At 41.3% G+C, this 72,089-nt stretch overlaps 3 protein-coding genes and 1 long non-coding RNA gene across 4 annotated transcripts; 3 read left to right on the top strand and 1 right to left on the bottom strand.

The window, feature by feature from the left end:
• The first annotated feature begins 16,744 nt into the window (after positions 1-16,744).
• On the top strand, positions 16,745-23,624 carry LOC143629153 (alanine--tRNA ligase-like). The gene is made up of 22 exons (XM_077098505.1): positions 16,745-17,051; positions 18,326-18,564; positions 18,649-18,789; positions 19,590-19,736; positions 19,820-19,972; positions 20,067-20,196; positions 20,282-20,378; positions 20,451-20,571; positions 20,653-20,712; positions 20,802-20,852; positions 20,931-21,026; positions 21,097-21,198; positions 21,283-21,405; positions 21,483-21,626; positions 21,705-21,776; positions 21,862-22,080; positions 22,155-22,263; positions 22,341-22,528; positions 22,608-22,697; positions 22,777-22,959; positions 23,043-23,222; positions 23,306-23,624. Exons 1-22 carry the CDS (start codon positions 16,799-16,801, stop codon positions 23,375-23,377), a joined length of 2,970 nt encoding a protein of 989 aa, XP_076954620.1. The 5' UTR covers positions 16,745-16,798; the 3' UTR covers positions 23,378-23,624.
• A 1,823-nt stretch (positions 23,625-25,447) lies between these two features.
• LOC143629132 (uncharacterized) lies at positions 25,448-31,201 on the top strand. Its single transcript, XM_077098486.1, has 5 exons — positions 25,448-25,744; positions 26,614-26,857; positions 26,927-27,161; positions 30,535-30,597; positions 30,704-31,201. The coding sequence occupies exons 1-5, from the start codon at positions 25,456-25,458 to the stop codon at positions 30,761-30,763; spliced, it is 891 nt and encodes a 296-aa protein (XP_076954601.1). The 5' UTR covers positions 25,448-25,455; the 3' UTR covers positions 30,764-31,201.
• Positions 31,202-33,556: 2,355 nt separating this feature from the next.
• Positions 33,557-35,520, bottom strand: LOC143629131 (NEP1-interacting protein-like 1). Its single transcript, XM_077098485.1, has 4 exons — positions 35,246-35,520; positions 34,630-34,781; positions 34,461-34,544; positions 33,557-34,006 (listed from the first exon to the last, which is right to left on the bottom strand). Exons 1-4 carry the CDS (start codon positions 35,439-35,441, stop codon positions 33,728-33,730), a joined length of 711 nt encoding a protein of 236 aa, XP_076954600.1. The 5' UTR covers positions 35,442-35,520; the 3' UTR covers positions 33,557-33,727.
• A 23,070-nt stretch (positions 35,521-58,590) lies between these two features.
• LOC143629130 (uncharacterized) lies at positions 58,591-68,439 on the top strand. The gene is made up of 2 exons (XR_013152877.1): positions 58,591-58,734; positions 68,199-68,439. It is a non-coding gene; the product is annotated as an uncharacterized LOC143629130 (long non-coding RNA).
• Positions 68,440-72,089: the final 3,650 nt, after the last annotated feature.

Below are 72,089 nucleotides of genomic sequence, written 5' to 3'. Positions count from 1 at the left end.
CAGGAATCTCTAGCGGTTGCATCTTTCCATAAGGCTTCTGATGTTCGGCTTTGACTTGTAAACAAGTTAAGCACTTACTAACATAATCTACTACATCATTCTTCGTTCCAGACCACCAGTAATCTCTTTTCAAATATTGATACATCTTAGTAGCTCCGGGATGAATCGAGTATCTTGATTTATGAGCTTCATCTAAGATTCGACCTTTGAGATCTCCATGGCGTGGAATCCACATACGGTCAAATCTAGTCTTAACACCATGAGTGTTTTCCATCAACTCATCTTGCTGCCATAAATCATTTCCTTCTTAACCAACCCTTCATCTACTAGCACCTCTGACTGTACCTTGACAATCTCTTCTTGGACTTGAGTTCATAATCAGTTGGTATGACTTTATTGTTGCCAGGACTTCCTCATTCTTACGGCTTAGCGCGTCGGCGACCACATTAGCTTTACCAGGGTAGTACTTAATCTCACAGTCGTAATCCTTTATCAATTCTAACCATCTTCTCTGCCTCATGTTCAATTCCTTGTGCTCGAAGAAATACTTTAAACTCTTATGATCTGTGTAAATAGTACACTTAGTACCATACATATAATGTCTCCATATCTTGAGAGCGTGCACCACTGCCGCAAGCTCTAGATCATGCATTGGATAAGTGCTCTCATGGACTTTCAACTGTCTAGACGCGTAAGATATCACCTTCCCTCGTTGCATCAACACGCAACCTAGCCCTTGATGCGAGGCATCAGCACAACCAACTAAATCCTCGTCACCGTCGGGTAGAGCAAGGATTGGAGCTTGCGTGAGTGTCTTCTTTAATTCCTCAAATGCTTCTTCTTTAAACTTTCCCCAACTGAATACTACCGACTTTCGGGTCATTCCGGTCAACGGTGCGGCTATCTTAGAGAAACCTTCGATGAATCTCCTATAGTAGCCAACTAACCCTAGGAAGCTTCGTATGTCGGTCAGATTCTGCAGAGTCTTCCAATTCGTTATTGCTTCAATCTTAACTGGGTCGACGGTAATCCCTTCAGGATTAATCACGTGACCTAGAAACTGCACTTCTCGCAACCAGAATGCGCATTTCGAAAACTTAGCATACAACTTCTCTTTCTTCAGAGTCTCCAATACCTCTTTCAGATGCTCTGCATGATCAGACTCGCTCTTTTAATAAATCAATATGTCATGATGAAGACGATAACTGACTTATCCAACATTGGCTGACACACCCTATTCATCATGTCCATAAATGTTGCGGGAGCATTCGTTAGACCGAATGACATTACGAGGAACTCGTAGTGTCCATATCGCGTCTGAAACGCTGTCTTAGGGATGTCTGCCTCTTTCACCTTCAACTGATGATAGCCTGATCTGAGATCTATTCGTGAGAACCAACTTGAACCTTGCAGTTGGTCAAACATATCATCAATCATGGGCAAAGGATATCTATTCTTTACCGTAAGCTTGTTCAGCTCGCGATACTCTATGCACATTCTCATGCTTCCGTCCTTCTTCTTCACGAATAACACTGGTGCGCCCCACGGGGAAACACTTGGTCTAATAAAACCTTTGTCGAGGAGTTCTTGCAGTTGGGACATTAATTCTTTCATCTCGGATGGTGCTAGACGGTAAGGCACTTTCGCGACGGGCTGGACTCCTGGTACTAAATCTATTTGGAATTCTATCTCTCGCTCCGGTGGCAACCCCGGAAGATCCTCAGGGAATACTTTTGGGTAGTCGCGCACTATGGGAACATCTTTCATTTCTTTCTTCTCGGCCGTAGCGTTGACAACATACGCCAGGTAGGCACCACACCCTCGCCTTAACAAACCCTCGGCTTTTATCATCGAAATGACATTAAGCCCAAAACTTTCCTTATCACCATAAACCGTCATCTCACTACCATCCAAGGACTTTAACCTTATTATCCTACTCTTACACACTATCTGAGCTTCATACTCAGACAACCAATCCATCCCTAAAACCACATCGAACCCTCCTAAGGTCATAACATAACTCATATCCCTCTAACTCTATCTTACAGTCCTTAACCATTCTCATTATTTTAACCGAGGTATCACTAGCAGTTTCTACTATAAAATTTTCGGACACTCGGCAACATTTTATTTTAGCTAGTTTACTAAATGGCGTGGCTACGAAACTTTTGTCCGCACCCGAATCGAATAATACAGAAGCGGAAACACCGTTCACTAAAAACGTACCAGTGACGACATCGGGAATCTGCTTGGCTTGTTCTTGAGTCAGCATGTAGGCTCTGGTCCTTGGCCTTGTTGCTTCAGCATCCTTCTTCTCACTTCCACCAGCTTCACCACTCGTACAAGTCCTCGCCAAATGACCTGTCTGTCCGCACTTATAACATGCGGGCTTTGCATGGCAATCCTGAGCAAAATGCCCCACCTTGCCACATTTGTAACAAGCATTTGACCCTGATCTGCATTCCCCACCATGGGACTTTCCACACTTATGGCACACATCAGACCCAGTGCCCCACTTGCATTCTCCAGCGTGCATCTTCCCGCACGTCCTACATGACCTCTTCTCCCACACTTTCTGTCTCTTATATTTCGAGTTCCATAACTGAGTACCGGGTCGCCTAACATGAGCAACCCACTTCTTATCTTTCTTTTCTTCTTCAACCACAGCGTCATCTGCAGCCAGGTCTGCATAAACCATCTCTGCGAGTTCAACAGCAGAGTCAAAGGTAGCAGGTTTACTTGTCCTGACTAGCATGCGGACTTTCTGTGGCAATCCCCTCACATAACACTTAATTCTCTTAGCTTCAGTACGTGTTAACCATATCAGGCACCAACCTAGACATTATGTTGAACTCGGTGGTGTACTCACGATGTGTCATCGTTCCGGCCTTCAGGTTCAGAAACTTCATCTCCGCCCTCTCAACCTCGGCGTCAGCACAGAACTTCTTCATCACTAACTCCTTCAGATCCTCCCACTTCATCACTTTGATCTCTTCATGGGTCTTCCTCTGCTCCACACTCTCCCACCAGTACATAGCTTCATCTTCAAACGATTGGGTGGCATAACCGACAGCTTGATCAGGACGACACTCGCTAATGCGGATAATTTTATCCATGGCGGTTATCCACTGAAGAGTAGCGATTACGTCTCTCAACCCGGTCAGCTTTGGCGGGTCACATACTTTGAAGGACTTATTGTTGCACCCACCTCGGCCTCTCTTCCTGTCATCAACTTTCACAGACTTAACCACACTCGAGGCCTCTCTTTCCCCTTCATCATCCTTCCTACCATCACCTCCTGCCCCTCCAGCGGTTCTTTCATGGCTTCCAGCAGACCTCTCCGGGTTCATGTTCTTTACAGCAGTGGCTGCTGCTTGAACAATAGCCGCTTGGATTAAGGGATCTAGCTGAACCCCTTCATTGTTGTTAAGGTTTCCTCCAGCGCCGCTTCCTTCCTCTTCGGTGTTGGAAGATGTTTCTACCGAAGGTTGTTGGGCACGAGGAGGCCTGCCACGACGTCTAGTGGGGCCCTCAGTTCTCGCAATCACTCCAGCTCCTGCATCGCCTCCCGTTCCAGCCATCGTATTCTAAAAAGGGAAAACACAAACGTCATCACTCAAGGAACTATTTAGTACAAGGATAGTAAGGCTAACAGGTAATAACAGTGGCCAGCTGTGATTAGCTGATCACGTTACTTTCCGTGTCCTATACACTTCCCTTTATGAGTCTATTTTTGCCGGTTCTACTTTAAACAGTTAGTCAATCAAAGCAATCAATTAATCATATCCCTATCGTTCATATACCCTTTCTCTATCATTTAACATACATCATTTAATTATGCATCTTACCTTTACTAAGTTTTCTTGAGCGACACATGGCTATCTTAACCTGGCATCTTCTTTCTTTTCTTACTTAAATCCCATTCTCTGTTCGAGTCTAAGCATGTAGGATGCTTAAATCTCTCAAACTTTGCTCTGATACCAACTTGTAAGGCCCCGTCACCGGTAGCCCTACTTTGGTGTTGGATTTACTCATAAACGCAGTTCTAAAATCAGAGTTAATTAAAAACTTTCGCGGAATAATATAAACTGTCAACCATCCATTACAAACATCCATAACTTGTCTTTTAAAAGCATAACATAAAACATAGTATCAAAACAAGACGACAAATCTTCTGATGCCAGCCTCTTCAGTATTGCCATGTGTCTACCTCAAGCCAGCTGTCTCAGTCGATTAGCATGCGTGCATACTAAAAGTCAGCTACGCTGAGTGAGTTCTAGTTAATCAGGCAACATACAATACATTCACATATTTACCTATGCACCCGAAGGTACATGCCTTCCTACTACATTACATACTTACATACTTGCGTACTTTCATTCATTCTTTCATAATAACATACGTACTTTCATTTCATACACATACGTTTCAAAGAACCTTACGTCCTATACCCTTCGCCGATATTATTAGGGTCGGTCCCCTACATTCGCCGATATTATTAGGGTCGGTTCCCTACATTCGCCAACATTATTAGGGTCGGTTCCCTACATTCGCCGACATTATTAGGTTCCCTACATTCGCCGACATTATTAGGGTCGGTTCCCTCGTTCTATCTATACCTTTCGTACCTTTCTATACATTCATAATTATAACTTTCATACGTCCATACATTATCTATACATCATATCTTTATACTATCCCTTAACGGCACATGCAATATCCGAAGATCGTTCATGCATCGTCAAGCATTCATTCATACATAAATCATATAGGGTACATATAAACGGAGTTAAACGTAACAAGGAAATGGGGCTAGAAACTCACCTGAAGTCGGTTACGTTCACCGTTAATCGCAATCCCATTCTTGAGTTGTGCACGGCTAACTGTGTAACATTTACATGTATCAATATTCGTTTAATCTAGTCTTATTGTAACACCACATCCCGAACCCTCTCAATTTTAGGCCTAAAATACAAACATAGAAAGTATAGGGACTGAAAATGTAAATTCTGAAAATCTCCTCCCATCGCGCTACGCGATAGGCTGACCAGCTAACCCATCGCGTACCGCGATGGGGTCGCTGAGTCAGTGGACACGCGTCATCACAGGGTGACACGTGGCGCAAAATGACAGGCCACGTGTCACGACGAGGATTGGCTGAGTCATCTGAACCCATCGCGCTACGCGATGGGGTGCCAAAGGAACCCATCGCGATACGAGATGGGGTCCAATGTCGACTATAAAAGGGGCAGCTGCGAGTTCAGACCATTTCATCCCATTCTCACATTTCTTTACACACACATAACCTCGGTAAGCGTGCCCCGTTGCCGTAGCAAGCCGACGTGTTGTTTTCTCGATTCTCATGCAAGGAACGAAGTTATAATCAACCGAGCAATCACATAAGCAAGTAGATCAAGTCCTGCCTTTTTCTTATTAGCTATCTAAGCATCGGAATTAAGGTAGGGGTTACGTTTAAGTTATTTGAATCATAGCTTAGACTATCAATCGAGGCTATGGCCTTTAACCTTGATCGTATTTTACAAACATTCAATCACAGTCATTTTTTCATAATCAAAGTATCTAATCGCAATCATGTTTTCATATATGTTACTTCGTGATGAAGTAACGTCAAACGAAAGATATATTTTGACGGGCATGACGGGAGAATACCTTTAGTAGTCTGTTTCTTGCCTAAGGAAAGTATTCGCATAAATCCCAATCAACCGAGGGACCCGTTACTTTCCTGGAGAAACTTATCCAACGTGGTAATCTCTAATATGATATGCTACATTAAACGTCACCTAAAACATAATGTTTTCAATCACAATCAATGATAAACGATATCAAGGTTAAGCTTACAATCATAGCCTATCATCAATCAAACATTCATACGAACCTATTTGTGTATAGGTTAAGTATCATTCAATCAAATCAATCAAGGTTTTCCAACACCAACAGTACAGGTGAATACGTCAACCTTTTTATCAGTCAAAATATGTTTATACTCAATAAGACGAACGAGTGTTTGTCTTAGCGAGTCAATCAATGTTTATATGAGATAACGAAATCTCTAAAATGTTATAAGTACAAAGTAGAGAATAATATCAACTCAGACCGAATACGCATGTGTATGGATCCAAACATAACTCTTAATAAGCTCAAATCAATCAACCCATGGCAATGAGCCACGAGCTTTAAACGGTCACGACCAGTTCTCAGATCAGGGCCGTTTGGCTCGGGGAATACCGTTGTGTGTGTAGGGCAGTGGTACATATACCGGAAGTAGAAATGCTTCCGCTGAGATTGTCAAGAAAACTACGTTTGTATTATAATATCATTCAAATTGTTTTATTGAGTCATACGTGTTCACCAGCATATAGCTGACGTAGTTTTCCACCCAATGCAGGTAATTAGCACTAGTAGCTTTAGCAAGGATTGGAGTCGATATGAAGTTAGAAGCGCGTACAAGATGGCTCCATTTTTGATAAACGAAAATCCTTGTAATATGAAAACATATCTTTTGTAACAAATACTCGGGTGTTAAATTCCCGAGTAGATTTTCAATGTAAATTAATATTATATTCAAACCTAAAGTCTTCCGCTAAAATCAATCCAATACTCTGATATATTTACAAAACAGGTACCAACTTGTGGTCACACGCCTAGGCCCTGAGTGCGGGTGTGACAGGTTGGTATCAGAGCCATCGGTTTCAGCGAATTACGTATTAAATATTAGTACCTAGGCTTTAACCATTATTATGAAAATTATTACTATTGATAGGGATAAGATAGGATTGGTAAACCTCCTATCCCTAATCTCACTAAAAGTGCAGATGTCTTACGTTAACTACTTTGGTCGTAGACACCGAGTAGCACATCGATCAAAACCGACAATCAACTACGAACCATCCGATATGGAGAGTAGCAATAGCTATTATACTAGCTTCTTCAATCACAATCATCCAATCGATCCAAACTTACCCTATGGGAACCAACCCGTATATATCTCTGGAAGCTAACAAACACCAATAAAAGTTTCTGATGACACTATAGTCAATCCATCCGAAGTTTCAATCTACCATCCTTCCGAAGAAGGAGAGGTGCAAAGCCATATAAGACATGGAACGGAATCAGAATCGTCAAGCTGGATGAATTGTCACTCGGATCAAAGGAGGTGGCAATTTGGATCACCACCAATAAACTACCAATATGAAATCCCACCAGGATCAGTAGCACTTGGTCACCTGCCATACAAAAAGAGGTTTAGTTCACCAGTCAAGAGCCTTAGTGAATCAAATCCTGAAGAAAAGGAAGATCTCGAGGAAGATGAGGAAAACAAGTATCCTTACTTCCCTTCATATTTAGGATCAATACCTTCGATCTCCCATCAAGCAAAAGAGATTCAGGATGAAGCAAATCTCGTCGAGGAATTTTACACCAGCAATATTCCCGATGAAGAAATGCAAGCATACGTTGCTAACCCACATCTCTATCCCAAGGAGAACGCTTATCTCTTCCCAGCCGTATCTGCGCCAACAGGATACCCAAATCCACCAAATTCAGTGATGGATGAGCTGAGGAACAAGAAAGTGGACAAGAAAAGAATAGGAAAGAAAATAGTTAAGAAATGTGACAAGATGAAAAATCTTGTTGCAAAGTGGGTTAAGGACTAGAAACCTTTCATGTATTCTATACAAATTATATAATAGCGTGATCTTTTCTTGTAAAATAAATAATGTGATATAAAGTGTGCTTTCCCTAAATTTCACTTTTATTCACATAACAGCATGTCTAAAGCAAACAGTAATCAAGAAGCACCAATAATCAACAGTAAAGAAAAGACCCTAGAAGAAATTTTACAAGAAAAAGCAACCGTGGATCATATACAAGCCATACCGCCAAATATGGTACTTGGAATCCGCGATCTAATGAAAGAGGCTGTAGGTCCAATTTAGGAAATACTGAAAAATGACCCAAGCCGTACTGCCTCTCAATCAAACAAAAGAAGTAAAAGCCAAACTGCTACATCAAAAAGAGACCCTACAAAAGAACCGAAAAAGAAAGAACCAACAATAAACGAATTAAGTGATGAAGGCTCAACTGTTGATAACCACATACCCAAGAAAACAAAGCCACTTAAGACAAAAGAAGGAAACAATCCTCGTGTAAAGACAAAGAACCCTAAGGCACACAAAGGTTGTGATTTTAAAGTGTTCAAGGTCTATAACCCCAAAGAATTTCATGGGGATAAATGAGTAATTCATACCCTCCGATGGTTGGAGGAAATGGAATCAATTGTACTAATAAGCAAGTGCACCGAGAGTGAAAAGGTGCAGTATACCTCCCAGATGCTCAATGGAGAGGCGTTGGAGTGGTGGAACACCCTGATTGGAATCAAGGGTAGGGAAAATTTGTACAATATTGACCGGGAAACATTCAAAGCTATGGTACTAAAGAAATTATGTCCAATCAACGAAATGGACCAGATACAAACTAAGCTTTGGAATCTGAAAGTTGTGGGAACCAATCTCAAGGAATACAACACCAAGTTCCTTGAGTACTGTAGAATTGAACCACATCTTGTCACCCCTGAAATCAACAAAGTGACACGATACATATACGGACTATCCCTCGAGATCCGTGATTATGTTCGCTTGCACATGCCGTCTTCGACGGAATCTGCCATGGAATTGGCAGGGTATTTAATGGATGGGATGATAAGAAATCGGGATGAGAGAAAGAGGGATGATGGCAAGATGCCAGTTGGAGGAAAAATCAAGAGGACCGAGAAGAAGAAAGAAGGGGCGTTTGTGTATTGTCGCCCCGTTTGCAAAACTTGTGGTAGGAGACACTTCGGTAGATGCCTTCGACCAACCAACACCGTTGCATGTGGATTTTGTAAGAAACCGGGACACTCAGAATCAGAATGTAGGAAGAAGTCTGGGGTGTGTTTCGAGTGTGGAGAGAAAGGACACTATAGTACTGAATGTCCAAAGAAGAAGCCAGTGGTGGTGACAGTTGGAGCAAGTGGCAGTGGTGTAAAGACCGATGCCAAGAAAGGAAATAACCCTGTCTTTATGTTAGACACACAGAAAGCAGCTGACATACCGGATGTGATCACCGGTACGTTTCCTATAAACAATGTTTATGCTAGAGTGTTATTTGACTCAGGTGCAAATCAAAGTTTTATAGATTATAAATTTTGTAGTCTATTAAATGAGCCCTTAGTTAAATTAGATAAACATTATGAAGTTGAGACTGCTGACGGCAATGTAAGTAGAGTAACTGAGGCTTTAGAAAATGCGACAATATCTTTAGCCAATCACGTCATTCCTGTACGACTGTTACCCATGACACTAGCCGGCTTCGATGTTGTTCTAGGTATGGACTGGTTATCGTATAATCAAGCCCGTATCCTATGTAACGACAAAGCCATCTACATTCGAACCTCTAATAACAAAACCATTCGTATAATCGGCGACAAAGAAGGGGGAAAAGTAGGAATCATATCAAAGATCAAGGCAAGTCATTGCATAGGTAAGGGATGCCTCGCATTCATGGCCTATGTAACCAAGGAACCCGAACCAAAGAAAATGGAGGAAGTGCCGATCGTATCTGAATTCCAAGATGTATTTCCTGATGAACTACCAGGAGCCCCGCCTGATAGAGAAGTAGAATTCAAGATCGACCTCATGCCAGGAACGTCACCGATCGCTAAATCACCATATCGTCTAGCGCCTACAGAAATGAAAGAGCTGAAGAAACAGTTGGACGAGCTACTAGAGAAGGGATTCATACATCCGAGTTCGTCACCATGGGGAGCCCCAATATTGTTCGTAAAGAAGAAGGACGGATCAATGAGAATGTGCATAGACTACCGAGAGCTGAACAAGGTCACGATCAAGAACAAGTACCCACTACCAAGAATCGACGACCTGTTCGACCAATTACAAGGAGCAAGTTATTTTTCTAAGATTGACTTAAGATCGGGTTATCACCAATTGAAGGTGCAAGAAGAAGACGTACCCAAGACAGCATTCAGAACCCGATACGGACATTATGAGTTCACTGTTATGCCTTTTGGACTCACTAATGCTCCAGCAGCTTTCATGGACATGATGAATCGGATTTGTAAGCCATACATAGACAAGTTTGTTATTGTTTTCATTGACGACATTCTTGTTTACTCAAAATCCAAAGACGATCATCAAGTTCATCTTAAAAATCATACTTGAAACCCTAAGAAGCGAGAAATTATACGCCAAGTTCTCCAAGTGTGAATTTTGGTTATCCGAAGTACAATTTCTCGGACATGTTATAAATGAAAAGGGTATTCAAGTAGATCCAGCAAAGATCGAGGCCATAACCAAATGGGAGAAACCCAAGACACCGACTCAAGTCCGAAGTTTCCTAGGCTTAGCCGGATATTATAGAAGATTCATTCAAGATTTCTCCCACATAGCAGTCCCTTTGACCTCACTCACAAGAAAGACGACTAAGTTTGAATGGGGACCGAAGCAAGATGAAGCATTTGAAACACTCAAACAAAAGTTAAATAACGCACCTATTCTGGCCTTGCCAGATGGATTAGCAAACTTTACCATTTACTGCGATGCTTCGCACACGGGAATGGGAAGTGTTTTGATGCCAGATAAGAAAGTAATAGCTTATGCTTCAAGACAATTGAAAACTCATGAAAAGAACTACGCCACGCATGACCTCGAATTAGGAGCTATAATCTTCGCATTGAAATTATGGCGACATTACTTGTATGGTGTAAGGTTCATAGTATATACAGATCACAAAAGCTTGAAGCACATACTCGATCAAAAGGAATTAAATATGAGACAAAGGCGTTGGATGGAAACGCTTAATGATTACGACTGTGAGATCGTGTATCATGAAGGAAAAACCAATGTAGTGGCTGACGCCTTAAGTAGGAAAGAACATGAGAAGCCAAAGAGAGTTAGAGCTCTTAGATTGGAGCTTAAAGTCGATCTAGCCAGCCAAATCAAAGAAGCTCAAAAGTTGGCACTGGAGGAAGGAAACATCAAAGCCGAAAAAGAAAATGGTACAATCGACCAACTAGTCAAAGGAAGTGACGAAATCCTCAGACTCGGTACAAGAATTTGGGTACCGATGGTTGGGGGTTTAAGAGACAAGATTCTCGAGGAAGCGCACAAGTCATAATACATGATGCATCCAGGTAGTGACAAGATGTATCACAATCTGAAAGACGATTACTGGTGGATCGGAATGAAGAAAGACATTGCCTTGTATGTAGCCAAGTGCCTGACGTGTTCAAAAGTAAAAGCTGAACATCAAAATCCGTTAGGACTGCTACAACAACCAGAAATCCCGATATGGAAATGGGATATGATAACTATGGATTTCATCATGAAGTTACCAAAGACTTCACGCCAAAATGATGCAATCTGGGTTATTGTAGATAGGCTTACTAAGTCTGCCCACTTTATTCCAATACAAGAGACGTTTAGCATGGATAAGTTAGCACACTTATACGTCGGCAACATTGTATCCTTACATGGTGTGCCACTATCCATCATATCCGACAGAGATAGTCGTTTCACTTCAAATTTCTGGTCAAGTTTTCAAAAGGCTATGGGGACTCGACTAAATCTAAGTACCGCATATCATCCCCAGACTGATGGCCAAAGTGAACGTACCATTCAAACTTTAGAAGACATGCTTCGTGCTTGTGTTATCGACTTAGGAGGAAGTTGGGACACTCATCTTGCGCTAATGGAATTCTCATACAACAATAGCTATCATACGAGTATCCAAGCAGCACCATTCGAAGCATTGTATGGACGGAAATGTAGAACACCTGTATGTTGGTCAGAAACAGGTGATAGTAAGTTGTCAGGACCTGAAATTGTTCAAAGGACTACTGACCAAATTATACAAATCCGTGAACGACTGAAAACGGCAAGAGATAGACAAAAGAGCTATGCGGATGTTCGCCGCAAGCTTTCGGAATTCAAAGAAGGCGACAAAGTGTTATTAAAAGTATCGCCTTGGAAAGGTGTCGTCCGATTTGGAAAGAAGGGAAAGTTAAGTCCAAGGTTCGTTGGACCATTCAAGATACTCGAAAGAATCGGACCAGTTGCTTATCGGCTAGAGCTACCCGATGAAATGAAGGGTATTCACGACGTATTCCATCTATCCAATCTACGCAAATGTTTAGCCGATGAAACCCTTGCTATGCCATTGGAAGATGTCAAGATTAACGAGAAGCTTAAGTTTGTGGAACAACCGATTCAAATAGAAGATAGCATGATTAAGTTCCTCAAGCACAAACGACTTAAGCTCGTAAAGGTCAAATGGGATTCAAGACGAGGGACCCGAGTATACATGGGAGCTCGAGTCAGAAATGAAGAAAAAATATCCCAATCTATTCCAATAAATCTCGAGGACGAGATTATTCTAAAGGTGGGGAGGATGTAACACCACGTCCCGAACCCTCTCAATTTTAGGCCTAAAATACAAACATAGAAAGTACAGGGACTGAAAATGTAAATTCTGAAAATCTCCTCCCATCGCGCTACGCGATAGGCTGACAAGCTAACCCATCGCGTACCGCGATGGGGTCGCTGAGTCAGTGGACACGCGTCATCACAGGGTGACACGTGGCGCAAAATGACAGGCCACGTGTCACGACGAGGATTGGCTGAGGCATCTGAACCCATCGCGCTACGCGATGGGGTGCCAAAGGAACCCATCGCGATACGAGATGGGGTCCAATGTCGACTATAAAAGGGGTAGCTGCGAGTTCAGACCATTTCATCCCATTCTCACATTTCTTTACACACACATAACCTCGGTAAGCGTGCCCCGTTGCCGTAGCAAGCCGACGTGTTGTTTTCTCGATTCTCATGCAAGGAACGAAGTTATAATCAACCGAGCAATCACATAAGCAAGTAGATCAAGTCCTGCCTTTTTCTTATTAGCTATCTAAGCATCGGAATTAAGGTAGGGGTTACGTTTAAGTTATTTGAATCATAGCTTAGACTATCAATCGAGGCTATGGCCTTTAACCTTGATCGTATTTTACAAATATTCAATCATAGTCATGTTTTCATAATCAAAGTATCTAATCGCAATCATGTTTTCATATACATTACTTCGTGATGAAGTAACGTCAAACGAAAGATATATTTTGACGGGCATGACGGGAGAATACCTTTAGTAGTCTGTTTCTTGCCTAAGGAAAGTATTCGCATAAATCCCAATCAACCGAGGGACCCGTTACTTTCCTGGAGAAACTTATCCAACGTGGTAATCTCTAATATGATATGCTACATCAAACGTCACCTAAAACATAATGTTTTCAATCACAATCAATGATAAACGATATCAAGGTTAAGCTTACAATCATAGCCTAACATCAATCAAACATTCATACGAACCTATTTGTGTATAGGTTAAGTATCATTCAATCAAATCAATCAAGGTTTTCCAACACCAACAGTACAGGTGAATACGTTAACCTTTTTATCAGTCAAAATATGTTTATACTCAATAAGACGAAAGGGTGTTTGTCTTAGCGAGTCAATCAATGTTTATATGAGATAACGAAATCTCTAAAATGTTATAAGTACAAAGTAGAGAATAATATCAACTCAGACCGAATACGCATGTGTATGAATCCAAACATAACTGTTAATAAGCTCAAATCAATCAACCCATGGCAATGAAGCCACGAGCTTTAAACGGTCACGACCAGTTCTCAGATCAGGGTCGTTTGGCTCGGGGAATACCGTTGTGTGTGTAGGGCAGTGGTACATATACCGGAAGTAGAAATGCTTCCGCTGAGATTGTCAAGAAAACTACGTTTGTATTATAATATCATTCAAATTGTTTTATTGAGTCATACGTGTTCACCAGCATATAGCTGACGTAGTTTTCCACCCAATGCAGGTAATTAGCACTAGTAGCTTTAGCAAGGATTGGAGTCGATATGAAGTTAGAAGCGCGTACAAGATGGCTCCATTTTTGATAAACGAAAATCCTTGTAATATGAAAACATATCTTTTGTAACAAATACTCGGGTGTTAAATTCCCGAGTAGATTTTCAATGTAAATTAATATTATATTCAAACCTAAAGTCTTCCGCTAAAATCAATCCAATACTCTGATATATTTACAAAACAGGTACCAACTTGTGGTCACACGCCTAGGACCTGAGTGCGGGTGTGACACTTATAGACTCGTGTTAGCTTACATTTACTTAGATTTTAAACGGACTTAAACGTTTAGCATGCTTAAACATTAGCGAACTTAAGCATCAGCATGTTCAGCGAACTTGGCGTCCAGCGAACTTAGCTTGGCGAACTTGTTGATAGGTGAACTTAACAACAAGCGAAGTTGGCCAGCGAACTTAGTCTCTGGCGAACTTGACTATCGGCGAACTTGACCTTTAGACGAACTTATCTTCAAGCGAACTTAACTTGGTGAAGTTGGCTTGTAAGCGAAGTTTAGCTACAACGAACTTATGCAGCGAAGTTATACAATAAGCGAAGTTCGTGGTCTGCTGCTCACTGGTTCGCTTCGTCGCACATTTCACAACTTCAATACTCATTTTATGATTTGGCCTTAGTCCTAATCGTTCCCTTGACCATTTGCGGTCCAATCTTGACCCGTTTATAACATAAAGCACGAACCTTTATAGTGAACGTTTAGAGACTGGATCTAGGGTTTCATTTTAAACGAGCCGTTTAGGTTCGCGTGTTCGTTAGGTTCATTTTATCATCAAGTTTACAACTTTACGTTTCGTCTATACTCGATCTACTCCCGTTCTAAGTTTCAAGTCTAAACGTTTATAAAAACGTAAACTTTAAGGCAAAACGGCTTACCTTTATGCGTTCTTCGGTCTCGGTTAGCTTGCTTATGGGCTCTAGATCTTGCGTCTATCTTGCATCACGAGAATCTAACAATAATCGAGGCTTGCTTGGCTTGGATCTCACCTTCACCCTCTCGACCGAATGTGGTGTAGGATGTGTGTGTATTTTGAGTGTGTTAAGGAATAAGATGGATAGAAACAGTGGCGGAACTTGGACATTTATATTGAGGGGGTCGAAAAACATATTGACAAAAAATTTTCGTGATAAAATTATAACTAAATAAATAATGTATAGTGTGAGTGTATATATATATATATTAAGATTTTTAAAATAAAAAATACTAAATATTGAAAATACATTTGTCCCCAGGTGTCATGAGTGCAGGGTAATAACTTTTGTACACATCTTATACATGGCTCTATTTAAAAAAAAATAGGTTATAGACTAACTTTTGACTTTTGAATGTGTGTATAATATTAATATTATATATTACATTTATCTTCTTCCTCTAAGAGACCACAGTTACCATTGGAGTTTGCATGAGTTCTTCAAATAATAGAAAAAAATTAGTTATAATGCAATTTATCTTCATTTTTTTGCTACTTCTAAGCCCGAAAACCGGAGGGGCCACAACCCCTCCCCGCCCACAAGAAGGTCCGCCCTTGGATAGAAATGAGGATTTAGGGTTTTAGGGTGGTTTAAGGGGTATTTATATCCCTTAAAGCCCATGGACCTAAGGCCCATTACCCTTTAATCCACCATAATTAATTCACGTCCATGATTTTTATTAATACTATTTAATTATTTAGGCCCAATAACTAAACGCGACTTTCTTTTATTAATTATGAAAATTTTGTCCTTGTTATGGAATTATGAAATTACATTGGTGCCCATCACTCTTTTTTTATATATAATACAGATATTGATATAGATTATTTACTTTCATTTAGTGTACACTTTTTCATCGATTATTTTTTTTCACTCATTTTTAAACTTGGTCATTCGTTATTTTATGAAAGGATTGTTGAATTCCTTCTTTATCCAATCAAACACAAGTTTTATTGAAAAATTAATTTAATTTCTTATTCAATTGAATTCCACGAATCAAACGAGGCATAAAATTCTCAAAATAGAATTTAGTAGTTTCTAGTGAAACACGAGTAAAGAAGTTGCAATGTTAAAATCACAACCAAAAACTCCAATGTTAAAATTACAAGTGGGCTTGATTCAGTTTGATGCATATACATACATCAAAACTAAATGCCCACAAAGTCGCATGATGGTTTATCATGATTTTATTAATAAATTATTTCGAATGATTATTAATTAACAAAAAATAATATAAACATAGTTGAATGTGAAATAATAAACATCATTTACAAGCCTTTTTTATCCTCTAAGTAAGCTACTGGCCTAATTTATTATATCGGGATACATTCGCATTTTAATTCGGGGAAAAGCCTAACCTAAGACTAACGCTCGTGAATATTTGTTCAAAAACACGACAGTGAGATATGATAAAATAAAAATGTGCAAACCGTTTAATTTAAAGATCCAAATAGTAAATATCATCTACTCGTCTAGCCTCTTGTCATTCATTACATGAAACACCTTTTAGTCATTTGTAAACTTAATAACAATTAAAACTGGATTCTTTTAGGTATTACTATTATTAAAAGAGGGTGTTTGAAATTCCTTATTTCCATCTCCTTATAACTTATTCTCATAAGTTACAAAAGTGTATTCCTTTCACACCTTTTAATTTTGCCAACTTTTTTATTCCAATTCCAATTCCAATTCCAATTCCATCACCAAAACTACGTCGTTTAAAAGCGTAGGCTCCAAGTTAATAACGTCCAGTTATCCTAAAACCCTCATTTCAATTTCACCAAACGCCGCCGTATCACATACACCGTGCTGGGGTCAAGAGATGTATGAGACTTCAATTCACTCGTAACTTATTAACCCGTACATCCTCCATTCATCATCAGCATCTTATAGTGCGTCAGGTTAATCAATCGGCCGTTGCTTCATTGACTATGGGCTCTCAATCGGCTGACGTGGAGTGGCCTGCGAACCGAGTTAGGGATTCGTTTATTAAGTTCTTCGAAGAACGGAATCACGTCTATTGGAAGTCCAGTCCCGTTGTTCCAGTCAATGATCCCACGCTCCTCTTTGCTAATGCTGGTTTGTTAATTAATTAATTGTGTTTGTTTATTTTGGTCTAATCTGATGATGATATTTGTATTAATAGGATTATTATTGTAGTTTAGCAATTAGTATTTGTATTAATAGAGCTCGGCTCCTTTCGAGTTACGAGAGCCGAGGTCGGATTGTGAGTCGTTTTTTCAAGCTCGGGCTCGGTTTTTTGTTATTAATTTATTTATTTACGTTGTTTGATTATTTTCTTATATTTTGTATCGGCTTCTTTTGGTCTAACATGATGATATTTGTGTTAATAGGATTGTTGTAGTTTCAGAATTAGTATTTGGAAATCAGAAACTGATTGCATGATTTGATGATATGCAGATTATAGCTGTGTAAACGAACTCGGCTTGTCAGTTGTTTTTTCAAGCTCGGGCTCGGTTTTTTGTAATTAATTAATTTATATATGGTTTTAATTATCTCTTTATATTTTGAGGAAAACCTTAAACGAGCCAAAGCTTGGCTCAAGCTCGGTTGTGCAGTTTGGTTCGTTTTGACTTACGAGGTTCGAGCTTGAGTTCAGCTCGTTTTGGCTTACAAGAGCTCGAGCTCGGCTCATGAGTCGTTTTTGCAACCTCAGGCTCGGCTTGTTTATTATTTATTAATTAATTTATATACGTTTTTAAGTTATAGTGTTATATTTTGAGAAAAATCTTAAACAAGCATAGGCTTGGCTCGAGCTTGTGTAGTAGGTTAAACGAGCCAAAGCTTGACAAACTCGGTTGTGCAGTTTGGAATGAATATACAGCAGTCCAAAAGAGCTCAATAACTAAACAAGTTTTGTTTGAGGCTCGGGCTCGACTCGTTATTTTGAGCAGCTCACGAGTGGTTTGGCTTGTTTGTGCCTCTAGATATACGTATATGTTAGCAGTTTCAGATACTGAAAGTTTGATTTTTGTAATTTTAAACTGGAATTCTTCAGCATACATGTTAAGAACTTAAGATCAGGAAGCAATAGGGTTGACCTTAAAAGGTGAAGTGGTATCTTATGTTTTAACAACTGAGTATCTTGTAATTAAGTATGTTAAGCTTTAAAGAGAAGTTAACACAAATAGTGAACATTCGATTCTGCTTTAACAAAAAGTTGATTCATGCTAATTGAAGAATGAGAATGAGAATGAGATTCAGATTCAGATTACTTATTTTCTTGCCATACCGTATTCCCTAGTTATCCTAATTTGATATATCTAATCCTTAGTACCTAAGGGTGATTCTTGTAAGTTGATTCTTTATGCCCTTTTTTGAATAATTTGCAGGAATGAATCAATATAAGCCTATATTCTTGGGCACTGTTGATCCGAACACTTCTTTAAGCAAATTGACCCGTGCCTGCAACACCCAAAAATGTATCCGAGCTGGCGGCAAACATAACGATCTTGATGATGTCGGCAAAGACACTTATCATCACACCTTCTTTGAAATGCTTGGAAATTGGTCATTCGGTGATTATTTCAAAGAGGAAGCCATTGGCTGGGCTTGGGAGCTTCTCACAGTGGTAATGTTATATTCTTTTTCTCATCTTAAGTTCTATCATAAGTTTTTTCCTCATGTTTATTTGTGTTTTTGTGTCGATGTATAGGTTTATAAGCTACCTACTGATAGGATATATGCTACTTATTTTGGTGGTGATGAGAAATTGGGCCTTCCTGCTGATACTGAAGCTAGAGATATATGGCTTAAGTATTTACCATCTGCACGAGTTTTGCCCTTTGGTTGTAAAGTAAGTTTTTCATTAACTATTATTTAGGGGTGTAAACGAGCCAATGCGAGCTTGGCTCTTTTTAAGTTTCATTTCTAAAGCTTGAGCTCAGCTCGTATATTATCTGATAATCAATTTATATACGTCTTTAGTTACTTTTTGTATATTTTAATTTTAATTAAGATTTTTATATATAACATAGTATATATTGTTTAGTTATTGTTATCATAGTGTTGTATATATTTATAATTGTTTTATAAATATACCTCAGTATTAGATTGGCTCATTTAGGCTTGCTAGCCAGCTCGAGCTCGATAAGCGAAGCTCGCAATTGGGATTGTTTATTAACAAGTTTATTTTTAGGCTTGAGCTCGTTTAAGCTTGGCTCAATTCGAGCTTTTAGCAAGCCGATCTTGTGTAGCTTATGAGCAGCTTGGCCCATGACACTTATATTCTTCTATAGAATTTGCAGTTTTGACCCATTTTGCTTACAGTTGGGCTGGCTCAGGTTATGTTTCTTTTTTTTTAAATGGGCTGAACTCAAACGGGTTAATTAAAACAGTTAAAAAGATTTTGATGCTTACAAAAATTCAAATACTTTTCTAGAAAGTTAGATTACTATTGTAATAACTTATTTTTTTGTATATTCCATATTCTATATTTCACACTCAAATATTAGAAAAGGGACAAAAAACATTTCTGGTCAACCTTGTTTGGCCCACTTCAACCTTTACCAAAACTACCAGCTTTGACTTTTCCAACCTGCTCATTTTGCCATATTCAAACACAACATTATTTTAGTTTGTTTGATTTTATGGTAGGACAATTTCTGGGAGATGGGTGACACTGGACCTTGTGGGCCCTGTACTGAAATACACTTTGATAGGATTGGCGGCCGTTATGCTGCTGAGTTGGTTAATAATGATGATCCTACATTGATTGAAATATGGAATAATGTGTTTATTCAGGTAATAATAAAGCTGTTATATTTGTTTTCATGTGTAAACATGCATATTTTTTATGTGTACGTTTATCAATCTTCACTTCACAGTTTAACAGGGAGGCTGATGGTTCCTTAAAACCTCTGCCCGCCAAACACGTGGATACTGGAATGGGTTTCGAAAGATTGACTTCAATTCTTCAGAACAAATTAAGTAACTATGATACAGATGTTTTTATACCTATTTTTGATGCTATCCAACAGGTAATAATGTTATATAAATATCATATAACTATGTAAGCACTTCTCTAGTTTACACGTGCTAATTGCAATATCCTTTTATTTGTTTGTTACATAGGCAACTGGTGCTAGACCATATTCAGGCAAAGTGGGCCCAGATGACGTGGATGGAATTGACATGGCATACCGAGTTGTTGCTGACCACATTAGAACTCTTTCATTTGCGATTGCAGATGGTTCTCAACCAGGTTGACATAAAAACCTACCATTTTACTATTTTAATTTAATAATTTCAAAAACCTATTTTTTAGTATATATGTTCTTGTTTTACAGGAAATGAAGGGCGTGAGTATGTTTTGAGGCGCATTCTTCGCCGTGCTGTACGTTACGGAACAGAAGTATTGAAAGCACAACAAGGATTTTTTAATGGGTATATTTCACATTAATGGTATATTGTAATATTTGTAATTTCTTATAATCTTTTTTGTCATGATGGATTTAGATTGGTGAAAGTTGTGGTGGATGTAATGGGCCATGTTTTTCCTGAGCTAAAAGAACGAGAGGCACACATTAGAGAGATTATAGCTGAAGAGGAAGCAAGTTTTGGAAGAACTTTACTTCATGTAAGCCTTATATTAAACTGAAGAAAATAAAAAAGTTGTGATTAAATTGACTTCAATAGTTGTTTGCATATGATGTTATAGGGAATTGAGAAGTTTAAGAAGACAGCTCAAGATGTTAAGGGAGAGACATTCAGTGGACAGGTAAGGTCTTAGTCAATTACTTATGGGAATAAATCCAGGTTTTTCGTGTATTATATTTTCGTCTTTTAAAACAAATCTCATGTGTGCAGGATGCCTTTGTTCTATGGGATACTTATGGATTCCCATTGGATCTAACTCAGGTGTGTCGAGAGTTCTTTTGAGTTAAATTTTTAATGCAAATTTTTGTGTATTATAAACGTTTTGTTATCTTATTTCAGTTGATGGCAGAAGAAAGAGGGTTGGTAGTTGATGTTAAGGGCTTTGATAATGCTATGAATAAAGCTAAAGAAAGATCAAGAAACGCTCAGAACAAGGTTTTCATTAATCTGCTTTATTATATCTTTTTTGTGGCCATATAATATTACTAATGTAATATTATTACAGCAAGCTGCTGTTACAATTGTCATGGATGCGGATGCCACCTCAGCATTGCATAAGAGAGGGGTGGCAACAACAGATGACAGTTTCAAGTTTATATGGGACAAGGTATGTAGACAAGCCTGTTCCGTTTACTTGTATTTTATTTACCAGTCAGCGCAGCACCAATGTTTACACTTTGAGCAATTGCAGGACCACAAAAGTGTGATAAAAGCCATCTACACAGGCTCTGAGTATGTGGACCGTGCTGATGCTGGTGATGATGTTGGCATAATTCTTGAAAGCACAAGTTTTTATGCCGAACAAGGTGGCCAGGTTAGTGCTGGATTAATATGATACAAAATCATTGCACCATTTGAGCTTTAAAGTTTAACATGGTTCTTGATTTTTAGATATTTGATACTGGACTAATTGGAGGCAAATCTGGATCTTTTGAAGTCTCTAATGTTCAAATTTATGGTGGTTTTGTGCTTCATCTTGGTAAAATTAGTGGCAAGTCGGCTCAGTTCCATGTGGGTGATGAAGTGATTTGTCAGGTAAGCTGCTGAGTATGATTTTAAATTACTTGTGTTGACCAGTCGCTTATCCCGTCAATATTCGTAAATCTTGTTTAGGTGGACTATGAAAGGCGTAGAGAAATTGCTCCTAATCATACGTGTACACACATGTTAAATTTTGCTCTTCGGGTAATCCAAAACTGGCACTTTTATAATCTTTACTGTCAGATTAACTGATCGTTTTAAAATTTCTAACAATGTAATATCTTTGCAGGAAGTACTCGGGACTCATGTTGACCAAAAAGGATCCATTGTTCTTCCAGAAAAACTAAGGTTTGACTTCTCACACGGGAAGCCCGTTAAGCCCGAAGACCTTCGAAAAATCGAATCAATTGTGAATGAACAAATTGAAGCTGAGCTGGAGGTTTCTGCAAAGGAGGCAAGCCTTGCTGATGCAAAACGAGTGAACGGTTTGCGTGCTGTTTTTGGTGAAGTAAGAGTTTGAAATAAACTCTGATTTGACTTTATGCAAAGTACACAAATCCTAAAGTTTTATTTTGAGAACAGGTGTATCCGGATCCAGTTAGGATTGTTGCTATTGGTCGAAAAGTGGACGAGTTATTGGCTGATCCTGAAAATAAAGAATGGTCGTCCATATCTGCTGAACTCTGTGGTGGTACACACATTTTTAAAAATTTGTTATTGTTTATAATTTTTTTAATCTGTTTAATTAAATCTTGTGAGTAAAACTAGGGACTCATATTTCAAATACACGCGAAGCGAAGGCGTTTTCTCTTTTGTCTGAGGAAGGAATTGCTAAGGGGATTAGAAGAGTTACTGCTGTAACAACTAAATATGCTTTTGATGCTATTGACGCGGCGGCTAAGCTTCAGGAGGAAGTTGACATGGCATCTAAGCTGGAAGGAAGCCTCCTTGAACAGGTTGGCATATTTACTTTTTTGGCCTATTTACATATTTTATATTTTTGAAATATTTACATTCCTTGAAATGTTTTCCCAGAAAGTGACATTTTTAAATGGTAAAGTGGAGACTTCCTCGATTCCTGCAGCAAAGAAGGCAGATCTAAAGGCAAAAATCTCCAATCTTCAGGTAAGATAATAATATTCTTTACAATATGTGTTCTTTCACAGTTTCCCACACTACATAGTGTTCTCTTTATAAAACATAGAATCAAGTAATAAAGGCAAAAAAGAAGACTGCTGAAGAGAACATACGAAAAGCTGTTGAAGCGGCTACCAAGGCGGCGGAAGTTGCATTATCAGAGGGGAAAGCTTTCTGCATTTCACATGTTGGTGTGGGGTCGGATACTGCTGCTATTCGTGAAGCGGTTGTTAAAGTCATGGAACAGAAGGTGGTTAAATATTTGTATTTTATATTTTACTTGTATTGTTTTTGATATATTCATTTTGTTGACATGTTGTGGTTTCTTGGCAGGGAATGGCAGTGATGGTTTTTACCACGGATGAACAATCAAAGAAGGCTTTAGTTTGTGCGGGTGTGCCAGAAAAGAGCGACAAAAGCAACCAACTGAAGGTTTTAGAGTGGCTGAAGGCGGCATTGAAGCCACTAGAAGGCAAAGGTGGTGGCGGGAAAGGTGGTCTTGCACAAGGACAGGTAAATGGACAGGCAGTGGGCTGGGTAATATCAGTTTGGTTCAGAATGTTTATAGCCTTACTCATTATGTCTTTTTTTTTCAGGGGCCGGATATCGAACATGTTGACGAGGCAATAGACGTTGCCAAGTCGTTTGCGTCTCTCAAACTGGGCTGAAAGACAAGATTTGCTGTGTTTAGCACAAACATTTGCACGTGCTGTCTAGAAGCAGGACACGTGATGAGCATACACACACTATCACATACTATGGTTTGGTTTGGGTTATGACACGCTTAGGGCGTTGACAAGTACACTGTTATTTGATGTGTTTACTGGTGACTGTTTTCTATTTGTTTAAACGTTTAGATTGTTTTGTATGGTTGTTCAATCCTCTATACAAGTACACTGTTATTTGGCTTAAAAATATACTTATTTTCGTACATGTTAGTCTCTTCGCACAGCTGCCACTGTCAAGTGGGCTACCAATCGTTTTATGGTTATAGGTATATTCAACCATAATACACTGTTAGTTTCCTAGTTTAAGTTTCGATAGGTAAACGGTGAGCATTTTTCCAGATGTTACTTTTGAAACAATAATGTCACCATCACCGAGAATTTTACAAGTTCGTTTGTGGCGTCAATACTTGAATTTCACAAAGCATTGATTGATAGTTGACGTTTATAATAGCGGCTCAAGGATATCATACAACACGTTCGAGTGTTTGTAATAGCGGCTCAAGGATATCATACAACACGCTCGAGTGTTTGTCGGCGTGTTCTTTTGGATGACACTAGGGTGAACTTATTTGAATCATTTATCATTGTTCTCAAGGTTTTAGATGTTGGTGGAAATATTTAAGTTTCGAATTGCTTTTAAGTTGAAGTCAAAAGTCATACAATTTAATCCTTTACTTTTTTCAACCCAATCGCTCTTTTGATTTTGGAAATTTTTTTATCAATATACTGTTTCTTATACACATACTTCTCCATTATGGAATGGAGGATGGTAATATTTAGGATTCATTAAAAAATCAAGAATACATTCCTGGGAGAAAGCCTTCCCGTATTGGGCACTAATATTTTTTTAACGTCTAATTAGATCGGGTAATCATTCAAATTAAGAACGGAAGCTCGTTGCTTTTTCTTTCCCTATAATCAAAATGAAACTAATTGAAGCCATGGGGCCCTATCCATTTATTAATTCGACCCAACTTAAAATTGACTTCTATTTTATTTGCCCTTTTGAATAATTGAAACGAAGGCTTTGTCTTGAGCCGGAAAGAATAAAATATTCTCAGAACTCTTAATTGATACGACATGCTATTTTTTCCATTCATTCCCTTTGAGGAATCTAATTGTATTAGTATCTATAATTGATTTCTTCTGTGTAATACTAATCGATAGGGCCTCATTGGTAAGTGCTACAAGATCTCGTGCATTAGAACTCATGGTTATGGACCCGAATCCATTAGTATGGAACATTTTCTTTTCCAAGTGAAATCCCCTAGTATATGAAAGAGTGAAAAAGTGCTTTCGTTGTTGTGGAAGAAGAAGCCTTCGTATCTTAATGCACGTATTTAATTTATTCGGAGCTATTAGAGCGGGATCCACTTTTTGGGGAATATGAGTCGAAGCAATAACAAGAATATTTCTAGTTTCATAATCCCTGGAGAGAAGGTTCACTAATAGGCCTATGGAGAAGTCATTTGACTTATTCACATCCAGATCATGAATGTTTGGAATCCATATTATGCAAGTAGACATTGCTTTTGCTAATTCGAAATGAAGGGTGATATAAAGTAGGTCTTCATCTTCAGGCATCATATTCATAGTCACAAAGTTGTAACAAAATGATCATACAAAATTTCACATCGGGTACATATCAAATGGATGCTAATATATACAATTAAACTTATATTTGTAGCATATTTTGGCCTTTAATGAATTCAAGTTTTTCTATTTAGTGGAAATGCATTTATGCAGATACCCGTGATGCTTAATTTATCAACCTTACGCAAGCATGTTTTAAGTTTTTCTAGTTCGAGGTCATGAGAGTACCTTAACCATAATTGATTAACCAAATAATCTTAACCATAACTGTCGGTTAGTCTTGATTATCGGTTAATTTGGTTCGGTTAACGGTTAAGATTCGCTCACCCTCACAATAGACATTTCGGTTTGATTTTCAGGTTTTTTCGGTTAACCGGTTCAGGTTTTCTAGAATCCTGAGACTCTGAGAGTGTGATTCCGAAATCATGACTGATTTCGAAGCACCTTCATTCTCATTAGGTCTTGATTGTGACCTATCCGATTCGGAGCCCCAAAGACCAGCTCAGTTATCTGACGATGATGACGCATTTGAAACCCTAATTGTAGACGATTCGGAGCCTGAGTATCCAGATTCACATCCGAACCTAAAGCGCCTCCGGCACCGGCTCATTACCTGCGCCACGTCATCATCACCGGCCGAGCTGCATTTTACGGCGGTTATTGATGATGAAGAAGATATTAATATGTTATCTTCGCAGGCGGATAGGCGTACAGGTAATGATTTCTTATAGCAATTGGTTATGTTTTACACTCTTATGCATATATAATTAGGTCTGTGAACGAACCGAATCGAACGAGGCTTTGTTCATGTTCCTCTGATCAGCTTTTGTCGGACAAGCGAACAGCTCACGAACACGTAACTGAACGAAATTTGTGTTCGTGTTCATTCACTAAGGAAATGAACTTGTTCGTGAACGGTTCATGAACACAAATGAACAGAAACAATGTTTTATTTGATTTGGATAACTGAGAATGGTCAAAGTCAACGGCTCGGTGTGGCTACGAAGTTTGTGTTGCCTGTCTTTTAACATCCATATTTATAATTTCGTATGTTAATTTACATATAATTAATCACATAATACTCCTGTATATTTTTGTTTTATAGTTGGTAATATCGTATGTTAATTTTGCATAAATCTAAATTATAAGATTAGAAAAGTCATTAAAAAATATTGAAAACCACTAATGGACAAACACAAACAAACAAACAAATATTAACGAACGTAAGTGAACACATTATCGAACGCTCACGAACACAAGTGAGCGTACATGGCTTCTGTTCGTGATCGTTCATTTAGCTAATCGAACGAAATTCCTTGTTCATGTTCGTCATTTATTAAACAAACAAATATAAAGAATTTTCCCCCGAAAATATCACAAACAGGTTGCCAAACGTTCAGGAACAGTTTGTTAAACCTTCATGAACATTTCACTATACGTTCAGTTGGTTTACAGAATTACAGCCCTATATATATTGGGGAGTTATAAAATCATCATAATCTTGAACGCACAAGTGAATTGATGCTTCTGACACTAATTAGGTTTAATTTACTAATGCATACATTTATTATTATTGATAGCAGATCAACATTGTACCCATTCAAACTTCTCACCAAATAGATTAGAGGCTTTTACCAATCAACATGTAAAGATAAAGCAAATTGTATCAAATGCATTGGAAGATCTTCCCAATTCTTATCGTTATTTCTTTCACGATGATCCAAGGATACAAGAACTCGTTCGAAGCCGCCTGTCTAATTATTCCCCTTTGGTTAACATGTTCAATGCTGATCATGATCAGCCCAACCCATCACATATTGATTATATGTATGCTCAGCTTGACCTTTTTTTTATTATTGGGTGACGGCTTTTGTGACACGGGTGTCTTGGTTTTAGGGGACAATTTAGGCTTGGTGAAAGTTCAAAACAAGCTGCCAGATCTACGATAGACAAGAAAAGTTCAACTAGCAGGAAAAATTCAAGAAAATTAGAAACCGAAGAGACGCCACAAGGTTGGGTGAATCCAAAGGCTTGTGTTGATAAAGCGACAACAAAAGGAGCTGTGAAAAGAAAGGGTCATAAAGCCCGCCTAACTGCTGGTCATTGGTTAACAGGCCCGGAAGGAAAGAAAGTAAGTTTTGTTGATCTTAATAGACTTTGTTTTATGCTACACCCGTATCAACTCCCAATGAATCAAAACAAACACAAACAAAACGTTTATGGAATAAGCTCTCCACTTTTTTTAATCTAGAAATTTACTGAAAACTAGAATAATGTTCATAACCATAATCACAAGCTCGATTAGGTTAGCCACCATAGCTCGGTTACAATTGAGAAAGGATTCAAAATCCTATTTGGTAACTAAATACAGTTCGTAATGATCTAACTATCATAAATCAAATATGGCTCTTTTAATTTATCCCTAATTGCTTGGTTAGTTAAAGACCAATATTCATATGCTCGGAACCGCCCCCCTTCTTGACCCATGAGCTCGAGTCCGGAGTTAACTCTCTTTGGCTAACATTTACCCCTCTAATTTCTGACTCAAAATTAGGAGGTCTTCAACACCAAGTAATTCTTGCATTTCCCCAAACTTTATCCTCACGAGTGGCTTGGTTAAATTATACGCATGTTGTTCATCTCCACAAATGTACTTGATCAAAACTTGCCACGTTTGTGCTTCGCACATCATCTTTATGCTTTCACTGTAACCCATTATCTCCTGCTTACCGTTCCAATTATGGATCTCAGAATATGTTTTGTTGCCATCACATGAGACTCTTTTGGAGATTGCATATATCTGCTTGCAATACCAACTTAATAAAATAATTGGGTCCTGTGTGCAACAAATAACGAAGAGAATCAACAAGCTGGCTATACCCTGTAGCATCCATTGTAACACCTTTCGCTTGTGAATAGCAATTCAGTTCGTCAATTACTACCAACCACTTTTCGGGTTCGCCTCGTTTATGCCATCTTGAATTACAAAATCAATTGGAATTGCTTTCGCTCTTGACGAATGATGAAGCAAGGTCTGTCCGTGTAACCATCTTGCTTCTGAGGAGGGCGTAACAGTCCCTGTAATTAGTGCCACTGAACCTCTTACGGAGGTATTTTACCGCAGCCGCTGAAGAGACTGTAACAACTCCTGCTGCCGCTGCTGCAGATGGCTGTGGTTCAGGAGCTGACCCTGCTGGGTTGTTTGGAGTGGGTCCCGTAGCTTTGTCAGGCTGATTCGAGTACAGTTCAGTCTCAGAGTATAACTGCACAATAAAATTCCGAGCTCTGTGGTCTTTCGATCCCATGCCCAACTCTGGTATTCCAGACAATTAACAGTTCTTTGTAAACAGATTTTTCTTTGAACCTGATCATTCATACGAAACACCTTAAAGCCTGGTTAAGAACCAAAACAAACCACTAGTTTTTCCCTGTCATGAGTCATCTAACTTCTGTTGATTCACCTTGGGTTCGGTCGGAAAACCCACACAACCGATACTATAAAGTCTTCCAAATTAGGCTTTCGGTTCAGTAATCATATGGCGTCTTGGAACCCACTGCTTTAGCCTGAGAACCAATTGATACTTTTATCTTTGTATCTCGTCAAGCTTGGTCTGAGTTCTTGAACCTATGCCCTTAACCGCGCCCTCGACCCTGATTAGTATCACGATCTCGACCTCGACCAACTTAAATCACGATCTCGACCTCGGTAAGTTAAACCTCCCCCCCCCCCTCTATTCTGCCGCTGTGGGTTGTCATAGGGTTTGTGAATATAGGACGGTTCGCCATGAGTAAACATCAACTTACTCTATTTTCTAATGAAGACTCAAACCCCTTGATTCTGTTCTCAAAACGTTTTCAGTGTATCGATTGCCTCCTGAAATGTCATGGATTTCAAATCTGCGAACTGTTTGAAAAACGCCACAATCGAAAGATATACTTAGCTGGTGCAGAACCCAATAACTTCCTGGTTAGTTTTTTTGTCTTTGTATATGGTTCCAAGGCTAGCTGCTTTGGTGACCAATCGACTGATTTTCGCTGCAAACGTGTCAAATCGTGTATGATTCTTTCATCCTTAGTGATTAGGACTCAACCTCCAACTGTTCAATTCTTGCTTTCTGTACTCGTAACACCCCTATGTACCTAGTCTTTAAGGCTTCCCAGATTTCCTTTGCAGTCTCGTACTGAGCCACCTAAAATACGAGTTCTTCTGGTATGGCCTGTGGCAACAACATGCTTGCCACATCATCCTTTTTGGCATCGACCTGTTGATCTCCAGGCTTGAGTGCTTGCGATACCTTGTGAACCTTGAATATTGCCCTAATTTTGATTGCCCAGATGTTATAGTTTGTAGCAGTTAATATTGCCCTATTCTGATCTTTAACCAATAACCACAACTGATTCTATTTTGATTATTGAACTGACTTTTCAAAGTCAGAATCGAAATCAATCAGAAAGGCTGATATGATCCCATCACACAAGAAGGGTCAGGTTGACCCATCTGAGTGTTGACTTGTCTCGGTTCAGTTATTTGTTGGACTCGGTCAAAGTTACTATGAGTCAAAGTAAAGGGTTGAATTGGGGTATCAACGTCAAGGGCTAAGTTAGATGAGTCAAAGTCAAGAGGCAGATTAAGTGGAGAAACTCTGACATTTTAGTGTAAATGGAGCTAGGTCTCTTTTATTGAAAATTGGCTAAGTTATTTAAATTATGTCTAGTTCTGTTGTAATCTGGAGACTAATTCTTCTCGAATCGGGTCTTTTATTTGAGTTATCGAATCATTTGCTTGAATCCAATTCCTAGATTCTATCATTTGGTTCCATTGTCGGGAAACAATGACACTTTCCACCTAGAGCACCACTGAAGACGGCGGTTTCTATACTGATTTCATCATTGTCCAATTGGCAGCCATTGCCTCGCACCTTGAAGCTATAGAATCTCTTTTTAAGGATGAAATAGCGACCCTGAAAGCACACACCCTTTCACGGCACGAGAAATCTAGTAACGGTTCAGGAAAAAGTGTTAGTTTTTCTCCCTCGGTCAAATCATGCCTGATTCTAGCAGTTTTCAACACCATGACCACGATTGTTCCAAAACTGAAAAAACAACAGATCATAATCAATCAATCACGAACAAAATGTTTATGGAGTAAGCTCTTCAATTTTATTAATCCAGAAAATTACTCGACTAAAACAATGTTCATAATCATAGTCACAAGCTCGATTCGGTTATATAGCCACTATAGCTCGGTTACAATTGGGAATGGATTCAAACTCCTATTTGGTAACTAAATACAGTTCATAATGATTTAAGTATCATAAATCAAATATCGCTCTTTTGATTTATCCCTAATTGTTTGGCTAGTTAATTAATTGAGACCGACATCCATATGCTAGGAATCGTCCCACCTTCCTGACCCATGAGCTCGAGTCTGGAATTAACCCACTCGGTCAACCCTATATGGTTTATTGTTTATATAAGTTGAACTTGTTTTTTGTTACTTTCAGGTCTATGTTGGTAAAAGCGGCCGGGAGTTGACTGGTCGAGTTGCATACTTGCAGTACAAAAAGGTATGTTTCCATCTGTTTTTAAATTTGTAAAGTATAAACTTATAACATAAGATTTTTTACAAATTTAACTTGATGCAATGTATGTTTGTATTTGAACCTTTGGCAGGAGAGTGCATTAGGGTTTAAAAAGGTAAAGAGGAAATCTGGTACCAAGAAGAAGAAATGAATGATGGTATGTGATATGATTCAAATGGTTTGAAATTAGTAAATTTATTGTTATACATATTTAGATTATTATTTTAGCAATATAGCAAGTAAGCATTTGCTATAAAAATTAGTCTGCTTCAAATAATGTTCCTTTTAGTTAGTCTAAAATGATGAACCAACTTCACATAGTCATGTGGTCCATTTCTAGCCACCAACTCAAAAGGTGGTGCGGTACTAAGTAGTTCCTTTTAGGCTTTAGCCACTGACCTTTATTCATATCACGGACCAATACAATGGTTGACGCAGTGTAATCCAAATCCATGTAGCCATGTTGTTTGCCGTGAAAAATTCATTTTGATGTAAAAGGGCACCTATGTAAAGCAGCACCGCATAGACGTGTAGGTTACGTGAAAACTTTCATCTTTTAAGATGGTTTTAAGACGGCATGTACGTGTAGTCATATGCGTCAAACACACAAGCACATAACCGACGGCATGGTAATTTGTGAGAATCCAAGCTCTCAATTCCGGTTAGTGATCATCAATGTTTCCATTGTCCTTTTTGTAAAGATCATAGTCCTGTGTCCACTATTTTAATAAATCCTAGTAGTCTTAGCATACAATATCTAGCCTATAATCCTATATCACTAGAATTCACATGTCGTTCATGCCATAGATAATACACCCATTAAGCCTAGGCATAAAGTCTACCGTTACTTGCTTTCGAATAGGGTTAACAAATTAAACGCATTTATTAATATCCAACTTGCCTTATTCTTATGGTGGGAAATATTAATATTAGTCTATACATCGTTTTGAAAAGTTTTATGTACCCGCCTCGGTCATTCTCAAATGATTGTTCCTTGCTCGACGTCGATTAAATTCCTAACGCTTAATCCGAATTCAATCAGCGTGGTTCTTTAGGCACAATTTGAAGTTAAGTAACACAATGACAGATTTTATCATTATCAAGGCTGATGAATTCCCTATTCTGACCACTAAAGTCTTTTTGTATTTATACTCTACTAAACCTTTGCCTCATATGTATCAACAGCCAACACTCCATTTGATCATATGTTTAAACAGCTAGTGGATTTAAGCTTCATTTGCTCATTTTGTAACCAAACTCGTTTGATAAACCTCCATATTAATTTCTTGCTTGAAAATACTCATGAAAGTATTAACTCACCATTTAAAACCATAATTGGCACTTAGTCAAGATTCACCAAACTTCCATTTTAGGTTTTATTTAATCTAATCATCATTTTACTTTTGCCTAAAAATAGCAATCGCCTTATCTTGAAAACGAAGGGTTTCTCTCTTATGGGTTTCGAGAATAGTGTTTTCATGGTGGATCAAGTTACGTTAAAAGTTGTTTCATGCAAAGTGAGCAAACACTAGGAGGTGTTTCTTAACAACCAACACGTGAACATACCATTTGCATTTGATATTTTGGCTTTCCTTGCGCCCTATGGAGCATTTAGTCAGTCCAACGGGTCATGATTAGTAATGTTATGATCCTAATATCCATTAATGTAACTTACAACTTGGTATTCCTATCCAAACGAGGCGAGCAACACAACTTCTTGTCTGTTTTTTCTTCCATTTCGATGTAAATATTTCTCTATTTGTCTTTGAATTTGTATCTTAATTAATTCTATTGATAACTATAATCAATTCATATTTTTATCAATATTTGATGATTATAACATAATTCTTCATAAAGTTAGTCTATAGATCAAAACATACCAATAACTCATATGCCCATTAAATCTTGGTTTGCCTATATAGTCAAATTAAAATAATTGCAACATGTCACAATGAAATGTTCCTAATCTATTAGATGCCTTATTTGTTATTATCTTTCAGAAAGCATGAGTTTGGTTTATAAAACCCATATAAGTTAATGTTCTTGTCTCCTCATATTGGGTTGTTTTGTGTGTCCACTCAAAGCACTAGTATATATTTCTAGAGAGAGCCAATCCTCCTTGCAAGTCATCTAGAGAAAACATTTGCCACAATAGCAATATAAGTCCCTCAAGTTGCTTAATTAGACTTAAGCCACAAGAGTTGGATTTTTGTTTTCAAACTAAACCTTCATTTTGACTTTTGTATACTTTTTGAGTACAAGAAATCATAATAATGGAGTCTTGTTAATACAACTTAAATGAGAAATTATCACTTAATAATTAAAATGAATTATTACGAATATAAATTATAAAATTTTAGGTGTTACAGGTCGTAGTGGTTGAAAAAATAGCAAGAGAGTCGGTGGTGATGGTTGAGGTTAAGAGAGAATAGTAAGTGAATAGTGAAAGTACAAAAATGTTGAGTTTTACAAGAGAGAATAGTAAGTGAATAGTAAAAATACAGAAAGATCGAGAACGAATGATAGATAGGGGTTGGATGTTGAAATTGGATTTTGGGCCCACCTTACACTCCAAAACCCATACTTCCGTTTTCTTTTTATTAACGCTTTAAAAGAAACGGTATGGATCTCATCCCATAATCCTACGGTCTAGATACAAAGTTGACACAAACCATTTCTTTTAGTTCACTTTCCTTTTTCTACACGTCTTAATATTTCCTTACCTATTTTTGGTAAGCGTGTGATCAAACATACTAATATACCATTAACGTTTAAACACGTGATTTTTTTCCTAAATTTCAACTGTGCTAGCTATATAAGTTGTAGTAGTTAAGTTATCTTTGACATATGAATGAACCCTATGCACAAATAGTTTCTTTTAAAGTTGTTACATTTACTATCTTTTAAACGTTACCAATTCAAAAATTACAACACACTTGTGAATGCCATAAGATATAACATCGAAAGGTTTTAGTAACCATCATATATATAACCATTCAATCACCAAATCACATGGCTATAACTACTACTAGCTATGTCCAAATGCAACACTTTTTGTTTTGTTTGTAACCACCAAACTTATCCCATACGTTTTTACTAACAATTAATAATGTTGTTAAACATCCCTTCTACAGATTGGGCAAGATCCCTGCCTAACTAGCCATTCATCGATGCATTTTACGTGAAACACATGTCTACAACTTGGTAGTTCTCGTCCTTCGTCTTTCTTCTCGAAATCTTGCAAGCAAATTGCACAATTTGTCTCATCTGTTTGATTAATCGAATCCCCAAATACGCGTTTTGGTAGCCTATCTATCGTATCTTCAGATAACCCTCTTGTCCCATTGTTATCCACGTCAAACATGTCACTAAAACTGGTTTCCATGTCACTAGTCTGTACGAATCACAAATAAACATATTAAAATATAAATACACGTACATATTAATAAATATTTACACATATTAACGATTTTTAAAAATTGTGACGTCAGTCAAATCGACATCCCTGACAATTCACTAATTTAACCAACCGACTGAAAAAAAAAGAATGATGTATTTACAGTTCCATGTTAAACTGACTAGACCAGAGCGGTTTTTTAAACACAACCTTCTTACAAACTTTTAGGTAATTGTATTTATCTAACATTAAATTAAGAAAAAATAATAAAAAACAAAAGCTAAACTTTATCATCAAAAAAACATAATTTGTACTTATGTTAGGTTGTCTTATCACATGTTCCAGGATTCGATTTCATCAATGTTTTAAACCAAAGATTCAAGAATCTATTATCCACCTTTTTTTATGTTTAAAACAAAATCACAAACTCAACCCCACCATGTTTATTTACCTGCCATTGGTATGCTTTAAGCACAGCTGGGCTGACCCATTCAATAAACACTTTCCCATTCAATAGGCTATGTAACAATGCAACCTGCAAAGAAGTTAATTACACATGTTAACAAACCATTAAATCATAAGTACAAACATGGCATATATAAGGTACAAACACAAATTACCTTAGAGAAGGGTTCACCATTAACCATCATGTCCATGACTTGCAACGCCGTGATCGCACCGGTGACTGCGCCCACACCCGCCCCACGAACTAACCCTGTTTCCGTTGTTTGCCCTTTGATTGCGCCCGTGATTGTTCCGATTATTGATCCACCTGAATTCAGTATTCAAATTCCAGGTTTAGAGAAATTTGAAATTTAGGGACCCACTTAATCGAGTCCAATGGGTTATGTATAGTAATTTTATGGTGGACCCAAGGTTTTTTTTATAGTGGGGTTTAACCAAAATTTTACGGGAGGCTAATATCCAAAAAGATCTGGCGACGTTTGTTGTCACTCACCTTTTATCTAGTGGTATATTAAGAAATTAATGTAATTTTTCAAAAAATTAGTTTCACTGTAAAAAAAATTAGCCTAGTGACACACTTGTAAATACTACTACAAACCATAAAACTTTTTCTTTTAGTATATAATAAAAAATTAAATTTTCTAAAAACTTAGTTTTACTATAAGAAAAAAGGCCAGCGACGCAGGTTGTTGCCCCGTAAACACTACTACAAACCATCAAATAAATTTTTTGCTAATGATATTTAAGAAAATAAGAAGGAATTACACGAACCTAACGCGAAGGCACAAGTGACGAAAGCGGTGGAGATTTTGTTTATTACATGCATAGCAGAGCAAAATTTGAAGTCAGCCATGTGTGTTGCCGGAAAAAGATGCCGGAGAAGATGAGTAATGAGAGTGGATAGTGAATTGTCATTTAAATGGATAGAAGATGTATTTATAGGGGGTGAGAGTATGGCAAACAACATTAAATAATAAAAAGAGTGTTGAAATATAGTAGACTTTTATTTTTTAGGTGATAATAATATTATACTTTTTTGGTTTAAAATATCTTACAAGTAGTAATTTAAAAAATAAGATGAAGACATCAAGTTTATGTTATTTTAAATTTTAAATGATGGTTGGATTTAAGATCGGCTATGTTTGACATTGCTTATGTAAGATATTTTAAGAGGGTAAAAAGTTATAAGATTTTATATAATTAGTATGAGCATGATGAGTAGAAAATGTTATTATATTAATGATGGCTGGATTACAAACTAGCACTTAAAATGAACTTAATCTGATTTTAGGCCCGAGATGGTAAAAGTGTTCACGTAACTAGCTAAAATCAGGTGCGGCAATTGTTGACATGATTCAAAACACTACCCGAACTCAACACGAGAAAAAACAAAATTTTTGGTTGACTAACACAACCTGTTTAATAACGGGTTAAGTTCGGGTTAACCAGTTAACCTGTTTAACTATTTAATAAAACCTTTTACAATTATATTCTTATTTGTGTTATTTTTGTTTTCCTTTTTTTTTGTAAGATAATTTGAAATTTCCAATTAATTTTCAACATTATTAATAACTTAAAAAATATATTCATTATTACTGATTTAATCTACTTACTCTAAATTATATCAAATTTGTTTTTATTTATTTATTTATTGACAAATGAGTCGTGTTTCGTTTAACCCGAATTTATGTGTGTGAAGGTTATGGTTGAAATCTTTGATACAAATAAAAATATGGGTTGGGTTCGGTTCCATATTTCAACCCGCAACTCATTAGCCCATTTACCTAACAACCCGACACATTTAGCAAGCATAGTGAAGAAACACTAGGTGAACCCTGGACAGATTATAGATAATCTGGGGGTTAAGTAATGTTTCCCACGGGGATGAGGTCCAGCAGAGAAGGTTGTTCTTCTGGAGACCTGCAAAACAGACACCGTAAGCTCGTCACTGAGAAGGGGGGGGGGGGGTTCCTCCTTGTGACCACCCTCCGGCGTGAGAATCAGACTAGATTGCTCTGAATATAAGTGTATATTAAGAGATTGCTAGATAAGATTGAGATATCAGATGATCTTACCATTCCAAGGTGTTGGAGTATTTATAGCCGAAGGTAGGTTTCCTAGAAGGTACTGCCGGCTGAATAGTATTCCTATTCCACCAACAGTGGACTACGCACAGGCCATGCTGGTTGGTGGGTAGGCTACGGCCAACAGTAAAGGTCGGCTGTATACTGTTCCTTTACTGTCGGCTACGCACTGTTCCACCAACTGTAGGCTGCGCACGTCCCTTCGTAAGGGTTGGTGAGTAGGCAGCGGCTAATAGTGACAAACAGTACTAGAGGGTGCTCCTCCTCGTATTGTTGTCGGTGAGCTGTCACCCTGTGATTGGTTCATGGGTTGCTCTGGTCAATTTGTCTGTTCCGCCCATACCTTAGTAGGTATAGTACGAAAGACCTTCCAGAAGCATACGGACTGGCTCACTTGGGTGGGAGTATTCCCGCCTTGCTCATTCCTTCATGTGACTACTGAAGTAGCTAATGCCTTGTGCGTGTAGCCTTGCTGTTAGTGCGGGTAGCCTTCCCTGATGGCTTGTATCCGCAGCTGCGGGAACAGGCGGGGTACTTCACCATTGGGAGGCTTTCCCTGCGGGTACAGCTGGCGTACTGCGCGTAAGGTTCTTTGAGCATGGTGGGTCCTGCTGGAGCAGTTGGTCATTGCGCAGACGTCCTTGTTCAAGGTGAGTCTTGCGGGTCCAACTGGGCTCTGCTGGGACCTACCTCTTCAAGCCCCCCCAGTCCAATGTTCTTCTCATGAATTATTAATAAGTGAGGTGAACTTTTGGACTTAGCTAGGGGTTTTGAAAAGGGTTTAGTTTTTAGGTTTTCCGTGGTGATTCTTCCCGCGGTTTTCCTGATGTCACGCAGAAATTCCCGACTTTTCTGCTTGATCTTTGGGTATGAAGCGGGTAGGTTTGTAACCTCCTCGCACGTCAGGAGCGTTGAGTCCCATTTGTGTGGATTCTCCATGGGGTCTTGGTAGTTTTCAACATAGTGATCAATTATGCTAAAACCACCAATTCCATCTTGGAGTTTCAAACAATATAGTTCTCGACGTTCCCGTCATGCGGGGATGTTATTCCTGTTTCCGCAAGCGTGGCCCAGAAGATCCTTCTTGGTTTGAATTCCCTGCAGAGTGCTAAGTATGTGAAGGGTTTTGCCTTGACATTGTACCCGCACTTGTCTTACGGTTACTTTATTTCCAAGGTATTCCTGGCGTCAATTCCCTGTGGGTGCTAAGTATGTGAAGGTTTTTGCCTTAACACTGTACCCGCATCCGTCTTACGGTTACTTTTGAATCTTTTTGAATTTTGAATTTTGAAATTCGAAGAGTTGGTGGAAGGATAAGAACAGTCCAAACATCTGAAACGTCGTGCGACGGTTTCTTCTGACTGTGTCAGGACGTGCAGGAAGTTATGGTGACGTGACAGTACATGGTCATTCCAGACGCTTTTTCAGGCGCGTGGGCGCGATTTTTCAGGCGTGTGGCCGCTAAATTAATGGTATGCGTCCTGTCAACAGCTGTTGCCAGCTTGCTTTTTGCCACGTGTCATAGTTTCATTGCACCTTCGTTTTCTCTCTTCCGTATTAAATGCATCGCATTAATTGCGATTAGTATATAAAGGGGGAGAGGGTTATTTTTAATCCACACTTTCACTCTTCTCTTCATCTTTTAAGCGATTTCCGGCGAATACTCATCCTTTTCAGGCAAGCATTCTCCCGAAATCGTTTTCTTCTTCTTTTACAAAATGTCTCGTGATATCGATTCTACAGCTGATGATAAGAGTACTGCTGGTGAGTGCCAGTGTGCTCTGCCTGGCGATCTATATCGGTACGTCGTCAGGAAGTTCATGCTCGAGTCTCTCGAGCCTGAGTTTCCTGAACCCCACCAGACGGTATACGATGCCCCCAGAGGCAAGATCGGGGTTTATGCTGCATTCTTTGTCTATGGGAATCTTAGGTTCCCATTGACAAAGTTTGTTTACCGTGTCCTTGAGAGGCACGGTGTTCATTTGACCGAGTTGCACCCCATGGCGATCGCCAAGATTCGCCACTTTGAGTGGGTGTGCCGGATACTGGGTGTTGAGCCCTACGTTGACCGCCTGATGACCTTCTACACTTGGAGGTGCATCCAGGGGTGGTACACGTTGACAACCCGGATTAAGGGTTTAAAGATCTGCGCGACCGAGCGCAGTCTTCGCGCGTGGAAGAGGGAGTTTTTCTTCATATCCGCTCGCGCCATCCCCATTGCCATGAAATTCAAGAACGGGCAAGCACTTCCCAGCCTTCACGCCTCCAACTACCAGGAGGCGGAATGGTTTGCGAAGATATCTCGGGTCCAATCTCCGGTTTACCGGTTTGCGGAGTCCGGGATGCTGATGCTGGGGATGAGCCGGGTGTGGAAGGCTGCCGATGCGCAAAAGATCCCAATCGTCCTCGAATACGGTTCGAACTCTGTTCCTTACGGTATGCTTCGTCTCTTATTGTTGATTCTGAATTGCTTCTAACTTTTTTCCTGTTTATTTCAGAGGGGAACGACCTGCAGTCGCTCCTTATTCCGCGGGAGGCTGATGGTCCCGCACGGATGGGTACTCGCGCTCTAGACGAGAACGAGTTGCCCATCCTAGAACAAACGGCGGATCGGTTCGTGGAGGTCTATCCGCTAGGCCATGAGATCCTTAGTGCCCGTCGGCCAGGTAAGGCGCTATTCGACCCTCGACCCCTCAATGTTGAAACCTCTGCTGGAATTCCTTTAATCGTATGTTCTGATGAGGAATCCGCAGATGGTCCTCCGTTGGTGCGGAAGAAGAAGGCTGCCGGCGGGAAGGGGAAGGAGAAGGCCTCCACTGCCGATCCAGCGCCTCGGTCTGATTCGGAGACCGAGAGCGAAGAGCCAAAGAGCCAAAGCGCCTCGGTCTTATCACTGCCGATCCCGGTGGTGATAAGACCACCGCTCCGGAGGTTGTGATTGTCACCTCCGGAGAGCCAAAGAAGACGATGGTGACCGGCGCAAAGAGGCCGGCTCCATCGGGTTCGTCCCCGCCTCTCCGTACCTTTAGGCTCAAGAAAACCCGTAAGTACAAACTTCCTTTAGCTTTTATCTTCATAGCTTAATATCTTTTAACACTTTTCTTCTTTACGCAGGCGTGGATGTTGACGCATTCCAGGGTGGAGCGCCGAGTAGTACCTCCCCGCCAATGACGGTAGGCTTGGTCAGCCTACCTGAGGCGACGACCCAGGCGCCTGCGCCTGCTTCCGCTGGTCCAGTTGCTCACTCCTTTGAGCCGACTGTTCCAGCCGAGATGACGTCACCGCCGGCTGTGAGTGCGATTTTTACAGCATCCTTCACCGAGCCGGCGGTTACCATTGCTGCGGATTCCGCGGCAGCGACCGCGGCGGCGACCACGGCGGCTGCTACCATGCCCCCGCCATCGGCAACGACGGCCGGTCCATCAGGTACGCATGGGGCTTCCCGCCAATATTTGCCACCTTCCCATCTGCCTGACCTCTTGGATGGATTTCCTTTGGGTTCAGGTGATGGGTTCGGCGGCTATCGGCCTGTTATTGACCCTACAGGTGCGTAGGGTTCTTCTGGCCCATTTTATATATATATATTTTATCATTTTTTCCTAACTGCTTTGTTTTTTGCAGTGTCGGATTCCAATGAAGTGTATGTTCCACGATGGAACATTCGCCGAGGAACAACCCTTCGCACCCCTGTGGAGTGCGTGGAATGGGCTCGTCACGCTGCTCCCAGTGGTGCGTTGGGGGAAGCCATGGCTAGCTACCAGGAGGGTAGGCTAACCAATGAGCTTCGGGTTCTCCTGGCCCGGATGCAGCCGCGCGTCGAGCTGCTTTGTCGTGAAAACGACAAGTTAAAAGCAGCTCGCCTCAAGGAAGTAGCTCAGGCGCGGGCTGTCCGGGAGGAGAACCAAAAACTTGCCGCAGTGGCTGCGGAGAAGGAGAAGGCCTTCAAGGCCATCGAGGTTGAAGTTCAGGCTCGACTCGAGGCCCGTTCCAAGGCTGCCCAAGCTGTTAATGAACAGCTTCGGCTGGCTAAGGAAACTGCGAGGAACGCAATCGAGAGGGCCACCAAGGCTGAAGCTGTTGCTGAGCCTCTGCGCGTGAAGAATGAAGAACTTAAAGCCAAATTAGAGGCTCTCCAGCAGGCTCATGATGCCTTGGCGATGGAAGACGCCAAAAAGCTCCAGGAGATCTTGGACCAGAGGGGGGTGCTTGACCATACTGAGCGGAAGCTAAAGGGCGTCGAAGAGGCTGCGGCTAAAGAAGTGTTGCTTGCCAACCTTAACAAGAGTGAAGCCGAACGCGCCCGTAACGAAGCTCAAGCTGCCCTCCAAGAAGCTCTGGTTGCCAAGGAATGGCTTCTTCGAGAAGCGTTGTCTCAGGTAAGCTTTCATGTCTTTACGCTTTTCTTTGTAAATAGAAAGGGTGTTGACACTTGTATATTTTCTTTTGTAGGTTGTGCATCGGGTCTTCTCAGAGACATCTTACGACGATGCTATGAGCGCAGCCCTCAACGCTTCTCACGAGGATGGGGAACGGGCCGGCTTCCTGCTTGGTCTAGGGTTCGTTGAGAAAGGCGTCCCGCCTTCCAACTTCCCTTTGTATAATGTGGATACTGAAGCTATTTACGACCAAGCAGTGAACCAGTATGCTGCCTTCCCGCATCCGGTGGTGGAGAAGGTGAATGAAGTTGCTACTGCTGATGATGGGCTAGCTATCCTTAAGGCTTTCCTTGAACTGCCACGCTCTACTGACGGCGCTGGTCCAAGTGGAAGTGGCCCTGAAGCCTGATCCTGAAGATCCCTTCCCGCTGCTAGGATAGATTTAGTTTGTATAGATTTACTTTCTTGTAGGCGGGTAGTTACCCGGCCATTCTTGTAACGAATATTTATGAAATATAAATCTTTGTGCGGCTAAGACCGCTTCTTCCATTGGATTCCTTGCTTTATAAACGTTATATGACTTGCATACTTTAGTTTGAATTAGCAAATTTCCAAGTGTTTTAGAATAAGTTAACCTTTGAATGTGGTAGATAATAGGTTTGAAGTTTTGCCTCCTCTTTCGTGATTGTGCGGGTAGGACCGTCACTTGCACTTAGTAGGATGGCTAAACTTTACCCATATCTGACCTGCGTGTAGGTTTTCCTCATCCTTTTTTAGGATAACCTTTGAACGTGGTAGATGATAGGTTGAAGTTTTGCTTCCTTGTTCGTGATTGTGCGGGTAAGACCGTCACTTGCACTTACAAGGATGGCTAAACTTTACTTACATCTGACCTGCGTGTAGGTTTTCCTTATTCTTAGCGTTGTGTTTATGCGGGTTTTGCCGCCTTCCACACGTAACGACTTACTTCTTCCCCATTTATGCGGTGAATACCGGCACCAGTGTGGGAAGTTCATAAGTATAAAGGTAAAGTTAACACATTATGAAAGGAGAATCATTTCCATTAGAAGTGGCTCTAGGCCTTTTCTTTACAAGTTTGGAATTGATCTACATATAACATTTGCGTAATTGAGCTCCATTCCATGTTCTTGGGATGGGAGTGCCATCGAGCCTTTCGAGCCGGTATGCGCCCTTTCCCAGGACTTCTTTGATAATGTATGGCCCTTCCCAGACCGGGGCCAGCTTTCCTGGGCGTTCTTGGTTTGAAGCCTCGTTGTTACGCAGTATGTAGTCTCCTACATTGAAGTTGCAGAGTTTTACCCGCGTGTTGTAGTACTTTTGCATTTGTCGCTTTAGTTCTCTTCACGCACTGCGGCTAAGTCTCTGCGTTCATCGGTCAGCATAAGATCCAACCGTCTTTCCGCATCATTGTCTTCTGGCTGAATCAAGATCCTTGGTGAGGGTAAACCAATTTCGAACGGGACCATGGCTTCCGTGCCATAAGTGAGGCTGAACGGGGTTTCTCCCGTACTGGTCTTCTTCAGCGTTCTGTTTGCCCAAAGGACGTGCGGAAGCTCGTCCACCCAGCCGGATCTGTGTTCCAAGAGTCTTTTCTTGATGCCTTCGACAATGCTCTTGTTTGCTCTTTCCACCTCACCATTACCTTGCGGGTGTGCCACTGAGGTAAAGGTGTGGGTGATTTGAAGTTCTTTCAGCCACTGTTGTAGCTTTTTGTCAGCAAAGTTGGTGCCGTTATCGCTCACCAAATTCTGTGGAAGTCCAAAATGACAAATAATAAATTCCCAAATAAATTTTTTGATATGTTTTGCGGTTGTTTGGGCTAAAGGTTTTGCTTCTATCCACTTGGTGAAGTAGTCGATGGCTACCACAAGGAACTGAACATTTCCTGCTGCTGTAGGAAATGGGCCTGTCACATCGATGGCCCACTTCTGAAATGGCCATGAAGAAGTGACTGGAACAAGTTCATTCTTCGGGCGGTGCGTGTTGGGTGCGTAAAGCTGGCAAGACCTGCATTTTCTGATGTATGCCAGTGCATCCATATGCATCCCCGGCCAAAAGTATCCCGCGTTGTTTAGCTTAGCTACAACAGCGCGGGGACCTGCGTGTATTCCACAGATGCCTTCGTGTACTTCCCTTAGGAGGTAGTCAGCATCTTGGTTGTCCACGCATCTTAAGAGTGGGCCAAGAAAGTTACGTCTGTAAAGGATGTCATCGATGAGTTGATAATTCAGTGCTTTACAGCGTAGTTTTCTTGCCTGTGTTTTGGATTCTGGTAGTGTACCTGCCGCAAGGTATTTTATTATTGGTGTCATCCACGTTTCCGAGTTGGTTTGGATGACACAAATTTCCTTGTGCGGGACCGAAGGTGTCTCGAGGAGTTCAATGCGGATATCTTTTCCTAAGTGGGTGAAGGCTAATGATGCAAGCTTGCTTAACGCATCCGCAGATTTGTTTTCACATCGCTTGACGTGTATGACTTTGCAGTCATTGAAATCGCGCATAAGGGATTTTGCTTGTGCGAGGTACAGGGCCATTGTGTCGTTCACGGCCGTGTACATCCCGTTGATTTGATTGGCTATCAACATGGAATCCACGTGGGCTTCCAAGTTTTTCACCCCCATCTTACGCGCAATTCTCAACCCAGCCAAGAATGCCTCATATTCGGCTTCGTTATTCGTACTTGGAAAATCCAGTCGAATAGCGTAAGTGTATTCTTGGCCTGCTGGGTTGGTTAGTTTCAGCCCTGCGCCTGAACCCTCGTTACTGGCTGCTCCATCAGTGTAGAGTTGCCAGACATCATTGATGTCTTGTGCTGGAGAGGGTTGAACCTCTTCCTGGCACTCTTTTTCCCGCGATGCAGGCACTTCTGCAATAAAGTCGGCCAGAACCTGGCCTCTTCACATAGCTAAAATCAATACAAAACAATGGGCACAAAATCACCTTTATGCTGTTATCTACAAGATATTTAACCTAGGTATTTAATCAACCAAGGCACAAATTTAGACTTTTTAGTTTTATGTCACGTATAATTAAGATGATATGTCTCATTTATTGAATGCCAAACTTTTGTTCAGTCTATGGTAACCAAGTCTATAAGTTTCCCTAGTTTAGGCATCGACTATTCTTTAGACCGGTAATGTGGCCACGATAACTACTTTGTTAACACACCACCAAAGTGGTTATAAGTAACGACCAACTCACAAGGTACTTCTCAATTCGCTACCAAGATTAATGGGTGTCTATTTATTCTTATCTAACAAGAAAGTTAGTTGGTAATATGTATTCAGGCCGAATTGGACCCGTGATTAACAAACAACCAGTATTAACATGCTCAATGAAGCCAATAACAGTGTTCTTGATTTCAACTAGTGTGGTGAAAGTTTTTGCTAGTCGATTTTCTAGTTATCTTTTTATGAAAGAAGAACGACACGTATGTGAAATCAAAATAACATTTTTTTTTCTTTTATTGTATAAAAAAGAAATTAATATATTTATTTTAAAAGCAATACATTGTTTTTTTTTTTGCCAATAGCTACCTCACATGGTCTACATCCATTGCATCATGCATCAATTTAATTAATTTGAAGGTATATAATAAAAACATGATATTCATTTTTATTTAAAATATATATGTTTTAAGGTATCCATCATGTTAATCAAACCTTAATTTTCTTATACCTTAGCTTAACAATTAAGATTTCCATATGTAAATATGACAATCTTAAAATTTAGCAATTCACATTTTCGTTTAGTAGTGGTAATCGAGCCGGTTTTCGTATTATTCGAATCTCATGGATTTTTTATAAAGTGAATTCAAATTCAAGCTAGCATTTGAAAACCGACTTAAAAATTTTGAATTTAAATGGATTCAAATAGGTCGTATTATAAGAAAATTTTAAAAATAATAAACTTCGAACTTACACAATCTTCTTTCTATTCTAAGATGTTGTTATCTAGAGATTAACTTAAAATATTACATGTTGGTAAATATAACTTTGAATTAGAGTTACAACATTAGCTAAATCTCGATTCCACTAGATTTTAAAATATTGTAAAACAATGTAATTATTTAATGTTCAATAAATGATATGAGATACAGCCAGAATCTCGAACTCACTAGTTATACAAGTGGATCTGACATGTGATGTTTCATTATCTAACAAACCTCTCTGTCACACACCATATTTGGCAAGTTTTCCCATAGTACTTCTCAGATCATAAAAGAATTCGAGATTATATTTCTTTTAGTCCTATGTTCATACAACTTTTGTCTTTTGAATAACCATATTAAAACTTCCCATATTAATCGTATCGGATTATTATTCGATTTTTGATTGTTTGAACCTGGATTCAGATTTAGTTCGAATTCGAATTCAAGACTGATTCGAAACTCAGTTCGATTCGAATTCGAACTAATTCGATTCAAATTCGCCAAAAAATAATTGGCTTTTGGGTTTGGGTTGGATATTGAATTACTAGCGTAAATATGTTAAAATCGTTAAAATAATGTTTTCATACACAAATTTGAATTTGAATGTGAATTTTGAATCGAATTTAAAAACATAAATTCGTATTTTATACAAAATTTGATTACTAAACTGAATTCGAATCTCCAATTTCAATTTTGTTTAAAATTGAATTTCAAGTTTTTCAAGTCAGGTATAAATACTAAAAACCCGTTGTCTCAACTCTCATGTCTCAACCCGATAAAATGTTGCAACCACCGTGAAGAGGTAGGTCCCAGCAGAGCCCAGTTGGACCCGCAAGACTCACCTCAAAGAGGGACGTCTGTGCAGTTGAACCCGCAAGACTCACCTTCAACAGGGACGTCTGCGCAAAGGCTAAACTCACAACTCACCTTGAAGAGACGTCTGCGCAGAAACCAACTGGATCCGCAGGACCCACCATGCTCAGAGACGTGACGTCCTTACGCGCAGTACGCAAGCTGTTCCCGCAGGAAAAGCCTCCCAATGGTCGACGTACTCCGCCTGTTCCCGCAGCAACGGATACTAGCCATCAGGGAAGGCTACTCGCGCAGCAAGGCTACACGCACAAGGCACTTAACTCTTAAATAATTCAGTAATGTCACCTGAAGAGGAGATGAGCAAGCCGGGAACACTCCCGCACAAAGCCGGGAAAACTCCCGCCCAAATGAGCCAGTCCGTACGATACTGGAGGATCTTTTGTACTGTACCTGACAAGGTATGGACAAAAGATCTGACCAAAGATACGACAGCTCACTGACAACAGTATGACGAGCAGCACGCTCTTGTACTGTATGTCACTATTAGCCGCTGCCTACTCACCAACCTGTCGGAGGACGTGCATAGCCTGCAGTTGGTGGAACAGGAATAGTACACAGCCGGCCTGGTCACTATCAGCCGCTGCCTACCCACCAACCACCAGCATGGCATGTGCGTAGCCCACAGTTGGCAGAACAGGAACACTATTCAGCCGGCTGTACCTGCTTGGAAACCTACCTTCGGCTATAAATACTCCAACACCTTGGAACGGTATTATTATCTGATCTCATACCATCATATCTGCTCTAGTCATTTCTCTTAATATACACTTATATTCAAGAGCAATCTAGTCTGATTCTCACGCCGGAGGGTGGTCACAAGGAGGTACCCCCCCTCTCAGTGACGAGCTCACGGTGTCTGTTTTGCAGGTCATCAGAAGAACCATCTTTGCCGGACCTAACCCCTCGTGGGAAACATCTATTTAACCCCCAGATTATCCGTAATCTGCCCAGGGTCGATTAGTGTTTCTTCATTGGCGCCATCCGTGCATAAAAGCTAGAACTTGAATCTTTTTCAGTTTTTTCAAAACTTCTGGAAAGATGGCTAACGTTACTCCGGTCCCAAGGCCAGGGAGTAACCAAGAAACCCCGTTAACCACAACCCCAGCTACTGGGGGGAACACCGGCGAGTACACACATTTTACGAACACTACCCCGGTTACCCAAGCCGGGGCAAGTGCAGTAAATTTTACGAACACTACTCCGGCTACCCAAGCCGGGGCAAGTGCAGTAAACAATCATCCCCTGGGATTCATCAATATCCAGGCGGAAAGACAACAGACGAGGCTCCCCCGCCAAACACTTGAACAAGTTAAAGCGTGGGCGGAAACACGTCAGAGGGAATTCCAAGCTGAGTTGGATGAGCGCTTATGTTCACTCCAACAGGCTGACGAATTCGGAAGCACTCGACAACAGCTCAACATGAGCAGTGAGTGCGAGTATTCAGACGATGATCGGGAGGAATCCGACACCGACGTAAACCCTCGCCATAGGGCGAAAGGGAAGCGTAAGGAAACGGACTTCCAACCGAGAAGGAATTTTGGAGAAACCTTCAAACAAAGGAACGCGGGGGGAAACCCACGTGATTTCTCCAAAACCTTCAGACCGACTGCTGCAAACGCGGGAACATCCAAGTTTGCAAGGGACATTGCGGAAGCAATCGCCCCAAAAAGTGCCAAGCAGATGCCCAGCATCGGCACTTATGATGGTATATCCGACCCAGATGACCACCTGAACAGATTCATAGCGGGGGCAACCGTCAGCAACTGGACGGAACCCACGTGGTGTTATATGTTCCAGATGACGCTGGTTGGAGCGGCTAGAGCGTGGTTTGACCGTCTACCGGTCCACCACATCTACGATTGGGCGGACTTCCAACACAAGTTCAGCCAACACTTCAGTCAACAAAGGAAATATACTGAAGAGCAGTGGACGATCCTCAACTGCGTTAGAGAGGAGGATGAATCTTTACTAGACTTCATCACTCGCTTCAACTCGAAAAAGCTGAGTCTGGGCGCTATAAGCAAAGATCTTGTTTGCGCCGCTTTCATCCAGGGCGCCGAATACCCAGAGCTGATCCGCACGTTTACGGGTAAAGATGGCATGCCATCCACATGGGATGCCATCATGACGGTGGCCAAGCGCTTTGCCGAAACAGAGAAGCAGCTGGGTAGGGATCTGCCCCAGGGTACAAGCCTCTACACGCAGAGGACTAGAGAACACAACGTCCGGACCGCCCGGCAAAACAAAAAGAGGAAGCTAGGCATTTGGCAGTCAAGGGTAAACTTTGACACCACATCCAGCTCTCGCTCTTTAGTAGGCGGAAGGGATAACACGCATCCGTCAAGCCGACACCCCCGGTGGACGCCGCTCACCAAAAGCGTCACGGAGATATTTGCCATTGAGAAACTCCCATGGCCAGAAGCTCCAACGGTCCGGCACCGACCGGACGCGGATCAGAGCAAATACTGTGACTTCCACGGGACAAAGGGTCACACCACTGAGAAGTGTACATCCTTGAGGGATATTATTGAAACATTCGTCAAGGATGGAAAACTTACACACCTTGTGGCATCAATCAAGAATGGAAGGAAGAATGACAACCGATACAAAAGCAATGGACGAAATCCCGTCGACATCAGCATTCACATGGTTCACAGTAACGTCAGAGAAAGAAAAAGACGGACGACAGAACCATGCGCATGGAAGGAAGCTGAGGTGCGCTTCCCGCGAGTGCAAGGAGGACCCAACAAAGAAGGCCCTATTGTCATCAAAACCCAGTTAGGGCATTACATCACTTCCCGCACTCTTGTTGACAATGGCGCCTCGTCAACGGTTATGTACAGGCAATTCTTCGACAAGCTAGATGATGAAGACAAGGAACGCCTGGAAACGGTCTATGCCTCGATGGAAGGGTTCGACGGCAGCACAAACACCCCTCTGGGTATCCTATCTTTCCCCGTTACTCTCACAGACGAAAATACTCCCGCACAGAGGATGTGGACTTTGTCGTAATGAAAAAGCCACACCACACATACGACATTCTCTTCGGGAGAGACGGGATGGCAAGATTCAATGCCATGGTATCTTCAGTCCACGGCATGATGGGATGGCCAACAGCTGAGAGCGTGGCGATGGTCACTGGTATTCCCCAGGTATGCATCGCATCTGTCTCATCAACACCCAAACCAAAGATGGCTAAACCCACCATCACCGAACCAGAAGAATGGGCTTTCAATGGCAAATACCCCGACCAGGCGGTTACCATTGGCCCAACAATCACTGATCCTACGCGCACCTTACTCAAACGCTTACTACAGAAAAACGCTGACATCTTCGCATGGAAACCAGCTGACATGACTGGTGTACCTCGAAGTAAGGCAGAGCATAAGCTCAAGTGTGACCCGGCTTTTACGCCGGTCATACAAAAGCGTAGAGTAATGGGGGCGGAACAAGTTAACGCGTGTAGAACCCAAGTCAAGGAACTCCTTGACGCGGACATCGTACGCGTTAGCAGATATCAAACTTGGGTTGCAAATTCCGTTATGGTACCGAAGTCTAACAAGTAATGGCGCATGTGCATAGATTTCAAAGACTTGAACAAAGCATGCCCCAAAGATTGTTACCCGTTACCCGAAATTGATCTTAAGGTAGATTCGTTAACACCATTTCGCCTTAAATGCTTCCTTGATGCGTATAAAGGGTACCATCAAATCCACATGGCCGTTGACGATCAGGACAAAACCGCATTTCGGACGCCCGATGGCACATTTTGTTATCAAATGATGCCATTCGGACTTAAGAATGCCGGGTCCACATACCAACGCCTAATGGACAAAGAGTTTCATGCCCAAATTGGGAGGAATTTGGAAGTCTACATGGATGACCTGGTCATCAAAAGCCTTGACCCAGAAGCGATGTTGAAAGACATCGAAGAAACATTCAACACACTCAGAAGGATGAACATGAAGCTCAACCCGAGCAAGTGTTCCTTTGGGATGGAAGAAGGGAAGTTCTTGGGAGTCATTGTTACAAAAGATGGCTTCAGAGCGAACCCTGAAAAGGTCGAAGCCATTATCAAGATGGAATCACCTACTACCATCAAGCAAGCTCAGACACTGAATGGACGCCTAGTTGCACTTAACCGCTTCTTGGCAAATCATGCGGATAGGTCGTTCCCATTCGTGTCGACGCTGAGAAACTGTTTAAAGAAAACGCACTTCCGCTGGACACCAGAAGCGGAAGCAGCTTTTCAGGAAATTCGGTCACGCTTGATCGAACTCCCAACGCTCACAGCACTAGAAGCAGGAGAGGAATTAATCCTGTACCTCTCCGCCACTGATAGAGCAACCGGGGCCGTCCTGCTAGTCGAGCGAAAAGGCATCCAGATGCCAATTTACTATGTTAGCCGTCTCCTAACAGACGTCGAAACCCGGTATTCTACCCTGGAAAAATTAGTCTTAGCACTTGTACAGGCTTCACGCAGGCTAAGACGATATTTCCAAGGTCACCCAATCACCATTCTCACCAACTTCAAACTTGCAAACGTTTTAGGCAAACCCAAACTGTCGGGACGCCTAGCTAAATGGGCAATAGAATTGGGAGAATACGCGATAAAGTACAAGCCAAGGCCAGCCATAAAAGGCCAGGTCTTGGCCGACTTTATTGCCGAAGTCCCCGCCTCGCGGGAGAAAGAATGCCAGGACGAGGCTCAACCCTCTCCAGCACAGGACATCGATGATGTCTGGCGACTTTACACTGATGGAGCAGCCAACAACGAGGGCTCAGGTGCAGGGTTAAAACTAACCAACCCAGCAGGCCAAGAATACACTTACGCTATTCGACTAGATTTTCCAAGTACGAATAACGAAGCTGAGTATGAAGCATTCTTGGCCGGGTTAAGGATTGCGCGTAAGATGGGAGTAAAGAACTTGGAAGCCCATGTGGATTCCATGTTAGTAGCCAATCAGATAAACGGGACGTACACGGCCGTGAACGACACAATGGCCTTGTACCTCACTCATGCAAAAACCCTCATGCGCGATTTTAACGATTGTAAGGTCATACACGTCAAGCGTAGCGAAAACAAATCTGCGGATGCGTTAAGCAAGCTTGCGTCATTGGCTTTCACCCACTTGGGAAAGGACATCCGCATTGAACTCCTTGGAGCACCATCAGTCCCACACAAAGAAGTCTGTCATCCAAACCGGCACGGAAACGTGGATGACACCAATAATAAATTACCTTGCGGCGGGTATACTACCAGAGTCGAAAACACAGGCAAGAAAACTACGCTGTAAAGCACTGAACTATCAACTCATCGATGACATCCTTTACAGACGTAACTTTCTTGGCCCACTCCTCAGATGTGTTGACGACCAAGATGCCGACTACCTCCTAAGGGAAGTACACGAAGGCATCTGTGGGATACACGCAGGTCCACGCGCAGTTGTAGCTAAGCTAAACAACGCGGGATACTTTTGGCCGGGGATGCATACGGATGCACTGGCATACATCAGAAAGTGTAGGTCTTGCCAACTCTACGCACCTAACACGCATCGCCTGAAGAACGAACTTGTTCCAGTCACCTCTTCATGGCCATTTCAGAAGTGGGCCATTGATGTGACAGGCCCATTTCCCACAGCAGCAGGGAACGTTCAATATCTAGTGGTCGTCATCGACTACTTCACCAAGTGGATAGAAGCAAAACCCTTAGCCCAAACAACCGCAAAACATATCAAGAAATTTATTTGGGAATTTATTATTTGTCGTTTCGGGCTTCCACAGAATTTGGTGAGCGATAACGGCACCAACTTCGCTGACAGGAAGCTACAACAGTGGCTGAAAGAACTTCAAATCACCCACACCTTTACCTCAGTGGCGCACCCGCAGGGTAATGGTGAGGTGGAAAGAGCGAATAGGAGCATCGTCGATGGCATAAAGAAAAGACTATTGGAACACAGATCCAGCTGGGTGGACGAACTTCCACACGTCCTTTGGGCACACAGAACGATGAAAAAGGCAAGTACGGGAGAAACCCCGTTCAGCCTCACTTATGGCACTGAAGCCATGGTCCCGGTTGAAATTGGTTTACCCTCACCAAGGGTCTTGATTCAACCAGAGGACAATAATGCGGAAAGACGGTTAGACCTTATGCTAACCGAGGAACGTAGAGACTTAGCCGCAGCGCGTGAAGAGAACTACAAACGACAAATGCAAAAGTACTATAACACGCGGGTAAAACTCTGCAGCTACAATGTTGGAGACTACATACTGCGTAACAACGAGGCTTCGAACCAAGAACGCCCAGGAAAGCTGGCCCCCGTCTGGGAAGGGCCATACATTATCAAAGAAGTTTTGGGAAAGGGCGCGTACCGGATCGAAAGGCTCGATGGCACCCCCATCCCAAGAACATGGAATGGAGCACAATTACGCAAATGTTACATGTAGATCAATTCCAAACTTATAAAGAAACGGCCTGGGGCCACTTCTAATGGAAATGATTCTCCTTTATCACATTGTGTTGATCGCTTTACATTTATACTTATAAACTTTCCGGACGGTATGCCGGTATTCACCGCATAAATATGGAAAGAAGTCGTTGCGTGTGGACGGCGGCAAAACCCGCATAAACACAAAAAATGGCAAACCTTCACGCAGGTCAATTATAGGTGAAGATTGGTCATCCCACTAAATGAAAGTGACGGTCCTACCCGCACAATCATAATAGAGGAAACTGCACTAACCTATTGACAACCGCGCGTCGAACGGTTTCAAAACAATTGGAAAATTGCTAAATTAAACTAAAGTATGCGTGAGATAGTCATACAACGTTTACAACGCAAGTCAAAAAGATTCAAATGTAAGCGGGACTATACCCCTTACCTTGGCAACCAAGTAACTATAAGACAGGTGCGAGTACAGTGTTAAGGCAAAACCCTTCACATACTTAGCACCTGCAGGGAATTGAAGCCAAAGATACCTCGGCAACCAAGTAACTATAAGACGGGTGCGGGTACAGTGTCAAGGCAAAACCCTTCACATACTTAGCACCCGCAGGGAATTGAAGCCAGGAATACCTTGGAAGTAAAGTAACTATAAGACGAGTGCGGGTACAGTGTCAAGGCGAAACCCTTCACATACCTAGCACTCCGCAGAGAATTGAAACCAAGAAGGATCTTCTGGGCCATGCTTGCGGAAACGGGAATAACATCCCCGCATAGCGGGAACGTCGAGAACTAGATTGTTTGAAGCTCCAAGATGGAATTGGTTGTTTTAACATAATTGATCACTATGTTCAAAACTACCAAAACCTCAGGGAGAATCTATACAAGTGGAACTCAACGCTCCTGACTTGCGAGGAGGTTACAGACCTACCAGCATCATACCCAAAGATAGAGCAGAAAAGTCGGGAATTTCTGCACGTGACATTAGGACTTCCGCGGGAAGAATCCCCATGGAAAACCTTAAAACTAAACCCTTTTCAAAACCCTTTGCATAAGTCCAAAAGTTTACCTCACTTATTAACAATTCATGAGAAGAACATTGGACTGGGGGGACTTGAAGAGGTAGGTCCCAGCAAAGCCCAGTTGGACCCGCAAGACTCACCTCAAAGAGGGACGTCTGCGCAGTTGAACCCGCAAGACTCACCTTCAACAGGGACGTCTGCGCAAAGGCTAAACTCGCAACTCACCTTGAAGAGACGTCTGCGCAGAAACCAACTGGATCCGCAGGACCCACCATGCTCAGAGACGTGACGTCCTTACGCGCAGTACGTAAGCTGTTCCCGCAGGAAAAGCCTCCCAATGGTCGACGTACTCCGCCTGTTCCCGCAGCAACGGATACTAGCCATCAGGGAAGGCTACCCGCGCAACAAGGCTACACGCACAAGGCACTTAACTCTTAAATAATTCAGTAATGTCACCTGAAGAGGAGATGAGCAAGCCGGGAACACTCCCACACAAAGCCGGGAAAACACCCGCCCAAATGAGCCAGTCCGTACGATACTGGAGGATCTTTTGTACTGTACCTGACGAGGTATGGACAAAAGATCTGACCAAAGATACGACAGCTCACTGACAACAGTATGACGAGCAGCGCGCTCTTGTACTGTATGTCACTATTAGCCGCTGCCTACTCACCAACCTATCGGAGGACGTGCATAGCCTGCAGTTGGTGGAAAAGGAATAGTACACAGCCGGCCTGGTCACTATCAGCCGCTGCCTACCCACCAACCACCAGCATGGCATGTGCGTAGCCCACAGTTGGCAGAACAGGAACACTATTCAGCCGGCTGTACCTGCTTGGAAACCTACCTTCGGCTATAAATACTCCAACACCTTGGAACGGTATTATTATCTGATCTCATACCATCATATCTGCTCTAGTCATTTCTCTTAATATACACTTATATTCAAGAGCAATCTAGTCTGATTCTCACGCCGGAGGGTGGTCACAAGGAGGTACCCCCCCTTCTCAGTGACGAGCTCACGGTGTCTGTTTTGCAGGTCATCAGAAGAACCATCTTTGCCGGACCTAACCCCTCGTGGGAAACATCTATTTAACCCCCAGATTATCCGTAATCTGCCCGGGGTCGATTAGTGTTTCTTCACACCGATACTCTATAAATATTATCACAATTTAGATCTCGTTCAATATTCTTAATCACTAAACCAACTCATGAGCATGATGCACATTATATCAATATTAATTTGAAAGTTAACGGCACTCACAGTTTGCTAGTGTGCTACCCCGACATGTTTTAAAGCCTGTGGTACAACTTATTACAGCGTTAGAGTTGGCGCCTTCTGATTGTGTGTTTTGGACGGTGCTCCACTTTTCCACAACTTTTATTTCTGGCCTCATCTTCACCGTCAAAATAATCGATTTCTGCATCTTGGTTTTATACCGATTGCCGTCATCATTGCCGATTGTTACCAAGTTCGATTTACGAATCCTAGGAGGCGATCGTGCGGTGGTGGCGATGCTCCGGTGTTGGAAGTCAAGGCTGTCAAATCTTGGGTTTACGATGTCGGTTGCCACCTCCATCGCCGCCGCTGAACTCGATCTGCGAACCCTAGGTGACGATTGTTAGGTAGTGGTAGCGCTCCGGTGTAAGGAATGATATCAAATTTTCTTTACGTGTCACAGGAAGTAAATCTATGACCGGTTGAAAAAGGCGAGTTTTCAGTTTACACTTCCATTGTTTTATACATGTTTATTGAATCGGTTCATTTTATATCCATGATTACTAATGAAGCTATTAAACTGATGCATACAAAAATATCTGGTTTTATTACCTGATTTTCATTAGATTTACAGTTTGGTAGTATTAGTGTTAGGATACATGATACCTCTTAGATTGACAGGTTATATTGGGCAATTAGTTTATAAAATATGGAAATTAATAAGGAGATTTTGTTTAATTAATAGAAACGTGTATAAGAACATAAACTATAATCCTATGTAATGAAAAATTGTGTACAGACTAAAAGATGTAGTTTTAAACTAATAACTTATGATAATTTGTCAAGATTCATGTGAAAGTTAAGAATTTTCTGGTTAACTCTCTCTCTCTCTCTCTCTCTCTCTCTCTGTGTGCGTGTGTGTGTGTTTGCTTACTTATATGATAACTAAATTGTCACACCCTCAAAATCCACTAACGGAGTTTTACCGTCAGAGGGTGTGAACTAACAGGATCGGAATCATCAGTTATAATCAAACCATAAAAACGTTTAAATGAAAATAAGTGCGGAAGCGTAAAACCATAGAAACAAAGTTGCGTCACGCAGGACGATTTAAAACCAATGATAACAGTTAAAAGTAAGTTTGCATAGTTAAAAGTTTTTCAAGCAATGCATGTTCCTAAACCGCGCGCCCGCCTCGGCTACATGAGAATAACATACTAAAAGTGTCAACACAAGGTTGGTGAGTTCACAAGTTATATAAAAATAATTCGTTTAGAGTCTGCGTTCAGCGTTTTGCGTTACAGCGTTACAGCGTTTTGCGTTACAGATAGTGTTATGTCAATTATATATCGATAGGTAGCTAGTCTATACAACAAGTATTACTAAGTGTTCGACACCGAAGCTGACTCGTTTAATAAGTGCCTTGTCACCAGGTCCTCCAGACCATGGTACGTGTTAGCCAAAATTACACCCGCTCGACCTCCAGTCGAGTTTAGCGTTGGGTGGGGTTTGTCAAACCCAGTAGTACTACTCAACAGTGACTCGCTATTCAAAATATTAACCGGTTCGATGTGTAGGACTTCAATTGTTTCGTTGCCACTTAGCCTTTACAAGTGATATATAATTTACTAACAAAATCTGAAATGCGTTTATCGGAGTATGTTATCTCCCCCAAGTGAAAAGCGTTTGAAAACAGTTTAAAGAGGGGAAAGTGAAACTCACTGTTTGCGAAGAATTTCCCAAAATAAATCACCAAGATGCGCGTCACCGAAAAACTCTCTCTAACGTTCTAAAACAAAAAGAGATTTTTCTAAGTGTCGGAATATTATCGAGTCTCTAGACCCGACACATAATACCTATGCACATAACATGTTTCGTGTTTCGTTTGTGAATCGTTGGTGACTTAAACAAGTGTTTTTGTGACACATTACATGTGTAAGCAATCATATACGTGTCGTGTATTCATAACGTACGTTACTAGCAATTATTCCCCGTAAGGGCATTTTGGTCAACAAATAACAATTAATTAGCCATTATTCTCCATGAGGGCAATTTGGTCAAATCATGGCAATAAATTAGCAATTATTCTCCGCAAAGGTATTTTGGTCAAAACATAACAATTATATAACAAGTATCATGTTTCATGCATTTTTACACAACTCAGCAGCTAGTTTCACCGAGACAGAAATCCTACTAGAAAGATTGTACTATTTCACCGATCATAGCATCTCAATTAATTTACCAAAAATCATCACAGAAGCACATATGTCTTAGGTTTCCAGAACATATTTTATTACATTTTTATTCCTCATAGTTTTCTCACAATCATCAAATCATTACAGCAAACTCATAACAGTCAAATTCATGTGCAATCAGAATGTTATTTGCAATTCCCGTTAAACGAAAAATCCAATAAATGCAAGACCACTTGGGTTAGGTTCCTAACTCAATGAGTCAACTTCCAGAAGTGGAACCAACCCAATTGGTCTCGTAGTTCATGAGATATAACATTTACAACATAACCTAACAGCAGGTCTAACAGCTCAGCTTTGCACAACGTTTTTGTAAAATCATAAAAGTTAACCTTTACTTGTTCAAAAATTACAAATTTATACTCTATAGAAACTAGACTCAACCTAGTTTACTGTAGTACCAATAATTTCAACAATTTTCATATTTACACTTCGTTACAGTCACTTAAACATCAAATACACATTCTGTCCAGAAACTGTTTGCATCCAAACTCAACATATTAACAATCTATGAACTATCATGCATTCATATAACCCTCTAGACTCCATAGACACCATCCATGCACATCAATTACACATTGCATACAAGATTAGGGTTTTGTTTGAACTCAAATCAAAGACACAACAATCAACATGTTACAATATCAATTCTACTTATCAAATCATTACTCAATCAACAACAATCATATTGATTACATGTATACATGAAATCGGCTGCTAGGGTTTGTTATTAACCCAACAAACATCAAAATCAAGTAGTAAAGATGTATAGGATGATCAATTATACATTCCTAGCACCTAGTTCTTCAATCACAAGCTTGATTTCTTGATGTATGTGTGTGTGAAAGTCGACGGCAGCCAAGGGTTTGGGGTGGGAGAGTTCCGATCGGGGTTGGGGTTATAATAATAATAGTTAGGGTTTACTTGTTAATGATCTATTTATAAACACACAAGTTACACTCAAGTCCCTCTACTTTCAATTGTTGTTTTTCTAACTTAACTAACTAGTTTACATCTTGAGTTAATGTTCATAACCATGTTATCACGTAACACATAAGTCTAACACATAATTATCACATAATTACTGTTTTGACGTTTTTCGTTTATTCATCAATCGTTTGCGTCAACTCGTTTGCGTTTCGGTGCAAATCCCGAAAGACTACACATGTATTAAGTGTTAAGCGTCATTTAAACCCTAGTTTAAATGTAATGAAGTGTGCGTTATAGATTTTGTGATCTTAAGTTTGAATTGACGAAGTTGAGTTAACGGAGTTAACCTGAAATTGACGATTGTCACATAAATGAACAAAAGTTTCAATTAGTGTTGTAGATCCCTACATTCACATGAGAAAACTTTCATATTGGTTTGTCTAACAGTTGTTACGACTCTCTCAGTTATATTTTTCCAATTGTATGTCCGATTTATGCCAAGTGATAAACTTCTATGGTTACCATAGGGCCTGCTACCTTGCTTGATGGTGGTGATAGATTGCCGGAAACGGAAACAAGAAAAGCCACCGCCATTACTTGTGGAAGGTATTCTTTCTTATGTCTTCATGCTAAGATATTTTTACGCGATTTGAGTGAGGTCTAATCAACATTAGGTGACTTTCTAATACATTTTATTTGCAGCAGACTAGATATGATGATTTTGAGTGAGGGCATATACAACAAGAAACGTGGCATAACCAGCAGGATCGGTTAGAGCCTTAGCTACATATTTGTTGTTAATTAAGCCTTCAATAAGAACATAAGTTTCGTAGATTTATTCTTTGTTATGTTATTTATTAGTCTGAGCCGCAAACTTTTGTTTGAGGTTAGATTAGATAAGTCTTTTTTTACCATGCATTTTTTGTTTTTCCACCTCTTAGTTATGTTTTTCCGGTTGTATGCCCGATTTAGTGATTTACGACAACTGCTAAACTTCGTCAGTTACATAGGGTTTGCTACAACGCTACTTTGCATGGTGACGTGGCAGATTGCCAGAAAGGGAAACAATAGAAGTCGCTGCCATTGCTTCGACATAAGAGGTTTAGAAGGTATTTTTTCTTATGCCTCCACGCAAATATTTTCTTTACTGAAGAAACACTAATTGACCCCGGGCAGATTACGGATAATCTGGGGGTTAATAGATGTTTCCCACGAGGGGTTAGGTCCGGCAAAGATGGTTCTTCTGATGACCTGCAAAACAGACACCGTGAGCTCGTCACTAAGAAGGGGGGGGGGGTACCTCCTTGTGACCACCCTCCGGCGTGAGAATCAGACTAGATTGCTCTTGATTATAAGTGTATATTAAGAGATTGCTAGAGCAGATATGATGGTATGAGATAAGATGATAATGTAAGATAATGTAATGTAATGTGTCCATACCATTCCAAGGTGTTGGAGTATTTATAGCCGAAGGTAGGTTTCCAAGAAGGTACAGCCGGCTGAATAGTATTCCTGTTCTTCCAACTGTGGGCTACGCACATGCCATGCTGGTAGTTGGTGGGTAGGCAGCGGCTGATAGTGACCAGGCCAGCTGTGTACTATTCTTTTCCACCAACTGCAGGGTATGCACGTGCTTCGACAGGTTGATGAGTAGGCAGCGGCTGATAGTGACATACAGTACAAGAGCGTGCTGCTCGTCATACTGTTGTCAGTGAGCTGTCGTATCTTTGGTCAGATCTTTTGTCCATACCTCGTCAGGTACAGTACAAAAGATCCTCCAGTATCGTACGGACTGGCCCATTTGGGCGGGAGTTTTCCCGGCTTTGTGCGGGAGTATTCCCGGCTTGCTCACTCCTTCTTCAGGTGACATTACTGAATTATTTAAGAGTTAAGTGCCTTGTGCGTGTAGCCTAGCTGCGCGGGTAGCCTTCCCTGATGGCTAGTATCCGTTGCTGCGGGAACAGGCGGAGTACGTCGACCATTGGGAGGCTTTTCCTGCGGGAACAGCTTGCTTACTGCGCGTAAGGACGTCACGTCTCTGAGCATGGTGGGTCCTGCGGATCCAGTTGGTTTCTGCGCAGACGTCTCTCTTCAAGGTGAGTCTTGCGAGTTTAGCCTTTGCGCAGACGTCCCTGTTGAAGGTGAGTCTTGCGGGTTCAACTGCGCAGACGTCCCTCTTTGAGGTGAGTCTTGCGGGTCCAACTGGGCTCTGTTGGGACCTACCTCTTCAAGTCCCCCCAGTCCAATGTTCTTCTCATGAATTGTTAATAAGTGAGGTGAACTTTTGGACTTAAGCAAAAGGTTTTGAAAAGGGTTTTGTCTTAAGGTTTTCCATGGGGATTCTTCCCGCGGAAGTCCTAATGTCACGTGCAGAAATTCCCGACTTTTCTGCTTGATCTTTGGGTATGATGCGGGTAGGTCTGTAACCTCCTCGCAAGTCAGGAGCGTTGAGTTCCACTTGTATAGATTCTCCATGAGGTTTTGGTAGTTTTGAACATAGTGATCAATTATGTTAAAACAACCAATTCCATCTTGAAGCTTCCAACAATCTAGTTCTCGACGTTCCCGCTATGCGGGGATGTTATTCCCGTTTCCGCAAGCATGGCCCAGAAGATCCTTCTTAGTTTCAATTCCCTGCGGAGTGCTAGGTATGTGAAGGGTTTCGCCTTGACACTGTACCCGCACTCGTCTTATAGTTACTTTACCTCCAAGGTAATCCTGGCTTCAATTCCCTGCGGGTGCTAAGTATGTGAAGGGTTTTGCCTTGACACTGTACCCGCACCCGTCTTATAGTTACTTGGTTGCCGAGGTATTCTTGGCTTCAATTCCCTGCAGGTGCTAAGTATGTGAAGGGTTTTGCCTTAACACTGTACTCGCACATGTCTTATAGTTACTTGGTTGCCAAGGTAAGGGGTATAGTCCCGCTTACTTTTGAATCTTTTTGAATCTTTTTGAAATTTGAAGAGTTGGTGAAATGTTAAGAACAGTCCAGACTGTTGAAACGTCGTCCGACGGTTTCTTCTGACAGTTTCAGGACGTGCAGGAAGTTATGGCGACGTGACAGTATATGGTCATTCTAGACGCTTTTTCAGGCGCGTGGGCGCGAGTTTATGGGCGCGTGGCCGCGAAGTTTATGGCACGCGTCCTGTCAACAGTTGTTGCCAGCTTGCATATTCCACGCGTCATAGTTTCATTGCACCTGCGTTTTCTTCTCTCTTCCGCATTAAATTCATCGCATTCTTTGCGATGAGTATATAAAGGGAGGAGAGGTTGCATCTCAACTCACAGTTTCACCTCTCTTCTTCTAAACGATTTCCGGCGAATACTCTAACTTTTCTGTCGAGCATTCTCCTGAAATCGTTCTTTACATTCAAAACATGTCTTCTCATGATCTTGAAGTTACTGCTGAAGAGTCGGACGTGTATTCCGAGAACCCGACGTCCACTTCTGATAGGGACGATAAGAGTACTGCTGGCGAGTGCCAGTGTGCTCTTCCCGTCGACCAGTATCAGTACATCGTCAGGAAGTTCATGCTCGAGACTTTCGAGCCTGAGTTTCCTGAGCCACACCAGACGGTGTACGATGCCCCCAAGGGCAAAATAGGGGTGTATGCTGCATTCTTCATCTATGGGAATCTCAGGTTCCCATTGACGAAGTTTGTGTACCGTGTTTTGGAGAGACACGTTGTACATCTGACGGAGGTACACCCAATGGCGATCGCCAAGATTCGCCATTTTGAATGGGTGTGCCTCATTCTGGGCGTGGAGCCCCATGTCGACCGCCTGATGACCTTCTATTCCTGGAGGTGCATCCAGGGGTGGTATACCTTGGTCACTCGGATCAAGGGTTTGAAGATCTGCGCTACCGAGCGCAGTCTTCGGTCTTGGAAGCGGGAGTTCTTCTATATCTCCGCTCGAGTCGTCCCCATAGCGATGACGTTCAAGAACGGGAGAGCTCTCCCGAACCTTCACGCCTTCAACTACGAGGAGGCGGAATGGTTCTCCAAGATTTCCAGGGTCCAGTCTCCGGTTTACCGCTTTGCGGAGTCCGGGATGGTGATGCTCGGGATGAGCCGGGTGTGGAAGGATGCTGGGGTGGAGGCGCCACAGATTCCCATCGTCCTCGAATACGGTTTGAACTCTGTCCCTTACGGTATGGTTCATATCTTCTTGCTGATTTAGGGTTTTTCCGCTAAACTGTTTTTCTTTTTATTTTCAGAGGGAAACGACCTGCAATCGCTCCTGCATCCGCGGGAAGCTGATGGTCCCGCTCGGATGGGTACCCGTGCTCTTGATGAGAACGAGTTGCCCATCTTGGAGCAAACGGCGGATCGGTTTGTGGAGGTCTACCCGCCAGGCCACGAGATTTTGAGTGCCACGTGGCCAGGTAAAGAACTTTTTAACCCTCGCCCTCTCCATGCTCAAACCTCTGCTGGAGTTTCTCTAATCTTGTCATCTTCTGATGAGGAATCCGCAGATGGTCCTTTGTTGGTGAGGAAGAAGAAGGCTGCTGGCGCGAAGGGCAAGGCGAAGGTTGCCTCTACTGCCGATCTGGTGAATCGGTCTGACTCAGAGACCGAAAGCGAGGAGGTGGCGAGGAACCCTGGTGGTGGTGAGACAACAGTCTCGGAGGTTGAGACAGCTGCCACTGCCGCGTGACCAAGTTCTATGACGGTGACCGGCGTGAAGAGGCCGGCTCCGTCGGGTTCGTCCCCGCCGGTCATAACCTTCAAGTTGAAGAGAACTCGTAAGTATAAATTAATCTTACCCGCAATTTCTTTCCGCCATTGTTTTTAATATCTTGTCTTCATGCAGGCGTGGATGCTACCGCATTCCAAGTTGATGCGGGGAGGAGCAGCTCTGGACCCATGACGGTAGGTTTGGTCAACCTACCCGAGGCGATGACCCAGGCTGCTGCGCCTGTTTGCAGCATTGGTTCATTTGCTCATCCGGTTGAGGCAACTGTTCCAATTGTGACGTCTCCGCCGGCTGTCAGTGCCATATTCACTGCGTCCTTCACTGAGCCGGCGGTGAGTTTTTCTGCGGGTTCCTCCGCAGCGGCGGCCACGGTTGTGAGTTCACCTCCAGTGAGTTCACCACCGGTGGTCTCTACCGCGGCGGCTTCAACCGTGCCTCCGGCACCGGCGACTACTTCGCCCCCGGCCGGTTCAGCAGGTATGTTTGGGGTTTCTAGCCAATCTCTGCCTCCTTCCCATCTGCCTGACCTCTTGGATGGATATCCGTTAGGTTCAGGTGATGGGTTCGGCGGCTACCGGCCTGTTGTCGACCCTACAGGTGCGTAGGGTGAATTTGGCCTTTTTATATATATATTTTTTTTATATTTTCTTAACTGCTTTATGTTTTTGCAGTGTCGGATTCGAATGAGGTGTTTGTTCCACGGTGGAACATCCGCCAGGGAACAACCCTTCGGACGCCTGTAGACTGCGTCGAGTGGGCGCGTCACGCGGCCCCAAGTGGCGCGTTGGGGGAAGCCATGTCCAGCTACCAGGAGGGTAGGCTGACTAATAAGCTTCGGATTCTCCTTGCCCGGATGCAGCCGCGCATCGAGCTGCTTTGTCGTGAAAACGACAAGTTAAAGGCTGCGCGTATCCAAGAAGTGGCTCAGGCGCGGGCTATCCGGGAGGAGAACAGGAGACTTTCCGCAGTTGCTGCGGAGAAGGAAAAGGCCTTCAAGGCCCTCGAGGTTGAAGTGCAGGCCCGGCTCGAGGCCCGTTCCAAGGCTGCCCAAGCTGTTAACGAACAGCTTCGGTTGGCTAAGGAAACTGCGCGAAACGCCACTGAGAGGGCCACTAAGGCTGAAGCCGTTGCTGAACCTCTGCGCGCCGAAAATGAGGAGCTCAAAGCCAAACTAGGGAGGCTTTAGCAGGCTCATGATGCTTTGGCTATGGAAGACGCCAAGAAGCTTCAAGAAATCTTGGACCAGAGGGGTATGCTTGACCATACTGAGCGTAAGCTAAAGGGCGTTGAAGAGGCTGCTGCTAAGGAAGTGTTGCTTGCCAACCTTAACAAAAGTGAAGCCGAACGCACCCGTAACCAAGCTCAAGCTGCCCTCCAGGAGACTCTGGTTACCAAGGAATGGCTTCTACGAGAAGCGTTGTCACAGGTAAGCTTAGCTTCATAATGTCTTCACGCTTTTCTTTATACTTAGAAAAGTTGATATATTTTTTCTTTTTGTAGGTTGTGCATCGGATCTTCACGGACACATCTTACGACGATGCCATGAGCGCAGCCCTCAATGCTTCTCATGAGGATGGGGAAAAGGCTGGCTTCTTGCTTGGTCTGGGGTTTGTTGAGAAGGGCATCCCGCCTTCCAACTTCCCACTATATGATGTAGATACTGAAGCTGCGTATGACCAAGCAGTGAACCAGTATGCCGCCTTCCCGCATCCGGTGGTGGAGAAGGTGAACGAAGTTGCTGCTGCTGATGATGGGCTAACCATTCTCAAAACCTTCCTTGAACCGCCACAGCCAACTGATGGTGCGGGTACAAGTGGGTTTGGAGGGAGTGGTCCTGAAGCTTGAACCTTTAGATCTCTTCCCATTGTTAGGATAGGTTTATGTTTTTGTATAGATTTACACTCTTGTAGGCGGGTAGATACCCGGCCATTCTTGTAACAGTTGAATTTTTATGGAATATAAATCTTTTGTGCGGGTAGGACTATCACTCTTGCTTTATAAACGTTATACGACTTGCTCATGCATATTATTGTTTAATTTGGCACTTGTTTTGCCGCATAAACAATATATGATTCGCTTGTGCATACTTTAGTTTAACTTAGCAATTTCTTAAGTACTTTGGATAAGTTAACCTTTCAACATGGCAGATAATAGGTTAAAGTTTTGCTTCCTCCTTCGTGATTGTGCGGGTAAGACCGTCACTTTCACTTAGTAGGATGGCTAAACTTTACCTATATCTGACCTGCGTGGAGGTTTTCCTCATTTTTTCCTTAAGAGATTTTCTAAGTGTTCTGAATAAGTTAACCTTTCGACACGCGGTTGTCAATAGGTTAATGTTCAGTTTCCTCTATCATGATTTTGCGGGTAAGACCGTCACTTGCATTTAGTAGGATGACCAAACTTTACCTATGACTGACATGCGTGAAGGTTTTCCTCATCTTTTCCTTAGAAATTCTTGCCGTTTTTTGTGTTTATGCGGGTTTTGCCGCCTTCCACACGCAACGACTTCTTTTCACACTTATTTATGCGGTGAATACCGGCATATCAGTGTTTTGGATAAGTTAACCGTTCGACGCGCGGTTGTCAATAGGTTAACGTTCAGTTTCCTCTATGATGATTGTGCGGGTAGGACCGGCACTTTCATTTAGTGGGATGACCGAATTTCACCTATGACTGACCTGCGTGAAGGTTTGCCATTTTTTGTGTTTATGCGGGTTTTGCCGCCTTTCACACGCAACGACTTACTTCCCCACTTATGTATGCGGTGAAAACCGGCATATCATTGTGGAAAGTCCATAAGTATAAATATAAGATTATCAGCGTCAATGTGATAAGGAGAATTATTTCCATTAGAAGTGGCTCTGGGCCTTTTCTTTACAAGTTTGGAATTGATCTACATGCAGACTGTGTAATTGAGCTCCCTTCCATGTTGTTGGGATGGGAGTGCCATCGAGCCGATATGCACCTGGTTCGGGATCTCGTTGTTTACGCAGTATGTAGTCTCCAACATTGAAGCTGCAGTTTCCTTCTTGTATTCCCCAACCGGGGTTCTACACGCATTGCCTGCTCAGCGTTCATTACGCCACGAGGTGTGCGAGCGTCCCATCTCTGACAAATGCTTCGACGATGTCCTTCAAGTCTAAGCATTCTTCGGTGTTGTGGCCTCTTGTCCTGTGGAAGTCACAGAATTTGCTCTGATCAGCGTTGTGACGCTCTCGGATTATTGGAGCCTTTGGCCATGGGAGCCTCTCGGTGTCAAATATTTCGGTGACGCTTTTGGTGAGTGGCGTCCATCTGGAGTTCCGGTTTGACGACCGCATGTTATCCTTTCCGCCTAACCGAGGGCGAGAGCCGGATGAGGTGTCAAAGTTGACCCTGGCTCCCAAATGCATAGCTTCCTCTTTTTGTTTAGTCGGGCGGTAAGGACATTGTTTTCTCTTGTTTTATGGGTTTAGAGGTTTGTGCTCTGGGGCAGATCTCTACCCAGTTGCTTTTCCGTTTCCGCGAAGCTTTTAGCTGCTGTCATGATGACATCCCATGTGGATGGCATGCCATCTTTACCCGTTAAGGTGCGGATGAGCTCTGGGTCTTTCGCGCCCTGGATGAAAGCAGCGCGAACAAGATCTTCGCTAATATTGCCCAGACTTAGCTTCTTTGAGTTGAAACGAGTGATGAAGTCTAGTAAAGACTCATCTTCCTCTCGGATGCAGGTGAGGATTGTCCATTGCTCTTCAGTGTACTTTCTTTGTTGACTGAAGTGTTGGCTGAACTTCTGTTGGAAGTCTGCCCAATCATAGATGTGGTGGACCGGTAGACGGTCAAACCACGCTCTGGCTGCTCCAACCAGCGTCATTTGGAACATATAACACCACGTGGGTTCCGTCCAGTTGCTGACGGTTGCCCCCGCTATGAATCTGTTCAAATGATCGTCTGGGTCAGATATACCATCATAAGTGCCGATGTTGGACATTTGTTTGGCACTTCTCGGGGCGATTGCTTCCGCAATGTCCCTTGCAAACTTGGACGTTCCCGCATTTGCAGCAGTTGGTCTAAAGGTTTTGGAGAAGTCGCGTTGGTTTCCCCCCGCGTTCCTTGGTTTGAAGGTGACTCCGAAATTCCTTCTTGGTTGGAAGTCCGTTTCCTTACGCTTCCCTTTCGCCCTATGGCGAGGGTTTGCGTCGGTGTCGGATTCCTCCGAGTACTCGCACTCACTACTCATGTTGAGCTGTTGAGTGCTTCCAAATTCGTCAGCCTGTTGGATGGAACGTAAGCGTTCGTCCAACTCAGCTTGGAATTCCTTCTGACGTGCTTCCGCCCACGCTTTAACTTGTTCAAGTGTTTGGTGGGGGAGCCTCGTCTGTTGTCTTTCCACCTGGGTATCAATGAATCCCAGGGGATGATTGTTTACTGCACTTGCCCCGACTTGGGTAACCGGGGTAGTGTTCGTAAAATTTACAGCACTTGCCCCGGCTTGAGTAACCAGGGTAGTGTTCGTAAAATTTGTGTACTCGCCGGTGTTCCTCCCAGTAGCTGGGGTTGTGATTACCGGGGTTTCCTGGTCACTCGCTGGCCTTGGGACCGGAGTAACGTTAACCATCTTTTCGGAGGTTTTGAAAAAACTGAGAAAATTAGTTCTAGCTTTTATGCACGGATGGCGCCAATGAAGAAACACTAATTGACCCCGGGCAGATTACGGATAATCTGGGGGTTAATAGATGTTTCCCACGAGGGGTTAGGTCCGGCAAAGATGGTTCTTCTGATGACCTGCAAAACAGACACCGTGAGCTCGTCACTGAGAATAGGGGGGTACCTCCTTGTGACCACCCTCCGGTGTGAGAATCAGACTAGATTGCTCTTGAATATAAGTGTATATTAAGAGATTGCTAGAGCAGATATGATGGTATGAGATAAGATGATAATGTAAGATAATGTAATGTAATGTGTCCATACCATTCCAAGGTGTTGGAGTATTTATAGCCGAAGGTAGGTTTCCAAGAAGGTACAGCCGGCTGAATAGTATTCCTGTTCTGCCAACTGTGGGCTACGCACATGCCATGCTGGTAGTTGGTGGGTAGGCAGCGGCTGATAGTGACCAGGTCAGCTGTGTACTATTCTTTTCCACCAACTGCAGGCTATGCACGTGCTTCGACAGGTTGGTGAGTAGGCAGCGGCTGATAGTGACATACAGTACAAGAGCGTGCTGCTCGTCATACTGTTGTCAGTGAGCTGTCGTATCTTTGGTCAGATCTTTTGTCCATACCTCGTCAGGTACAGTACAAAAGATCCTCCAGTATCGTACGGACTGGCCCATTTGGGCGGGAGTTTTCCCGGCTTTGTGCGGGAGTATTCCCGGCTTGCTCACTCCTTCTTCAGGTGACATTACTGAATTATTTAAGAGTTAAGTGCCTTGTGCGTGTAGCCTTGCTGCGCGGGTAGCCTTCCCTGATGGCTAGTATCCGTTGCTGCGGGAACAGGCGGAGTACGTCGACCATTGGGAGGCTTTTCCTGCGGGAACAGCTTGCGTACTGCGCGTAAGGACGTCACGTCTCTGAGCATGGTGGGTCCTGCGGATCCAGTTGGTTTCTGCGCAGACGTCTCTCTTCAAGGTGAGTCTTGCGAGTTTAGCCTTTGCGCAGACGTCCCTGTTGAAGGTGAGTCTTGCGGGTTCAACTGCGCAGACGTCCCTCTTTGAGGTGAGTCTTGCGGGTCCAACTGGGCTCTGCTGGGACCTACCTCTTCATTTACGATATTATAAAGAATGTCTAATAAACTTTGATTGACTTTTAAACAAATTTGATCTGTTTATAAAACAACCATACTTGACTCATTTGTTGAAAATTCTTTAAAATATTCTCTCTGTTCATTCTTCTTTGCAGCATGCTAGATATGTTGATTTTGAGTGTGGACATATCCAACAAGAAAAGAAGCATAAACAAACAAGGACATGACATACATATTCCCAGGCAAGCTGCAAGTTACTACTACCATAAGTAACCACTCAAACCAGCTACTATTTGACATTGCTGGTGTTGTTTTAATGAAGTTTGATATTTGTAACATCATTTTTTAAACTGCTGAGCGATGTCATGACCCCGCCGCGAAGCGCGGGTACACCAACTAGTTACTCTTCCAATTGTCATTTCATATAGATATAATGCATGTTAATCACGTATGAATAATTAGAGGTGTGAATCGTGTCGGGAAAGAGGATTGGTGGGTTGACGGGTTAAAATGTGCAACGTCCCAAACCCAATCCATATTATTATTCATGTTAAAGATTTCAACCGTAACTCATACACATAAATTCGGGTCGACCTGAACATGACCCATTTAACCCATTTTTCAACAAATAATAATTAAAAAAAATTTATATAACTTAGGGTCGATAGACTAATATTAGTAATATGAATATTTTTTCTTGAACATAATTTAAAATCTTGAAAATGTTTTAGAAATAACAAGTGTGTATTAAAAAAAGAACGTATTAAACATAAATAAAAATATAATTATTGTAGTTTTATTTAGATACTTAAACGGGTCAAACTGTTTCTATACAAATCAACCCGACCCGACCCGTTTATTATATATTTATTATATAGGTTGTGTTAGTCGGCCAAAATCTGACCAGTTTAAAAAAATGAGTCGTGCTAGTCGACTTACCTCCCTCTCTCCTTTTGGTGTCAGGTCGTATTTTAAATCATGTAAACAATTGCCACCCATGTAACCAGATAATATTATAGTTTTGCTCACCTTTTATGATTTTTGTTAATATTTCATCATTACATGACTTATATTAGTTTCATAGATTGCATTTAAAGCCATAGTCAAATCCACATCTAGTGGGTTCGAGATGAGTATATTTGAACATTAGTTACATTATTTAATTATAAAAAGGACAGAACTGAAATCTCATGAATATATGATTGTCGTGTTTTATAGACAACATTCATTTCTAATTTTTTATGACTTTAATAAATAATAAATAGTTTTAATCTTTATGGGTCCAACTAATGCGTGGTTTGTGAGAGTAAAACTTACATATAAATCAAATGAAATAACTTACATGTTATACACGAAATCTGATTAAGTAGTTCAGATCAATCTTTAAATCTAGTACTTGTTGCAAAAACGAGCATTTAAAAACATCAGACGTGTTATACACAAAATCAGATTAAGTAAAAGTCGCATAATATATTTGTACACAATATTAATAATCAAGAAAACCTAACATGCAATATAAATTTAATTTAACTCCAATTCGAATATCCATTATCGTTAAGGGTATGAAATAAGTCAAGTCGAGTTCAAAATCGGTTAACATCTAGTTTGATTGAGCTCTATGTTTGATGCTTTAAGCTCTACTCGTCAATATAGTTTTAAACTTAGACTTGAAGACTCGAGCTTGTTTAAACTCGTCTTTATTCAAGCCTTAACACACACTTGATTATGATAATAAATAATCAATTTTTTTTTAAATTATTTTCTGTTGAACATGACCAATCGGCAATCGATATATTATTTTCTGTAGATTCTCAAGCCGATTTAAATATTAATAATAAGGCATGTGAGACACCCATCAACAAACACGAAATTGTGGATGCAGAAGAAAACAATCTACTGGAAATTTCCTATAAATAGTAAATGATGTCATCTTGGACTTATGGGGTATCACTTTATTATGATTTTCTCTAATTAACGCTAATGAGATTTTCTCTAGTTAAATTAATATTATTTAATTAACTACTTCAATTCTAACTCATTTTCTCTTATCTTCGTCTATCTTCTTTTCTAATTTTCATTTCTCTTATGGTGATTATGAAGATGTAAGGGTGTTCGGGGCGTTTTTGGGTTAGAGCTCCGGGTAACTCGGTAAAACCCTGGCGGCTGGCACCAATGCTTTGTCCTTGGAGATCGGGTTGAGAAATCGGCTTCGCAAAGTCGAGGAAAGTTTAGGTGCTGGAAGGGGCAATGGTTATATGACCGTTTGACTGAATATTTTAAAAATTAAATTAAGTAATTTTATTATAACTCTATAAATTAAACCCATTTTCTCAACAATTTTTTAAACAAAACATACATTTTTTTTGCTCTTAGAGTTTTACCAACAATCTTATACTACAAACACTCAAAAGGAATCAAGCAAAAAATCGAGAACCGGTTTAAGACTTCAAGCAAAAAGGTCTCTAGATTGAGAGGCCTTTCTAGCCAAAACAATCCAGATTTTCGACAACCACCATCGGGTTATGCAACCCAACAATCATATCAATTTTCATATCACCCACATCATTCTACACAACCAAACGTCCACTCAACAACTTCTATCCGGTCAATTTATGTATTCCTTACAAGATGATACAGGGCCGGCCCATAGGGGTGGCAGGGTAGTTAACACAGGTCCGACACCCCGTTAGACCCTAAAGTTTTTTTTTAAATTATATTTATTTTTATTTAAAACAATATGTATATTTAATGTCTAAACCTAATTACATGACCACTAGCTTGGTCTAGTGGCAAGGGATATTACTCTCAACCAATATGTTATAGGTTCAAGTCTCATTTAAGACATGTTTAATCTTATTTTTATACAAAAATTTTTTACACAACCAAAATTATAACCAAGTAAACCTATATAATAATTTAATTTTTTAAACCAACAAAATACTAATTTTTAATTAAAGCCCAAAAAAATTTCGTTTTCGGCTCAAATTTTTTTTTTGCTTTCTCAGAGCTGGACGATGATAACCCACCCACATTATCTTTATTTTAAATAAATAATCTCATTTTTGAAAGAACAAATAAAACAAAATCTAGTGACATCGAGATTAATAAGTTTCAATCCTCACGTCAATATTTGACTAATTTAAGCGTGTTTAATTCCACAAAGTGAATGTTATTTCCAAGATAATTTTATAGCCAATGTTGGATCCATCAATATCATTGTTTTTTTCATGGGGCAATTTTATAAAACGTACAAGATAGATTTCTACTTTGTCTATTTATATTCATTGTTGTTTATAACATCAAGGTATTCCTCGTTATTACGAATATCGATCTAAAAGATATGCATATAAATCATACAATAACTTTAGTGGTCATCAAATGATGCAAATCCCACACTTCGAGTGTCGTTACCAATTTATACATATTCTCGAAATTGATCTTGTGACGTTATATACTTTTTTTATCATTGGTTTTCATATCGTTTATTTAAAAGTATTTTACAAAATTAAAGGAGACTATATTTATGTTTGAGTTAATCGCCACCCTAAAGACAAAGTTGTCTTAGTTAGGTCACCTTTTTTATTTTAACTCATTGGCCAACCTCCAACCAAAAACTCATTTGAAAATTTGTTGAACAATTAATCACTGTAAGTTTTATATAATTTACTATAAAACGATTACAATAAAGTTTTATAAATTAAGATTAATTTAACTTCGCTTTTAAATTTTAATTAATAAAAAAACACTCACCGACCATCTTAATCAACGGCCATGGTGAATCTAGTCTCATATCCGTAGTTGAGTATCTTTACTTCAATATACATAAGCTTAATGGGCAACCTGATATTTATCTCGAATGTATTCATTTATTATCTTATGTGTAAAAGAATGATAATCAAAGAAGAGATGAACTAAACTTCAAACTTCATTGTCAATAATACCAAAGTCAGAACACAATTATAACAACTTGATTACTCACAAATCTCATCAATATGATGATCTGAATTCGAAGCACTATAGATCTAACGAGCAACTGTTCTTGAATA

The sequence above is a fragment of the Bidens hawaiensis genome, unplaced genomic scaffold (assembly GCF_021521415.1).
Source record: "Bidens hawaiensis isolate Kalapana, Puna unplaced genomic scaffold, B.hawaiensis_p1.1 tig00005162_1, whole genome shotgun sequence".
NCBI classification, from domain to species: domain Eukaryota; kingdom Viridiplantae; phylum Streptophyta; class Magnoliopsida; order Asterales; family Asteraceae; genus Bidens; species Bidens hawaiensis.
This window is presented reverse-complemented; position numbering and strand designations above follow the sequence as displayed.

Coding starts and splice junctions, on each gene's coding strand:
- LOC143629153 (XM_077098505.1), top strand. CDS start 16,799: ATGAGACTTCAATTCACTCGTAACTTATTAACCCGTACATCCTCCATT. Junction 18,565..18,648: donor CTTGGGAGCTTCTCACAGTG/GTAATGTTATAT, acceptor GTCGATGTATAG/GTTTATAAGCTACCTACTGA. Junction 21,199..21,282: donor TCAAGTTTATATGGGACAAG/GTATGTAGACAA, acceptor GAGCAATTGCAG/GACCACAAAAGTGTGATAAA.
- LOC143629132 (XM_077098486.1), top strand. CDS start 25,456: ATGACTGATTTCGAAGCACCTTCATTCTCATTAGGTCTTGATTGTGAC. Junction 26,858..26,926: donor CCATCACATATTGATTATAT/GTATGCTCAGCT, acceptor TCTTGGTTTTAG/GGGACAATTTAGGCTTGGTG. Junction 27,162..30,534: donor CAGGCCCGGAAGGAAAGAAA/GTAAGTTTTGTT, acceptor TGTTACTTTCAG/GTCTATGTTGGTAAAAGCGG.
- LOC143629131 (XM_077098485.1), bottom strand. CDS start 35,441: ATGTTGTTTGCCATACTCTCACCCCCTATAAATACATCTTCTATCCAT. Junction 34,545..34,629: donor ATGGTGAACCCTTCTCTAAG/GTAATTTGTGTT, acceptor ACTTCTTTGCAG/GTTGCATTGTTACATAGCCT. Junction 34,007..34,460: donor TTAAAGCATACCAATGGCAG/GTAAATAAACAT, acceptor TGATTCGTACAG/ACTAGTGACATGGAAACCAG.